The sequence below is a fragment of the Silene latifolia genome, chromosome Y (genome assembly GCF_048544455.1).
Source record: "Silene latifolia isolate original U9 population chromosome Y, ASM4854445v1, whole genome shotgun sequence".
In the NCBI taxonomy this organism is placed as follows: Eukaryota; Viridiplantae; Streptophyta; class Magnoliopsida; order Caryophyllales; family Caryophyllaceae; genus Silene; species Silene latifolia.
In genome coordinates this window covers 420,229,365-420,298,772 of record NC_133538.1, presented here as the reverse complement: position 1 = coordinate 420,298,772, position 69,408 = coordinate 420,229,365, and the positions used below count along the sequence as shown (strand labels likewise).

Sequence of the window (69,408 nt, the reverse complement as noted above, 5' to 3'; positions counted from 1 at the left end):
TAGCTCTACCACATTTTCTACACTTGTCAAGAAGAGCGTCGTCCATCCAAAAAAGCATACATCCATTAAAACATGCATCTATCTTTTAATGAGGAAGTTGAAGAGATTTGAGAACATTTTTGGTTTCATAGAAGTTACGCATCAAAATATGATTTTGAGGAAGAAGGTCTCCCATGAGTGACGTGAAACCATCTACACATCTATGGGATAAGTTGAATTCACATTTCTGAGTGACAAGCCTTGCAGCTGACTGTAGCAATGAGAGTCGACATCCCTCGTAGACAGATTGCTCGGCACGTTTTAACATTTGAAAAAAGGCTAATACATTGGGATTTGGAGATTCATCAACCACCTCGGCATTAAGAGCTTCTTCCCTAATTTGATCAATGCTATCGCGCAATGCATCCTCTACCATATCCCTATAAGGATTGTCAGAGGGCATTGCCATTTCCTCTTCCTCAACGAGGAATTTCTCTCCGTGACACACCCAATCATAATAGTTGTCACAAAAACCCTTTAGACCAAGGTGTTTTCGTACTTCTTGTTCAACTAAATACTTTTTTTGTTTTTGCACTTAGTACATGGACACGTAATTTCTTTACTTCTAATGAATTCATCTTGTTGCTTAACATAATCAATGAATTTATCAACCCCTATTACGAATTCCTTCCTTAATTTTTTATTGGAATCCAACCTTTCATACATCCAGTTTCGTTCTAATCTTTTCATTGCAAATCTACATATATATTGGTAAATAACAATTATTAATAAAAAAAAAGGTAACAACATTCATATCCATATTCTTAGGACGACAACAACAACACCGCCACCCACCACCACCACCACCACCAACAACAACAACAACAACAACCTGCAAAAAAAAATATTATGTATTGGGGTCCTTATCTCTCCAACCTAAAACCATCTTTGAATCTTTCATACTATTAGTAAATACCCATTTTTTTCTTGATTGTAATGAGACAAAAATTCGGCAACACTTCCTTACAGTTCTCCAAATACATTATTAGAATGAATTCTCACTCTACATATGTATTCAGAGAACATTAAAGGAAATGTCAACCAAATTTTGTCTCAGAACAATCAAGAAAAAAAAGAGTATTTACCACCTAAATGGCATAAAAGGTTCAAAGACAGTTCCAAAATGGGAACTATTCAAGAATTACACCTAATGTGTAATCCCTGAATGGGTACTAGGTCAAAAATATATTAACAATCACAGATACAAAACATTATGATTTCATAGCAACACAACCATAGGATGAATTAATATTTGTAAAAAAATACATATGACACAATTTAATTCATAAGTAAATATACACAACTTATCAAAATAAACTTAATGCTTCCTAATAAACCATATAAAACTAAGCAAAAGTAGAGTAAGCATACTAAAATTGGTTAAAACATCCTAAATTGGCTTTTAGCTAAACTAAACTACCCTAATAATCCTAAACATCCTAAATTGGATTTTAATTAAACTAAATTATTTTAACAATTCTAAACTTAATAAAACTAAGTAAAAGTAGAGTAAGCATACTAAAATTGCTTAAAACATCCTAAATTGGCTTTTAGCTTAACTAAACTACCCTAATAATCCTAAACATCCTAAATTAGATTTTAATTAAACTAAATTATTTTAAAAATCCTAAACTTAATTAAACAAAGCATCGTAAAATTGATTTAAACATCCTAAATTGGCTTTTACCTAAACTTAACTACCCTAATAATATTAAACATCCTAAATTGGATTTTAGTTAAACTAAATTATTCTAATAATCCTACACTTAATTAAACTAAGCATCCTAAATTATTCTAAGCATCCTAAACTAACCATAATTAATCAAAATAATAACCATAAAACAACCTTAATTAATCAAAATTGTAAAATAAAGTAAACAAACCTTGAATTAATTAAGTGAGACAAGGAAGTAAGAGTAGGGTGAAGTGCGGCGGCAGCGGCTGGCGGCGGCGGCGTAGGGCGGCGGCAGCAGAGGGAGAAAAGGGAAAAGGAAAAGGGAAAGGGGAAAGAATAAAGGAGAGGGGAGAGAGGAAAGAGGTGGTCGGAGTGGGGTGGTGGTCGAAGTGGTGTCGACAATTTTTGGGAGATTTTAAAAATTATTGGGTAAAAAATAATTGAGGAGAGATAGGGAGAGACGGGTAAAAACTCGTGTATAAAAAAAAGTTGCGACGGAAATTCCGTCGCAAAGTTAAAAAAATATTTTATTTGATGAGCTGTAAAGCCTGGCATTAAAAAAAGCCTGCGACGGAATTTCCATCGCAGAAAAAATAATATTTTGTTGTAGCGACGGAATTTCCGTCGCAAACTTTAATATTATTTTATTATTGCGACGGAATTTCCGTCGCAGGTCTTCCCGCCATTGTCATAAAAATTGGCGGTCCGGGATATTTGGCTGCTACGAAATTTCCGTCGCAAACTTAGTGAACCGTCGCAAGGTCCGTCGCAAGATTTCATTTGCTACGGGTTACGTGTCCGTCGCAATGTCTCCATCGCATTGAAACCTTTTATTTTGTAGTGGGAGAGGGGAGCCAAGGGCCCCTTGTTCCGCCGGTACCCGAGTACCCGACGGTAATCTTTGCTGATTTCAAACAAAGGGATGCCTTTGTTAACCTGCTAGGTCGCACCTTGAAACCAACAAGGTGTATATATGTGAGTGTTTTGTAGGAGTTAAAGATTGAGGTGGATATCCGTCACATATTTGAAGTTTTGGCTATGGAGGGGTTGTATAGGCTGATGAAGCATTCTTATGCTTTCCTAACCCTTGAGTTCAGAGCTCCTTTACCTATGACGCAGCTTGGAAGATGGTGGGTTTTAGGTTGATAAACACGAGCTTTTACTTGACTCTGGACCAGTTTGCTGACCACTTGAGACTTACCAGGCCCAAAAAGGGATATCTTAGTGATCTCCCGACTAAGTGTGGCGCTAGTAGTTGCCTACCCTTGTTCACCGGTAGACCTGCCTCGACCTCGAGTTCTATGCTGATCAATGATATTCAGCACATGACCTTCAAGATCTTTCTCCGGTCTTTGACTTGTTTGTTGCACGGGAGGAAGGATGTGAGTAAGCATAACTCACACTAGGTGATGTTGTTGATCTCTTACCTTAACCCCACTCGGGAAAAGCGTTTCGCTTATAGTGCCCCTGCGATAGTATGTGCTAGTTTAGCTTTGATGGCTAGGTCTTCGACCCGCCACATCAGTTGCGGCGCTATCGCCACCCGTGTAGCTGAGAGGTTGACCAACTTTGAGGCTCCACCAGCTCTTAAACCTATGTGTCCTATTGTCCCGACCTTGGATAAGGACTACTTTATTCATCAGAAGTGGTTGCGGGTGTTGGCGGATGGAGGTTTGGCTTGGAGGGTGCGGGGTTAGAGCTGGATGAGAGTGCCTGATGAATCAGACCATCTTCTTGTGACTGAGCCGTTAACAAGGTTCCCCCTGATAATGCGGAGGCTAACCTTCCCGATTAGACATACTTGATCATAGATGACCTTCTCGAGAAGATGCCAGAGCCGTTTGGGGGAGGTCATGCTAGGAGGGAGGACTAGGTGCCTAGGGAGGGTAGAGGACCATGTAGAGCTAGAGAGGTTGTTGGGGAGTCTCATTTTGTGCAGGAGGGACTGCCTTAGTTTTAGTACCCCGGCTATCCGACTACCTTTAGCCACCAGATGCAGGTGAGTGAGCTAACAGAGAGAGTGTCGAACGCTTTGGTGCTCTGGAACCTACACAAGATGGCCTATCTTCAGGGTGTGGGGACCAACTTGGCTCAACCGGTATGGCGCGGCATAGGGAACGATAGCAGTGTGTTTCACTCCTACGGGGTAGATCCGGCTACATGGGGAGCCCCTACGAGCTACCCTTACGGATGCCTTGCACCATGGAGGAGCGGAAGAGACCCTGGGATGGGAGCTACTACCGGGGGAGGGTTTGGAGGAGGCACCTCAGGAGCTGGCACTTCGGGAGCTGGAGGTGGTGATGAGATGGAGGAGCATCGTGACGGTGATCTTGAGTGACCGTTCTTTATTTTCATGCTTGTTTTAGTGGACTTGTGTTCGATTGTTATCATTCTTTTTGCGGTATTGGATTTTTATTTGGTATGTAATCGGCCTTAAGGCCATATTTCGTGACTAGATTTTTTTTTCTAGACTTGTTGTACAGGTACAACGATGTCGGGAATAAAACCCCGACGATTTATATAATTCTTTGCTTGATATGGCATTTGGGAGCATTCTGAACAGGAGATACTCGATCGAGTACCTTCAACTCAATCGAGTACCATATATGTTTCATTTTAACGAGCATTCTGACTTGCACATACTCGATCGAGTATGTCTAACTCGATCGAATACCCTACTCTGTGCTCTATCGAGTATACCTGGTTTGATCGAGTGCCCCTGCATGTACTTAGAGACCGTTTTTTCTCATTTGCTTAGGATCATTAGAGTATTTTGTTGACCCTTATGTTGTTATTAAGACCATTGATATTTACGTTTGTGCTTTCTACTTGGGTATGAGTGGTGTCAAGAAGGTATACAGTAATGGTAATTATATTTGATTACTAATTTTGCCAATTGTCGTTCTATGGGTATATTAGCACTGAGTTGGCCGCAATAATATCATGGTGTCACATAGGCAAGCTACCTTTTAACTTATATGTAAACCGAGTAGTATTGGTTGGGCATGACAAGATTCATTGTTGTGTTATTAGTCTCCATTTTATAAGTTAATATAGACACATGTTAGTTTTGTAATGTCAAAGGATAGGTTTTGATTTTCGTTTCGCCATGAGATAACTGATCTTAGAGGTGAACTTCGGGGACGGAGTTCCTTTTAAGAGGGAACGAGTAATGTCGCGCATGAAAAAGCCAAAAACGTCGTCTTTTAAAATAATTAATTAGTAATTTATTTTATATTTTTTTTCAGTAATCAAAATGTTGTCTAAATGATTTAATTATTTGTTGAGTAATTTAGTTGCTGCATTGTTATGAAGATATGAATTATGTTGAGTAATTTAATTGTGTTGAATTTGTATGGTATTGAATGGTGTTTCAATCGCTTGGTAAAATGGGAGTAGTAGTTGTATCAGTGTATCTTTTCAGTTGTTAATTGGTGGATGGTAACCCTGTTAGTCATTTAGACCATTTTATACTCATCTTATGAAATCAAAATTACTAATTAATTTGATGTAATGGTCTAAATCTACATGCATGCAAATAAAAATAACAAAAATGGTGTAAGAACCATTTAAGAGAAATTTCCTTACATTGATGATGGAAATATAAAGGGCACAACTCAAGGACTCCTTCCTTGATGTTGTTCTTGAGCTAATAGATGGTGGATGATCCTCCAAAAACCAAATTACCAACTTAGGTAATCTCCTTTGGATGCACCCAAGATTAATCCCAAAAATCCTAATAATTACTAACTAGATAATTAGTAGGATAACCTTGTATACTATGTAATATTATTACACTAATAATATTAGTTTATGTATATTATAGTTTTGTGAATTATTTTTGATGTCGATCAACAATTTGATCAAGTTTTTGATGAGAAAATATGAAGAAAATAAGGTTTTTTTTCTTACTCTTTTTCTCTTCAATATGGCACGACCAAGGGTCTATTTTGAGGTTTTTTTGGTCTCCAAAATCATCATCTAATGAGTGTAAATAGTGGGGTATTTATAGAGAACAAAATTTAAAGAAATGAGTTAAACATTTCTTAGTGGGTTATGCCACATGTAATAACACTTATCTTATACAAGTGTTAACCCACATGTAATATTTTGGTCCATTTCTATTTCCGACATTTGTCCCACAAATGCTTATAAGTCTTATATTTAATTATCTTACATAATTAAATATTAAGTTAATTATTTAACAGTTAAATAATATAAATTAACCACTAATGATTACTTAACTATTAAGTAATCATGAGACCATTTTATCAACATATATTGTGTCAATACTACCCCATTTAGCTAATTTTACAACCTCTTGTAAATTAAAATAGCTAATTATCTTTACCTCAAAACTTATACATATATCGTATAAATTTAATTAATTAACAATAAATTAATAAATTCTAATTTATATTTATTAATTAACTATCACATAATTAAATAATAAATCCTCTTGGCCCGAGTTCGTAACCCGTCATCAAATAATACATTCACACGACTTATTAAAAGTCAATTAATACAAGGAATTAATTATATCGTATCTCATACAAATAATTAATTTATCCAATTTGGGAATCATCCTATAGGTGTGACCTAAAGGGATCAGCTGATCACCGCCGTCACACGACAGTAATGTCAAACTCTAGTCAGCCAATCATTACCGATTAACGATGACCAGCTGACAAATAAATAAATAAATCCCTGATATTCCTTTTACAAGATTTATTATGTAAACGCACTCATTGTGGAGGACACTACTCCAACAAACCCGTGGTGGAGTTATGTTTTGGATAGTCATAGTAGCAGGAGCGGATGATGATGATTAGTTGGCATGGGAGGTTGGGATGGTATGTTAGTGTTTCTTGTCGGGTTGGGTTGTTGTTAGTCATCTTGGCTTAGGATACACTTTTGGTGTGTGGGAGGTGATGAGTTGAACTTCGGGGACGAAGTTCTATTTAAGGGAGAAGACTGTAATAACCGCCCTATTAGGGACCCGTTGACTGATCTTAGACACATGTTAGCCTCTTGGAACCTTTACTTTATCGGCCTTGCGTCATAGTAACTTTTGGGAGGTGGGAACTCGATCTTGCGTAGGCTACTCGATCGAGTAGATTCCACTCGATCGAGTAAGTTCCATACTCGACCGAGTATGATGGGTACATCGATGATATATAAATCGTGAAGTCGTAAACCCAAATCAGATTCTTTTCCTTTTCTCCCTAAACTTAATCGACGATACACCTTCTCCCACACCACCTTTCAACCCTTTTGAGATTTCCTCATACTTGGAGACACCATGGGGACAGAGGCTTGAGTCGGGTCGCGGTCTTGTCGCCAAAATGCTGAGCATAGATAAGTCATCATCATCATCCTTAGGTTTCGTTGTGGTTATGGTTGTTAGTAATAGGGGGTTTTCCTACTGGTTGTGATAGGTGTTGATGGAGGTTGCCTTGCCTTCATGTGGATGTATGCGATGTGGTTGCTGATTGCTAAATGTAGGTTTTCCTACTCAGTACGGTTGATTAGTTGTCATATGTGGTGCGTGGTGTTTCTATTTGTGGTTGGTTGTAATTGTATGTGGTTCGCGAGGTGCGCGCTCGGCTGAGTGGAATCACTTGCGGGAGTGGCTTGACGCCCTTGATTTGCCCCTTGTGGTTCCCGTCATAAGGGGGATGTGCACATTAATGGACATGGGTTATTTGCTCTATGGTTTTAAGCGGGGCTTAGGTGGTAAAGCTGCGGTCCCCACTGGCGGTGTGGAATATCTGTTGCGATGGATATTCTGGCACGACTATACCTTCGGGTTAGTCAGGTGATTGGCGGGTTACTGGAGTTGGAGATGTATGCTTCTATTGTACTATATTTTGTATGTTGTTCTTCAGTTACTGACCTTGTGTGGTTTTGTCTTTGTTTTTTCTTGTTATGTGTCTGCGGTGATCCATTATGGTGAGCATTCAGTCTTAGCAGGTGTTGTTGTATGGAGCTTGTCTGGGTGCGTTGGAGGGACGAGTCTTTCACCGAGTCTTGGCATGGATCATCTCACCGTAGTTGTTTTATTCATCAGTTGTAACTTCTTTTGTTGAGTTTAAACTTGTAATCAACTGTAATAGTTCTTTTATTGACGTTGTGATATACTATTCCTCGGGCAACCGATATGGTAATGCCCGTATCTGCTAGGGAAGGTCTTGTTAAGGCTCCTTGGTAGATGGGGGTGTTACAGAACGTCTAGTCCAACATAGACGCCAGATACCGCCCGGAGCATGGTGGCAATGCATTAGCCCAAACACCACACCTCCTCGACTGTGACCAGTGACGGACTGGTGTAAAGGCGTTCGGCGTAACATCTAGAGCATTGGGCCTAATAAAGTTCCAGCAGGGAAGAAGACGCGGTGGTGGAAGACGTCAACAGGTAGGCCCAAGGCCTACACATTCATATAGGCACTGCCACAATAGGAGAAGGCGAGAATGGTCATCAACAGCGATGCCACTCATTAGGAAGTCGCAGAGACATTGAAGGACCTCGGCGCCTCTACATAAATACCGGGAAGCGCCGACCAAAACTTCAGAGCCGGCAACAGCAGTAAGGGTACTGGTAAAGGAACCCGTCATATCTGAACAGAAGGCCCAACAAAGTCACATGACTCGGAGAAACGACTCCATAAGGAGCTCGGTTGAAGTGCCGACGAAGCCCAACTCAAAGGACTCTTCGGGAACTAAGCCTCTCAGACATCGCTAATCATCGAAAAAGAATGGGCAAAGTGGGGAGGTTAGGAGGACAAATGGAGATGAAGTGATGGTTTTGTGAATTCACAAACAACCAAAGGTCCTATTTATAGCACCAAAAAAAAAACAAAAAAAAAAACTACGGCATTCAATGCCTCCATCTAACTCGCATGGGGAAGGATAAAATAAAGGTGTCGCCCGAGGAATGGAAGAATGTCCAATACCGACAGCCAGGCCAGACACGTCACCAAAGATTTGCGCTAAAGGATCTTAATCGACAATCCCGCACAATGGAGGACCAAAGTCGACCCATTGGCTCGGCCACCTCCGGTCGAGGCAACTGATGGGGGTGGGGGGGTATGAACGGTACAATCCCTTAGCGAAGCCCAGTCGCGAGATCGCCTCATGAATTAACAAGCCCAAGCCTAGGATCCCAATGCCTATGCTTAGATGAACACCGACTACGGCTTAAGGGGTCATGAAAGTCGGTCCAACACTTCTTGGCCTACTGGTCGGCACCGAGCCGACCAACATGAAGGTCCTGGGGAGGAAAGGTTCCCAGCTCGGCGTCATGACGTCAGATGACAAGAGGCTCGGGTGGGAACTGCCACGCAAGCACCTCGAGATCCTCACCATTTGCCCTATAAATAGGGATTACTGTTCATCAAACCAACACATAATCTCGTGTTCTAAACCTAATCTCTCATTCTCTAAAGGCTTTCTCTCACTACTAAAGCCGACCAAAGGTGACTTCTCAACATGAACCAGGCCGACCCAAAGTAACATAAAGAGAATTTGACATAGGCATCGGAGGGGCTTTCCTGGGAACCCCTGAGTCTAGGTTTGCTCTTACTTTCAGGTACAGGCCAAAGGGAGGGAACAACTCCACGGACCTCAAGTCCACGGAGAGTGGAAGACCGAGCCAAGCTCGTTGCTCCTTGTGACTCATATTTTGTAATATAGTCGCATGTGTATGTGTATCTTACTCTAAGTACATTTATGCCCGAAACATTTTCTATTATTCAAATCTTTTTTATCTAACTTCCTACTATATTTTGTATATAGAAACATGAGCCTATATATGTTATCAATTTATCTAATGAAGAGCAAGTCATATAACTCAAAAATAATCTCTCTCTAAAACTCCCTCTCAAAAACCCTAGCCTCCATCAATCAAATCTGGGGCTTCTATCGACAATTGATCGATGGTAAGCCCCCCAAATAGCTTTATTTATCAATTCTTAGTATGAAACTTTATGAATTAATCAATAAAAGTCTCCCTTTTGGTGAGATCCGTTTGTCCGTCTCTATTTTCGGAGTTTTTTCAGTCCTTGTCTTTCAAGGTTTTATTTCTATTGATAATATAGATAAGAGCGCCTTGGTCGTTCCTTATACGGTGAAGATGCGGAAGATTAGTTTTGTAATGGATCGTTATATGGTATTACAAATGCTCTCGGTTTGTTGGTTGCACTCAATTTGGTCAGATGAAATCGTTTCTCGTCAAGGCTCAAGATTCTATGATCCTCTTGTGAAAAGCTGTTTGCGGCGATATGATATAGGACGTGCTTTGGAGCAATTCAAGCTTACAGATCTTTTTTGAATGAGATTTTATTTTATTTGGTTTTGGTCGATTTGTATCCGGTCAAATTTGACACATGTTGTAGATGTCGTATAACTATTTATTAATGAATTGATCATTTCTTTCAAACAAAAAAAGGAAAAAAAAAAAGAGCGAGTCATGAAAAAAATATGTGAGAATGTTGTGGTGATGTTCTCTATAACCTAACTAGTGGGAGAACTCAGCTTGTCCTCGTCTATTGAAATCTTAGCATCGACAAAGATGCTCATCAATTACAAACAAACGGTAAATTTTAGGAATAGGTAGATGTACTTTAATTATTAGGATATGATTAATATCATCAAACCATGTTACGAATAAAAGTGGCCCTTATTTTTTAGGGAAAATGCACGCGGTGCCCTTCAACTTTGATGTTTTGCCCGAAATACCCAATTTTTTGATCTAGAGAACTTTAAGAGACTATAATTCGTGTTTACGAACTCAAAAAGTGACGATTTTTTTTTCAAATTGATTATCATTTCGAGAACTACGACTTGAAAAAAAAAATTGTCGAGTTTGGAATTCGTGAGCGAGAGATATGGTCACTCAAAGTTTGTTCATTAAAAAAAAATTTGACGTACAAAAACTCCTAGCCACGGGATCCAAATACGATAATTTTTTTTTTCAAATCGTAATTCTCGAAAAGATAATCGATTTGAAAAAAAAAATTATCATTTTCTGAATTCGTAGACACGAATTATTGCCGCTTAAAGATTTCCGGAACATAAAATTGGGTATTTCGGGCAAAAATCGAAACTTCAAGGGCACCACGTGCATTTTCCCGTTTATATCTTTGAAAGTTCAACTTTCCACCGACAATTTCCCGTAATCAATAAACAACCAATGATCTATTTTATGAACATGAAATGACATTTATCTGTCACAAAATCTCATTGAACTTCTGTAGAGTTGAACTGATTCAACACATCATTTAATGATTTGATCCATATTGTCCAAAAAATGATTAATCACGAACATTAGTATTGTTGTTGATTTTGTTTACTTCTCCGTGTTATAATTATTATAATACACAGCTCCCGTAGAGAGACCAAGAGAGACAATAGCTCCAGTAGAGAGAGAAACCCAAAAGAAGCCCCAAAATTAAAAAAAACCCTAAAAAATCGACCAACTCCTCACCGGCGACTACTCTGGTCGCCTCTTTAGGTCGCCGGCGAGGTTTTTCCAACCTTTTCGATGCGGTTCCTTTCTGCTATCAGTCGATTTCTCTCCTGTTGTTGGAATAAGAGGGATTTTGATTGATCTTCGGTCTGTTCGTTGCTTTCGAGAATTGTTTATCGATCGTTTGTCGCGAATTCCTTCATGTGGTGCGACTTCCTTGGAGCGCTTTTCCTGCTGGGAGCTACGTTTTGTGCATCACGGCCGGTGACTTCATCTTCCCTTCCTTGTGGGTTTGGTTGCTAATTAATAATCTTACTCTAGTTTAATAAGTTTATGTTTTAATGTCACTTGGTTGGGTTGGTACTTGATTTTTTCGGTGGGGATCTTGCTTGCATCCTTCTGCTGGTTGTTTTGGTATAAGGTCCCCCTTTTTCCTGCTTTTTGTGTTTTCCATTTTCCTTCCGGTCAAGCTCCGAGTTTCTTCTAGTGGTTAATTGTTTCGAGGTGCTAGATCTTTCATCTGTCTTCGCTGGGTCTTTGGTTAGTCACTTTTGTTCTGTTTTTTCGGGATTTAAGGTGTACTCGTTTCCGCTTTTTCGGTAGTTGAATGATGTCTTCTTCTACCGGTCACTATAAATTTCTTGAAGCTTTTGCTTGTGCCCATGTGAGCGATGGGTTTATGGAGAATGATGGATATAGGATGTTAGGCTCTTTTGTGAAATTGCAGGGGTCAGCTCCGTTAATCTTAGCTGAGGTGAGGGAGCTTAAAGATAGGGGGAACGGTCTTTTAAGAAAAATCATTTTGATAGTGCTGCAGCGTGTTATGATGAAGCTTGTAAATTGCTTAGCTTAAGTTTGGGAAATATTGGAGGTGAATATATTCAATCATTATCTGACCTTGTGGTTTCCCTTATTTCTAATATGGCTGCTTGTGCACTGAAACTTGAGAAGTATAGAGCTGCTTCGGGTTTATGCTCCATGATTTTGGATTCATTTCCTCGTAATGTTAAGGCACTTTTTTCGTAGGGCGGTTGCTTATATGAAGTTGAAAAGGTTTTCGAAAGCTGAATTGGATTTGGTGGAGGCCTTAGTGGTTGAACCTAGTAATAAGGATGTTTTAAGGGAATTAGATGTGGTAAAAGGTCACCTTCTCATTAAGGAAAATGGTAAAAGAATGCTGGAGGTTGCTACTAAAGATTGCGTGGATGAGAACAATAAGAAGCTTGTTCATGTCCCGGATGTCTCGGCATCTAATGTAGGTATAAAAGATAGTGAAAGTGTGGTCACAGAGGTGATGGATGATCCAAAGGATGTGAGTAAAAAGGATAATGAGAGTGTGAATATGGAAGTGATGGAGGGTCAAAAATTTTGTGCCAATAAGTCAGTTCTGGAGTTCTCCAAAAAGGGAGGGGGTAATTCCCGTCTAAGGATTCCCGCATAATCTTATAAAAAGTTGATGGATGGTAAAACGGTGAGCTTTTACCGAAAACGTGATTTGTCAACTTTAACAATTCTTATTCTTAATGTTGAGACTACTAAGGAACGAGACAGTATAAGAGAACGATGTAAAAAGAAGAAGAAGAGGAGGAGATGTCCTAAAAAGTAGAAATCTAAGATAATGGGGGCTATGAACGAAGACATGACTTCTTCTGAGGTTATCGACGTGAAACTTGATATTCCAAGCGCAAGCTTGAGCGCGTCATCTACTGAGGCCGTGACTTCAAGCGCGTCTTCAATATGTGACAATTTTTCTTCTCCTAGTACACATATCTCCCAAAATAGCACTAGGGGTGGTATTAATGATCCAAGCGTTCCTGCCTCTCTGCCTTTCATCTTTTCAGCTCATCCTAAGATGTGTAAGATTCTCTCGTCTAAGAAGCCATCAGGCGCCCCTTTTACTCCTATGCTTTGCAGGTACCCCTCTAATCATCATGTGCACGAGAAGTGGAGAATCGCCACTCCCAAGAAGAATCAAAGCCAAGGGGATGAATCTCCAAGACACAGTTTATCCACTTTCTCAAAAAGTAGATCTCTCTCCCATAAATTTCTACGTCCTCGTGGCGTAAGTGTGTCTTGTTGCAGGTACTCCTCCGAAGCTCAGTTGATAAAGAAGAGAAAAGAAATGTTCGCTCATTTCGTCAGCTCTGATCAGCCCGCAAAGAAGCCTTTTCTGGAAAACAACCCCATCTGTAGTTTAATTTCTTATCCTAATAATGTATTAATAAATTCCGACTCCGAGAGTCGGGTAGGTACTACGTAAGGAACCTTTCTTTTCTGCTGCCAAAAAAATATATATATATTATAATAGCCTTAATTTTCATATCTAATAAACCTAAATCATTAGTATTTCTACTTGGGCACAATATGAAATGAGCAAAATTAATTCGTTACTCTTCGAGTTTCTTTGTGTGGGTTGATGCACTCCTTCCAAAATCCAGATATAGTTTCCCCTAGTTCCTAGTCTTTGATTTACATATAATCAATTAAATATATATATATATATATATATATATATATATATATATATATATATATATATATATATATATATATATAGAGAGAGAGAGAGAGAGAGAGAGGGGTAGGAACCGGTGAGAACGAACACTCGATGAGAACGGTGAGAACGAACACCCGACAATACATTTAAACCTCAGTCCCCGCATTATTTACAAATTAAATCAGCCCAGCCCAAACATTTAACCCTCCCATAACCCACCCAAATTATCAACAAACCCAATCCTACTTCATCCTCCACCAACAGGCATCGAGACTCTCTGACTACCGGCAACGACGAATCCATGACCGCCGACGACGATATTAGCATCATCAAGTTCAGTTTTATGCTTGAGCCGATTATCTTCTTTTTTGTTCTCCAACCTCACCAACCATCGTCTTTCACAGTTTCAAGCATCCCAAAAATCGACTCTCCTGCTGCCGGAACTCCAACAATAACCTCACCGGACGCACTCACTGGCACCATCACCGTCGTTTATCGAATTGACGATCCTTAGCGGCGTCAGACCACGCCACACCCAAAGAAATCTCCTCCTTATCGTCGTCTTTGCTTTCTCTGTCACAATCAGCAGATTCGTCATTGTTGGAGCTAAACGAAATTGGTGTACCTGGTTTATATATTCATGTATCTGTTATTAATTTTGTTGTACCTAATTACTAATTTTGTGTATCTATGTCAAGATACATTAAAATAGTGGTTAGATACATCAAAGCTTGATGTAGATACAATGAATAGTTGGGAACAAACGAAGGGGAAGTGATGTAGTAGTTCTCGCCGACGTGTAGTGTGCCGGTTAATCACCGGTGAATGGTTTGTCTTTACGGTTGGTCTTTACGGGTTAAACCCAGATTTTGATTTCAGGTGCATTAATTTAATTAATCAGAAGGACAATATGGAGTGACCGCGATGGAAGGACAATATGGAGTGAGGTTGTTGGTGGCCGGAATGACGCGCGAAAAAGGTTAGCGCAGTTGTGAAGGTGATGGGAAGGCGACAACTCAGCAGTGAATTGGGTTTATCCAGTGTGGTCGTGTCGTCGTCGACGTTGTTCGGGCTAGTCGGTGATATCGGCTTTGATCCTGGTGGCCACCGGCAGCGGGTGGATATAGTCGTGGTGGTAGGGTGCTAGTTCACGTAGTGAATTATGTTGATGAATATACGAGGTGTGGGGTTAGCTATACTCTGATCACTTTCTCTGTCTTTTCTAATATATGAGCTGCCAGATTCTCTCCTTTGCACTCGAGCCCAGTCATCACCGAAGTCGCTACAACACCATTACGCAAAATCAACAGCTGCTCTTTCGACCATGTCCCGACGCCGAGTTCTAATCACCTTCAATCATCCACTTTTTCTCAGTCAGTACCAATAATTCAAGCAGTTACCTATAACCAACACCATCACCAACCCACCCTCAGCGAAAATCAGTTTGGTAATTAATGTACCTGGTTTATATATTGATGTATCTCGAAGTAATTTTGATGTACCTAGTAACTAATTATGTGTATCTATGTTAAGATACATTAAAACAATTGATACATAAAAAATTAGAGTACATACATTCAAAATTAGCCGGGTCTTCTTTGCGTCAATCTAATGTTTAGGATTTTATCAAATAATCGAAAAATGATGCTTAGAAACTGGGTGGTGTGGCTAACTGTGAAGTTTTGGTGAACTATGACAGATTTTGCTCTAGGTCGTCCTGTGAATATTGACTTAAAAGAAGCTGATGACGATCACCCAAGCTCCATCAACGTCTCATACATGTACGAGAGTGTCGTGCCATTAAGGGAGTTGCCTACAATGATGAAAATGTTGCCAGTCAGTAATAATGGAGTTCAATATGGTATATCATGGAACAATTAGCATGGTTTTTTAGGATATTCTGTGTATGTATGAAAACAAAATAAAAAGACTGAGTTAATTATAATGTTTGTTGAATTGCAGTTGAAATGATGGTGGGCCAGAGGAGTACAAGATCAAGATTGAATGGTCATTTTGGGAATCATTTGAGAGTGCATCAGGAATTACAGAGGAGTGTTCAGTTTGCCTGATACAAGACCCGGACAACTACGTAATGTTGAGTGATGCGTGCCTTTTTGACGTATTTATTTACATATTCGGCACGCATTTTTATAAGTTTAATTGTTTATTTCACTCGTTTTTCCTCCCGTATTTGCTACTTTGGTGCGTTTCGTGCTCCATGTAGGTTCGAGACACACTTATACATTTACAAGCTAAATCCGTTTAACAATGGAATAAGAAAGGAGTTAGAAGAGTTTCAGACAAGTTTGACAAGGCGAGAATGGATTTTTGTTTACTTGGTATGCATGCTTGAGGAGATAATCAACTTCAATTTTGTGCCCAATGCTCATGTCGCCCGACTTAGAGGTTATGTCGTCCGACATGTTTGCCAAGTAGAGCGACCAATACTCTCTGTGGTCGACACAGCAGCAATCACAAAGCAGCGATCATAAAGAAGAGCAGCATGTGTCGGCCGACTTATGACTATGTGTCGGCCGACTTATGACTCGATGTCGGTCGACCACCATGTATTTTTTGGTAGTCACAGTGGAGAGCCAAAGCACGACATCAGCTCTATGTCTACCGACTTCAGATTTGTGTCGGTCGACTTTAGTCTATCTTTCGCTAGACTTCCTCCATATTGTCGACAAGTTATCTTATTTTATTTCTTTTATTTGGGCTTTACTATAAAAAGCATCAGGGTAATCCCAAAATTAGGTTACGCTATTATTATTCAATTAGACTTTTCTCTCAAGAACTTTTAGCAGTAAAAACTGCATTAGCTTTCAGATCTAGAATTCCTTGCACTCAAATCTTACGGTACTTTGTTAATCTTTCTTCATTAATTAATTTATTTAGTTTCAATCAATTATTAACATCTTTCTTATTCTTTTATGTTTACAACTATGTCTTCTATTATTATAATTGCTATTGTTTCCGTTAGTATGCATAGCTAAACTTCTCATCTAGGGGGAAGGGGGATCTAGGTTGTTAGAAAAGGGGTTATTATGAATTGATTGTTAAATTGCTCTTAATTGTTGTTTGATTATCGTATTACTTCTAATTAGTTAATTACTGATCAGAATTGATTAATTAGTCTTGCATAAACTAGGATTATCACCGACCGGGTTAAGACTAGTATAGGCCACGATAATTGAATAGAGATAATTTAATGATAGTGATCGCATGTTAAATTAGATCTAAAAGAAATATTGAATCGACTGATCATATGACTTTCAACAATATAAATTGCTCAATCAATGAATTAAATTCTACCCTTTGATGACGACCTAGTGAACCCGATCCCTAGACTCTTTAATATTATTGTTATTTGTCTTTTAATTACTTGCAATTAGCTGTTAGCATACAAACAATCAAAACCCCCACAGTTGGTTACTTTAAGACAGATTTAAATATAAACAAACTAGATAATCACCGCCTCCCTGTGGATTCGACCCTGACTTACCGCTAGCTATTTTGTTAGTAGTAATTTAGGTTTACTTTGATAAAGGCAAACGACTGAAAATAACCTTATCATTGAGGTTCAAGCTGAGTGAACTTGGTGATATGGTCTACTTGAATGGGGCGGATTTCATCTCGGTTCCGGACCTTCCTAGCAAGGGTGAGTTCCATTCACTACACGGCAGCACTGCATACTGAAGATCCACTGATAACAGCTCAGATGGTTTCATTTTTTCAATTGATAAAGTCCAATATTATTAGTACAACAAGCAAATAGACTTGCTTCATTCTTTGGTCAACTGTATAAATGATACTCTACTAGATTGCAGTTTGTTTCATCATTTGCTCTTGTTGCTAAAATTCGCATATCTGATACAATGATACAAGTTTCATTATTTTAGTGACTTTATCATACATGTTTCCTGTTTCATGGTTTAAAGGTATAGACGACCAGATCGTTGTGTTAATTCAGTTGAGTTCAAACTCATTTCCGAAAAATGAGGATGGGTTGATCCACGTGGAGCTTAGCTTATTGAGCCTAATTGGCTTAGAAAAAACTATGATAGTCGGATAAAGAAATTCATGTACTAAAGAAATTTCCAATTGAAAACTGACAATGAAGTACGACCATGAAGTTATGAAATACCAAGCCCACAACCTACATAACAAATTCCTGTACACGGTTTTCTGCCTATAATCAAGGCAATGTATATTGACTTCTCGCTTGCTAGAAATTACTTGCATTTGAAGTCCATCTAGTAGTAGTCGGCTTGGATAGCAGCCTGCTATACTTCATACATATGCAGCTGGCATTCAATTCTATTCATTCAAATTCAGTAAGGATTCAATCAGTTTAGGTCAGTCGTTCAGGTATATGACACTTTGGTAGCTCCTATTTCCTGTGAAGTTGTGTCATCTCTGGAGTGTTTATTTGTTATGTAGGTTAATTTGGCCGTAATTTCAACTTATTTATTTCGGAAAATTTAGGGGTCTTCGAATAGTTTTGCTCTGATTATTTTTGAGTTGATCCATTCTGGAATGCAACAATTTAATTCGAGTCAATTGCAATATAGGTTCATTCTCGAATTATTTTCCTTAGGTCTCATTTGGTATCGCGTCAATCTTCCCAAGCTTACATACATGTCTATGCGGCTGCTGTGCTTCTAGCTATTACAACTATAAGATCCCACTGAACTAGTTTACGAGAGGTGATGTTATGGGAAGGGGCGAAGAGCTTAAGCTGAAATTCTCGTCGTGTGTAAGTATAAAGACGTCAACATCGTTGTTCACTCTACTGTCCCTGCCAGGCCATTCTCAGCTTTAGTTTGGTAAATGTATATGAAAAGTGTATTAGACATTGCAACAGACTTGGATAAGAGGGAACGAATGGCTGTTATTGGACCTCCAAGTTGAACACATTAATTAATTAAACCATTGCATTCACACTGTACCCACATTTTCATCATTCACACAAATCACTCCAACCCATCACGGCCTTAACTCCCTAGACCTCCACCACTGCCAGCAGCTGCCACCGCCAATCACCAACCACCAGCAGTCGTCAACACCTACTTCGGACACTCAGACGCTGGCAATAGAACGGTCGTTCCGTCTATCTATGTCGGCACTGAAATGACGTTTTTCGTTTCTCGATAGGTAAGCATGCGATACGACTCACTGATAGACTCCGGCGACGTCATCTCCGGCATCATCATCTCCGGCATCATAATCAAGTGTATCTACCACTATCACCATCGTCATATACGTTTCAGGAGCACCAGCACTATCAACATCGTCAACCAACCCTCGCACCACTAAAGATCTCCTCCGACCTCCTTATCATCACCATTGCTTTCTCCGTCACAATTATCAAATTTATTACGGTAACACTGTTGGAACTAAACAAAATTAGGGTATGTAGTTATATATTGATGTATCTCAGGGTACTGTTGATGTACCCAATAAATAATTTTGTGTACCTATGTTAGATACATTAAAATAGTGGTTAGATACAATAAAATTTTGTGTAGATACATTAAAATGGATGCGAAATTAAAGAAGGGGAGGTCATGAGGTCGTTAGATTGACTGGTTTCCAAGAAAGGAGAGGGCGGTGAGACGGAAAATGAATTCAAATGAAATCAGGTCCGTCGCCATTGGAAACATCACGCCGACGATTCAGGCTATACTTCCGGCGATGGTCGGATTGCTCGACAGTGGTGATTGAGGACAACAGATTGGGGTTAGAGGAAAGGGGAAGAAGGTCGGTGGTGGTTTAGCGTATCTCCAGTGGTGGTGTACGAATGTACGGACGGTGGTGGCTTGCCGGAACTTTGGCTCCGGTGACACTGTGAGTAGGAGATGTACCGAGGGAAGTTATAGAAGAGCGTGGGGTTTTAAATTTGATCGGTGGTGTGTTTAATCTAACGGTTACCTATTCGTTCTCACCGAGTGATCGTTCTCACCGGATCCTATATATATATATATATATATATGAGAGAGAGAGAGATTGGATTTGGTGATTTTGGTTCTTATGGTGAGTTGTGAGTTGGGGGAATCTCAACCCTTAGATTAAATTAGAGATGAGTGGTCAAGATTAATCTTAGTTGTCATATAAAAGCATTGTTATTTAGTTTATTTTCTCTTTTTTCTAGTGCTACTCTTTTTTTTTTTTACTTTAATTTTTTTATCTTTTTTTTACCTCGTGTTATTATGTTTTTTTTTTTACAACTTTGATTTTTTTTTTCTCTAATTTTCTCATTATGTTACCTTTTTTTTCTTTTTCTTTTTGTACCAAATTTTGTTTTGCTTGAATTTTTTTTCACTCTTATTTTTTTTTACCTCGTGTTATTATGCTGTTATTGTGCTTTTTTTTTAACTTGATTTTTTAACGACTTTGATTTTTTTTTTCTCTTATTTTTTTTTTTTATCACATGTTATTGTGCTATTATTGTTATTCCGCTGTTATTGTGATGCTATTTTGCTGTTACTTTGATTTTTTTTACGACTTTGATTTTTTTTTTTTACCACGTGTTATTGTGCTATTATTGTTAGTCCGCTGTTATTGTGCTGTTATTCTACTGTTATCTGCTGTTATTGTGATGTTATTCCGGTGTCACTTTGATTTTTTTTACAACTTCGATTTTTTTTACTACTTTAATTATTTTACTCTTTTTTACCGCATGTTATTGTGCTGTTATTTTGGTGTTATTGTGATGTTAATCCGGTGTCACTTTGATTTTTTTTACTATTTTGATTTTTTTACTCTTTTTTTACCACGTGTTATTGTGCTGTTATTCCGATGGTATTGTTATTCTGGTGTTACTTTGATGTTATTCCGGTGTTACTTTGATTTTTTTTACTATTTTTTTTTACTCTTTTTTTTACCACATGTTATTGTGCTGTTATTCTGGTGTTATTGTGATTCTGCTATTATTGTAGTGTTATTGTTATTTTAAAAAAAAAAAATCTCATTTTGTTACCTTTTTTTTCCTTTACGTGATGTTACTCTAGTGTTATTGTGCTGTTATTCTGCTATTATTCTGCTATTATTGTTATTTTTTAAAAAAATTCTCATTTTGTTACCTTTTTTTTTCTTTACGTGTTGTTACTCCAGTGTTATTGTGCTGTTATTCTGCTATTATTGTTGTGTTATTGTTATTTTTTTTTTTAAAATCTCATTTTCTTACCTTTTTTTCCCTATACGCGTTGTTACTCCATTATTGTTGTGGTGTTATTCTGCTACGGAGTATTATTCTAAATTATTACAACATATATACTCTTTGAGTAACCGAAACCGAAATTTTGCACCAATTCTTGAATTAACCGTCACACGTTCCCACTTGTTCTCTTCAATTTTATCCCCTTCTTTTAACACGAACACATAATGTCTCTTTTTCGGACCCAACTTTGCTGGAAGTGATAATTAGATACAATTGACCATTACAAGGCACCAAGTATACATGACCGAGAATGTAGCTATCCCCATCAATCGACATCGAGTATGTATTGTCAATTGTTTCACCTAGACAATCTGGGGCATCCATGAATTTGAAGGATATTGAGGCTGATTTCCTAGGATTGATAACCCCAACCTTCCAATTAACCAACTCAAATGCATAAAAGAGACCATTATGATACGCAATGTCAAGTATCCGATACTGCCTATTCTCCTCATCAAAAGTGCCCTTGATTGGCCATTGATAGTCATGTAACCGAGTAAACATCAACCCACTTTCAGCACTAAAATTTTGTCTTATAACACGTCCAGTAACGCTTTCTAAACTTCCTAACCCAAAACAGATTGAACCTAATCTCACTTGGCAGGAACAATAGATAGTGTAACCAAACTTATTTGCCATACTCTTGCAAAACCAATTGCAAATCCGCCTATAAACCTGCTTATATAATGTAATATCTTCCCAACCTGCAATTATACTTGCATCAATTTCCACAAATGAAGCAACACTAACATCAAAATTCCCCAACTTCAAGAGACCCATCTCTACTACCACTGTGATCATCACCATTCTGCGACCCAGGAGCTGCGTGCAGGTCTATAATCACCTTGATGCCGTATTTTCTACAGGTTCAGAATAATTTTGGTATCATCAACAAATGTCAAAGTGCGTACTTAAAACTTAAAAAATACGATCAATGCTCAGTACATACTCTGCCCAAATGAAGGCATTATCCAGGGCTGCCAAAGATCCGCCTACAAAAGGCTTAGGTGGTATTGGGTCACTCGCAATCCACCATCCCACAGGAATTCTAACGGCGTTTAATCCATTCTCTGATATGAACCTGAAATCGTCTTCTACAATGAACGTGTTCCAGTGATCCTGGCAATACACACCAAAGTAGCCAAATACTATTAATCTCTTGAAAGACCGTCTGATATTCGCACATACAATTATACGGAGTACTACTTACCATCATCCGCAAGTACTCTCTTGAAGTGTTCCAAATCAAATATATCTGAAAACTCGCTGCACAAACCAAAATCATCAATAATAACATTCAACATAAACCAAACCAAAAAACCACCAACTACTTCATTATTTAATCAATTAGCAGTTACACAAATTCTTGTACAAAAAAACCTGAAAGAAAGTATTTAGTCAAACCAACCAACCTAAATATGAATCTTTCGTGAAAAATCAATTCTTGTCCATCCTCCTAACTGTCCTAAGCAATTAAAGAACTATGAATCTCCCATATTATGAATATTTGGTTAAAATAGATCAACTTTTGTTCCAAAGTTCCATTATATTGAACGCCGAACCCGACTCCGTGCTCGATTGGAGCAACCGAAAACCGGAGCTCAGTCACCCAATATCGATTGAAAAGTGCGGTGGAGTAATTGGATTTGAGATTTAAGAGAACAGATACGACGATTGTCACAAAGAGAAGGTTTGATCGAAATCAAGTTTATTATGATTGGAATTCATATTGATTAAATTCGATAATTTGTTATGTTTTCAGCAGTAGTTTCGTGTTTTGCTGTTGGGTTATGTTTATCTATATTTCTATCTCAGCCATCTATTTCTAATTATTCAATGGCTGAAATTTTCCAAACTCACAACTCACCGTAAGAACCAAACTCACGAGATCCCGCCTCTCTCTCTCTATATATATATATATATATATATATATATATATATATATATATATATATATATATATATATTGAGATGGGATCTTGTGAGTTTGGTTTCTTATGGTGAGTTTGTACTAGACTCTTATTGTAATGTTATTCTTAAGTTCTTATCTTTTTCTCTAATTTTCTCATTATGTTACTTTTTTTTTCTGCCTCGTCTTATTATGCTGTTATTGTGCTTTTTTTTTTACTTTGATTTTTTTTTTTTTACGACTTTGATTTTTTTTACCACGTGTTATTGTGCTGTTATTCTACTGTTATTGTTATTCTGGTGTGATTGTGATGTTATTCCGGTCACTTAGATTTTTTTAACTACTTTGATTTTTTCTCTTTTTTTACCACGTGTTACTGTGCTATTATTTGATTTTTTTTACTCTTTTTTTACCACGTGTTATTGTTCTATTATTCTGGTGTTATTGTTATTCTGGTGTTATTGTGATGTTATTCCGGTCACTTAGATTTTTTTAGCTACTTTGATTTTTTCTCTTTTTTTTACCACTTGTTATTGTGCTATTATTTGATTTTTTTACTCTTTTTTTTTTACCACGTGTTATTGTGATATTATTCTGGTGTTATTGTGATGTTATTCTGGGGACACTTTGATTTTTTTTACTACTTTGATTTTTTTTTACTCTTTTTTACCACGTGTTATTGTGCTGTTATTCAGGTGTTATTGTTATTTTGGTGTTATTGTGATGTTATTCCGGTGTTACTTTGATTTTTTTTACTCTTTTTTACCACGTATTATTGTGCCGTTATTCTGGTGTTATTCCGATGTTATTGTAGTATTTCTGGTGTTATGTTAGCATATTGTGGTGTGCATAAAAAGCGTTAATAGTCCGTTTTTTAAGACTATATTACTAAATGCCAACTCAACGCTGCATGAGATGATATCATGCCATGAAACAAACACGGTACACTGACTTTGCATGAGACGATATCTCACGCATACCACAATTTTGTCATTATTTTTGTTTTGAACCAATGACCACATATAACAGATGGAAATTTAAGACAAACCATTATGCCTCCCCGAGAGCCCAACGCCAGCAGAAAAAACTTAACATCTACTGCAGACTGCAATCAAGACAGTACTGAGTAAAATCAACAGACCCGTAAATATTAGTTCGTAACATCTACTAAGCCCAGTCTACTCATAAAACAAAATTTGACAGCATGAAATAAGTGGCTCAGAATTACTTTGACTACCAACCAAGTGATGCGAGTCTAGTGGCATCGGGTTTAACCTTCAAAGCTTGCCAATGGGCAGGAGTTGAGAGGTCCCGTGTTCGAACCCTAGGCTGCGCAAATCATGCGGTTATCGGTCCACCGGGGACTTTAAAAATGCCGGTCCTTCGTACACCAAAAAAAAAAAAAGAATTACTTTGACTACCAGTGCCACCCTGAACTATTCACCAGTTCCAACGGCCTTGATAAGAAATTCTGAGCACACCAATTCCAATCAAAAGCCATCAACACCTCGGCGCATCTCCGGCCAGCTTCCATCACCATGATGCACCTGCCAACCACGCTGCTGAGCAGGGTCCTTTAATTTACCACTACGTCTCGTCAAACCACCCACAAGAACATGCTCATCCCCGTGCTCCCTATTCGGCCTATGAGCTGCAATCCGGCTTTATTTTCACCACCCCACATCTTCTCAATTTCAATTTCACCTTCATTTTCAATCAATTATTATCATCAATCAAATCCTACTAACAATCCAAAACCTCGACATCATCGCAACGCGAGGCTTAAACCCAACCAATCAATTCGTCCACCATCATCTTTCAGTACACCAGCAGCTCGGCCCTTCACCAAACCAGCGCCAACCTGCTCGACTCCACGGTAGCAACTCTGAGTCCGTCACATCCGCCACCTTCAATTGCCATCAACACCTCGGCGCAAACTCCGTTTCTCCACCTGTTACCTCGACAACTAGTAGCAGCAGCCCGGCCTTGAGCCCAATGAGTGGAATGGATGTTAGTCTGAAATTCCTTGAAACAATTCTGACACGAGCAAGCAAGCTACTCATCATTCGTCTTAGCCATCTACATGTACCCAAACGAGAAGGGTTTATCAGGAGTGAAATAAATTGGTTATAATATGAATTAAAAAAGACAATAATGAAGAAACATACGAGAAAGAGAGCGACTGCGATGAGACAGAGGTTGTGTACAACTCCGACAATGATCTGTCGAAAGAAACGGCAACCAAGTCATGAGAAACTCGGACGAAATTCGAAGCTCCAACTAGTCGTAGCGTCGTACAAACGGATCTATAGGATCGGGCATCGTAATTGGCTGAGTCAACTCATCGATTCACAGCAACTCGATGAATATATAGAATCGGGACGACGTCGTCCCAAAGAAAGGTGAGGTGATGGTGTTCGCGTAGATGTCGGAGGTTGGAGAAGTTGAAGAGAGAGAAAGGTGTTCGGCGGCGGAGATGAGTCGTTGTCGCCATTTTTGAGAGAGGGGGAGGTTTATTTTTTTAATAGGGGCTGTGATTTTGTTTGGGTCTGCGTGAGATTTATTTAATCTCAAATTCTCACTCTGTTTTCCGCGATTAATCTCAGCCCTTCAATTCTTCTTATTTAATGGTTTAGATTTGTGATCACAAACTCACCATAAGAACCAAACTTACGAGATCCCGCCTCTATATATATATATATATATATATAGGAATGAGATCATGTGAGTATAAGGTATATAATTGAGGATTGAGGATTAAATAACAACCGTCAAATCTAAAAGATCAATGGCTGATATGTGCGCGGAATAGTAAGGGTATATTCGTCATTTTACAATTTGATATATATACATACTTCAATAGCCAGCAGCCACTCATTCATTCATTCTTTTTCAATCACTTTCTCTCTCTACTCTTTCTCTTTCTCTTTCTATGCGATGTTGTTCCTGCGTCGACCTAATTGTTCGCCGTCAACTTTTTCCCTCTTATACAAGTTATACAATTTGATTTTTTCTTCATTACTTCTAGCAATTGAATTGTCAGGTATGATTCACTCTCCTTTTTATTGGAAATTTTAATTTTGTTATTGAATTATATGCACTTAAGTTTGTTTTGATCGTCATTATTTCTTTTTTAACTGATCTATTTTTATCAACTTTTCTTTTTAATTTAATTGATTGATGTAATTTTATCATCTCGTTTCGTTTTAATTGATGTCTTGTTATGATCTCTTTTTCTATGATTTGAACATAACTATTATAAGTTTTGTTTTAATTGATCCTATATTCTTTTAATGGATGTATTCTTATCATCTCGTTTAATGTTTATTCTTTATTCTTCTTCTTCTCTTTGTATATTCACTATATTTAGCATTATTTTCTTCGGATTTGTGTTTTAATCAAGTTTTCATTCAAGTATTACCGATTAACAATTTCTGTATGAGTTATCTTTGTTGTTCATCCTTTTCTAACTACCTTGTATTGTTCAACTAATTAGTGTAAATCCGTATCACACGTTATCCTTAATAGTATCACATGTCATTCTTGATAGTATCACGGATTAAAATATAATATAATACATGGTTGTTTAGCTAATTAATGTAAATTAGTATCACACTTTATACTTATTAGTATCACATGTTATGTTTAACAGTATCACACGTTATAATTATGTATGTTGTATTTCTGAAAATTAAGGTCTCATTGTTTATGCTCCAATTTTTGTTAAAACGATGCCAATTTTACGTGTAGTGTTGTAAAAATCTTGTAAAATTCAAGTAAAATGTTGTTGTTTTGCGGTAAAATGATGTAAAATGTTGTTCTAAATGTTGTAATATGGTATTTTTGTTGTAAAATGTCGTTGCTTTGAAGTAAAATCTTTGTAAAATATTGTTCTAGAATGTTGTAATATAGTTCTTTTGCTATATAATGTTTTTGTTTTGCTATAAAATGTAGTAAATGTTGTTGTTTTTCCGCTTTAATCACTTTGTAATTATGTTGTACGATGTTGTAATTGTTGTTATTTCGAGTTTTTATTAATCCGCTTTCTTCTATTGGTACAATAGGTTGGACTTTGTCCCACTAGATTGTTGATTGGATAGACCAGGTTATTTAAGCGGCTTAAAGGTGAAGAATCCTGCGGAGTAAATTTGTCGGCCATCTTTTCTTTCTTTGAGATGGATCATCGATGAAGTGGAAGTAGACGCCACGACACAGTATGGTTCATTGCTCTTGACGAGCTTTACTTTGCATCCTTGTATATCTCTCACATGTTTGCTTATTGAGAATGGAAGATCCACTTTGAAGGGGATATGAAGTCTCATGATGCGGCCAGAGAAGCTAATTGATAAAACCAAGTCAGAAATAACGCTAAGGATCAGTGTTACTTTCCAAGAGGATATGAAGTCTCCTGATATTCGTCATTAGTGTCGTACTAATGGTTTGATGTAATTGAGTTCTTGAAAGTTGAGTAGATAGTCAGGTGGCGGCATTAACTTGAGTCATGGTCATGAAATGGTTGTATGAAAAGTACATCTTGGTGTTTAAAACAAGTTGAGGTTGAACAACCGTCAAGTAAGAAGTTGAAGATTGTGCTGAAAAAAGATGCCAAAAAGGATAATAAAAAGAAATTGGTAGAGGTAGAGGAAGAGAAAGAGAAAGGAACTAATCTGTGTACTCAGATTGTGTTGACAAAACTTTAATTGAATATGCACTGATTGATGTAATTTTGGAAGGATAGTAATCTGTTGTAGTCGTTATAAATTAATATTGTTGTTGTAATTTTGTGATATTGTTTAGAATCAGCAATGATATTTTATTTTATATGCTGTGATATTGTTTCTTAAAGTCATTTGATATTATTAACACAATAAGGGCGATATTGTTCACCACATCTTGTGATATTGTTAAGCTAGTAATGTGATATTGTGTACCACATCTTGTGATATTGTTAATCCAATAATGTGGTATTGTTTACCACATCTTATGATATTGTTAAACTAATAGTGTGATATTGTTCTCAAAGTCATTTGATATTGTGTCATGAAAGGTGATATTTTTTTATAATTAAGCGTGATATTGTTTACTAAAACTTGTGATATTGTTAAAACAAACGTGTGATATTGTTTACCAAAAAAATGAAACACTTTAGAAACCATATATTTTTCATTTAATAACATAAAAAAAGGCAAATCCTGATACAACTATAATTTTGTTACCATTATTTTACATTCCAACTCAAAAATGGAAAAAAAAATACAAATTTACAACCGCTTGGAACGATATCTAAGAATAAAGAATTTGTCTTTATAAGAGAAATGAATAAAAAAGCATGATTTGTTTAGTTGATCATGCACTATAGACTCCGCCAGCATGCACACATGCTCTTAAGTAACCTCCAAATTAAAAGCGAAGAAATCTGCAAAAAAAGGAAAACAAAGTACAAAACATCATCTTAGTATCATCTTTCAAACAAAAGAAAAGACCACAAATATAAAAAACACACCATATTACAGCATTTACAGCTACATTTTACATTATTTTACTGCAAATTAGTGACATTTTACTACGAAAACACCATATTATAGCGTTTTAGTGCCTTGATGACATTTTACAACTAAATTATGTAGTCAACCTGCCAAAATGTATGAAAATAGAGTACCACTAAACTTCACATTCAATATAACATCATACAAACAACAGTATCACACGTTTTCCGTTATCATAGCCAACATGTAATTCGACATTACTCATTTTACTGAACACAAACGATTACTTCAATTCTATCATATGAAACTATATTTTTGCACAATTAAACAATGTTAAACCCTAATTTTCGCGATTAAAACAATATGAAACCCTAATTTTCGCAATTAAACAATGTTGAACCCTAATTTTCACAATCGATCAATATTAAACCCTAATTTTAGCGATTAAAACAAAAAAAGACATCTTATAAACAACTACAACTTCAATTGATGATAATAATTGATTCAATGTGTCGATATTATGAACAAAAAACGTTTAAAATCATTTATAAGTAAAATATTTAGAAATTTACAAAGAAGAACATGAAAGTACACCAAATAACTTGAAGATTAGTTCAATTTTTTGATTTAATCCTATTAAATTCATGTAATTCAACATACATACACTAACTTCGAACAAAATTAACATGTAAAATCAATTTAACACTACATAAGTTGAAATAAAATCGCCAAAATAAAAGAAAACGAGAAACAAATGTACCTCAACGATTTTTGCACGATTTTTAGTGAGATTATTCAATCTAATGAATGAATAAATCTAGGATGTTGAAATACAGTTAAAATCGTGTTTGAATTTTTAGGTTTTCGCATTTTTTTGTGAGATTTTTGGGAGGATTGTGATATATTTTTGTTTGAAATGTTTTAGCTTGATTTTGGATTTTTTAGAGAGAGAAACGATTATGCGATTTTGGGAGTTTTATGTGGTTTTGTTTGTCAATTTTCCTCGCGATATTGTTTTGTATATGATGTGATATTTCATTCGTTACTCAATCCTCAAATATTTAGGAGTTCTCACCGGATCCCGACTCTCTCTCTCTCTCTCTCTATATATATATATATATATATATATATATATATATATATATATATATATATATATATATATATATATGTACATATATATATATATATGTATAGAAATTGCATCAAGTGAGTCTAGGTATCTTAGGTGAGTCTAGCATTTTAATCTCATCCATTAGATCTACTCCTAATCAACGGCTGAGATTAAATCTCAGAAATTATAACAAACGTATAAAAGCTTAGAATTCAAACCTGTCTCTCATAATTCAGTTTCACTTTCTCTCTCCTCCGTCTCTTTTCCTCGCTTTCTCTATCTCTCTCTCTCTAAGTCGAAAATAATCCTCTGAATCAAGCAAACAAACCCTAGGTTCCTGTTTTTTACTCGCTTTTATCAATTCATTCACAAATCAATCAAATTCGTGTGTTTTCCAGGTTCTCGTTGCTACAATGGATGCAGATTCTACCGACATTAACATGCAAAAAGGTAATTTCCGTAATCCTTTCGTTTTCAGTTTTCCTTTTCGCAATTTCATCTGGATTCTATGTCGCTGATCATTCGCTATTGTAATTTCATTATTCCGTTGCTTTTCAGTTTTTTAGATTAATCGATTTTATGTTTGCTTCAATTTTAATGACATCCGTTCACTTCTACTTCAATTTGACGGTCTCCTTTCCTTTGATTATTCTCGTATTTGCTTTTCTCTTAAATATTAGGTGCAATCTCCTTGTATTTGTTGTTTTTCCTATCGAATTTTCATATTTGCGTTTTCCTCGCTTTCGCTTACAATCGCAGTTGCTTTATCGTCACATTCCGTCAATTTTGATTAATTTGTCTTTATTCTGTTGCTTTTCAGTTTTTTAGGTTAATCGATTTTCTGTTTGCTTCAATTTTAATGAAATCCGTTCACTTCTACTTCAATTTACGGTCTCCTTTCCTTTGATTATACTCGTAGTTGCTTTTGTCTTAAATATTAGGTCAAATATCCTTGTATTTGTTGATTTTCTCGTTCAATTTAGGTCAAATTTCATTATATTTGACCTCTTTTCCTGTCTTGTATATTCTTGTTCCCCTGTCTGTATATTCTGTTACGATGTCAATGCTTACAGGCTCGACATTGTTACAATATCAATGTTCCGTAACACAATCACATATATTCATTTCCATTGCACATATAACATATCTTTGTACCATACGGATGTCCTCTTGTTCTTAATTGTTACTTCAATGTACTTTAGTTTCTTGTTCTAAATTGTAGTCCAGCCACTTCGCATATTTCCTGTTCTCCCATCCATCCTTATGTCACTACATTGTCATACTGTAACAATGTTACTCTTTGTAATACCACCGTTGTATTTCAGGTCACTAATACTCGTATTTTCCTTTTTGTATTACAGACTCAAGTACTGTCACTCAACCCCATTCTACGCCAATTGTCCAAGAGCAACCCAATCCTCAACCAAATAATCAGCTTGTTCTATCTCACACGCCTAATGGAGGTGAGCGCTGGATGCGTGTGGTTGAGCACAAGTTTAGACCTACCATTGGTGCAGTTTTCGCCTCCCTTGAGGCTGGAATCAAGTTCTACGAGGTTTATGCTCGGGCATGTGGATTTACCCCTCGGAAGCACAGTACGAAAACACTACGAGGTGGTGTTGCACACCAAAAATTCGTAGTCTGCAACCGTCAAGGGTTCAGGGAATCTAAACCAAACAAACAGCGTCCCGGAACCAAGGATAATGAGAATATGGGTGATGGTTCGTCCACAGCTAGTTCAGTTACACGGCGAGTTAAAATCACAAGAATTGGATGCCGAGCGTACGTCGATTTGCCCATCTACATGGCCTTGATGGCCCAAACTATGATTGACGAGTTTTTCAAGTCCACAATCATCGTCTCACCTCTGTCGTAACGAGAGATCTCGATAAGATTTCACGATCCCTTGATATGTTCAGGAAGACGCTTATCTTGGACAACTCCAAGTTGAATATTGGCGCTGGATTGACCTTTAGACAGGTTAAGGAACTTGTCAATGGGTATGAAAATATCGGTGCTACATTGATAGATTTTAAGAACTTTCAAAGAGATATCAAGTGCTACATTGGGTTACGAGATGCTGACCTTTTCATCGATCGACTCGAGAAACTCAAAGCGACCCAACCCCAGTTTTACTTCGCCTATGATGTTGATCCGCAAAACCGTCTAACAAAATTCTTTTGGGCTGATGCTACATGTATTAGAAACTACTCATTCTTTGGGGATCTTTGTGAGCTTCGACCCTACTTACTTTAACCAACAAGTATGATATGGTTTTTACACCATTCATAGGTGTTAATCACCACAGAAAGTCGGTGTTGTTTGCCGGTTGTCTCCTGTTACACGAGGATGACATCTCATTCCAATGGACCTTTCAGCATTTCTTGACTGCCATGGGACAAAAAGTGTAACACCCCCATACTCCAAGTGCCTTACCAGGACCACTCAGGTATGAAGACATTACCATCTCGGTTACCCGAGGCAATGATAATCAAACAACAATGAAGAAACAACGTTTATTATAAATAATTTAGCGAATAGTTACAATCCTCAAAACCAAACCAAAAGTACGATACATGTTCTCAAACTGATATGTTCTAATCGAAATGTAAATAACTAATAAGCTACGGAAGACTCCTATCATCATGTCGTGGCATCCCGGCTATCCCAAGACTCATCTCAATACCTGCTCAATATCTCGCTCACCATCCCCGAATGGATCACCGCAGTTTACAAAACAACACCGGGTCAAGTACTAATCACACAATCAATATAAACAACAATGATAAGATAAACAGACATGCACTTAATCACACACACACACACACAACCAACCAATTCCCATCATCTCAATCTTGATCGTCCTTTGGACCAGCCCGCCGATGGGGGACCGCATGACCGTACCCACCAAATCCCCGCTCCACATAGTGAGAACCCTGTCCATTAATGTGCACATCCCTTCTGTGGCGGGTTCCACGCTGAAAGCGAAACTAGGGCGTGAAGCCACTCCCCGCAAGTGACCCCACTCGGCCCAAGGCCACGCCTCGCGAACCATCAACAACGATCACAACCACAATTACAGTACAATTATTATATCAAACAACCAAATACAACACATCAACCAATATCCCATTATGGGACTAATACTGAGTAGGAAATCCTACCTGGTATGCACACAATCAGACGGTCTCTACTGCTGAGTAAAAAAGCCTCTTCTATGAACCCTCCTCCTATCATACAACACATAGAGGCTACCAAATCACATACTACACATAAAACCCCTAATCTCTAAATTAGGGTTTAACCAAATCAAAGGAAAGACAATAAAAAGGGTATATAGATCTTACCCTCGACGCAAGGAACTCAACGGTATAATCAACGACAAGAACTGACCGTCTGAACTCCGGGAATTGCTAAGAATGCGATTAAGAAGATGAACTTGTTTGCTTTCTCTCTTAAACAGTAATTTAGGTTTTGTAAAAGTGATTTAGAATAACGACGACGAAGCTTAAATACCTTAATCGCATAATTAACAAAACCCGAGAAAACTCCCCGTAAAACCGGACACTCGATCGAGTACCCAAGGTACTCGATCGAGTACCCCCTTACTCGATCGAGTGCCCCTGACTACTCGATCGAGTACCCAACAGTCGAAACTTTTCTAAAACGCCACTTACCCTTACTCGACAGATTAAGGCCTACTCGATAGAGTACCCCAAGACTTATAAATACGGAGTATTACAGTCTTCCCTCCTTAAAAGGAACTTCGTCCCCGAAGTTCAAACCACTACTAAACAAAGGTACTCCCATAACATTCCCGACTCAACCATCAAACAAAATTCAACATAAAACATGATACTAACCCAACTCGTCCTGACAAACATACCGACACAACATATGAAAGGGGTATAAGACTCTTAAAACTATTCGCGATCATCTGCTACCCCCCTAAAAGAAACAAGGTTACGTCCCCGTAACCATACATACCTGATCGAAAAGGAAAGGGTAACGCTCTTTCATAGCTTCCTCTGGCTCCCATGTAGCTTCCTCGGTCTCGTGGTTAGACCAAAGGATCTTAAGCAAAACTGTCTCACCACTCCTAGTCTTTCTAACCTTTCGGTCTAGAATCTGCTTCGGCACCTCCAGGTATGATAAAGACTCATCTAGCTCTAAGCTCTCTGCCTCTAACACATGTGACGGGTCACTCACATACTTCCGCAGCTGCGACACATGAAACACATTATGCACTCTCTCTAATGCAGCTGGTAAAGCCAGACGATAAGCAACTTCCCCAACTCGCTCTAAGATCTCATAAGGCCCTATAAACTTCTGACTTAGCTTGCCTTTCTTCCCAAATCTCATAACCCCACGCATAGGAGACACTTTCAAAAGAACCTTGTCCCCAACTTGAAACTCTATGTCCCGGCGATGTAGATCTGCGTAACTCTTTTGTCGATCTGTTTGCTCTCATCCGTTCCCCGATCATCTTAATCTGTTCCACCATCTCATGCACCATCTCTGGTCCTAAAACCATTTGCCTCAAAGACTATCGTCCCAACAGATTGGACTCCTACATCTCCTCCCATACAAAGCCTCAAACGGTGCCATACCAATACTGGTGTGATAGCTGTTGTTGTAAGAAAATTCTATCAAGTCCAACCTCTGCTCCCAGCTACCACCAAAATCCATCACACAAGCTCGCAACATATCCTCAAGAGTCTTGATTGTTCTCTCAGTCTGCCCGTCTGTCGCAGGATGAAATGCTGTACTCATCTTCAAAGTTATTCCCAACGATTCCTGCAACTCCTTCCAAAACCTCGATATAAACCTCGCATCTCTGTCAGACACTATGTCCTTAGGGACTCCATGTAACTTAAGCACGTTCTTTCGATAGGCCATAGCCAATTGTGCCTTAGTCCATGTATCTTTCATTGGAACAAAGTGAGCTGACTTGGTCAGACGATCCACTATCACCCAAATCATGTTGTTACCTTGCTGACTCTTTGGCAAACCCACAATGAAATCCATGGAAATGGATTCCCACTTCCACTCAAGTACCTCTAAAGACTGAATCTTACCTTGAGGTCATCGTTGTTCCCCTTTAACTCTCTGGCATGTCAAACAACGGGACACAAACTCAGCTGTCTCTCTCTTCATCCCAGGCCACCAAAACGTTTTCTTCAAATCCTTGTATAGCTTGTCTCCACCTGGATGAACTGAATATGGTGTGCAATGCGCCTCTGTCATGATAGTCTTTTTCAACTCCTCATCATTAGGAACACACCACCTACCATCAAACCTCAAACTACCATCTGTATGAATAGAAAACCGGGACACTGTCCCTTTCTCTACTCCAGCTCTCCACTCCACTATCTTAGGATCCAAAGCCTGCTTACCTCGAATATCATCATAAAACTCAAGATGTACTGTCATATCACCCATGGCATCTTCTTTCTGCATCATATGTATCCCAAAACTCGCTACCTCATCCCTCAGTCTCATCAAGGATAGAGCTGTACACAGAGAATGTACACTCTTCCTACTCAAAGCATCAGCAACAACATTGGCCTTCCTTTCATGGTAGATGATTTCCATGTCATAATCGCCAATCAGCTCCATCCACCTCCTCTGTCTCATGTTCAACTCCTTCTGCGTGAAGATGTACTTGAGACTCTTGTGATCAGAAAATACCTTAAAGATTGCTCCATAAAGGTAATGTCTCCAAATCTTGAGAGCAAACACCACTGCACCCAACTCCAGATCATGAGTAGGGTAGTTCTCCTCATAAGGCTTCAATTGCCTAGAAGCATAGGCAATCACTTTACCATTCTGCATCAACACACATCCCAACCCATTCTTTGAGGCATCTGTATAAACCTCAAAGTTCTCGGTCCCTTCAGGTAATGCTAAGACAGGAGCTGTGGTCAAACGCTCCTTTAATGTTTGGAACGCCGTCTCACAACTCTCATCTCAACGAAACCTGTTCTCTTTCCTCATCAACGCTGTCATAGGTTTAGCTATCTTGGAGAAATCCTTCACGAACCGTCTGTAGTATCCAGCTAAACCCAAGAAACTCCTAAACTCGGCAACATTCTTCGGTGCTTCCCACTTTGTCACTGCCTCAATCTTCGTCGGATCCACAGCTACCCCATCTTTCGAGATTACATGCCCCAGAAAAGCAACTTTCTCTAACCAGAACTCACACTTGGATAGCTTAGCATACAACTCATGATCCCTCAAAGTCTGCAATACGATCCTCAGATGCTCCTCATGCTCCTCCTTAGTCTTAGAGTAGACTAAGATGTCATCGATAAATACCACCACAAACTGGTCCAAGAACGTCGAAGATTCTATTCATCAAATCCATAAACATCGCTTTGGCGCATTAGACAACCCAAACGGCATTACCACATACTCATAATGGCCATACCTCGACGTGAAAGCTGTCTTTGGTATGTCCACCTCTCTAATCTTCACCTGATGGTACCCCGACCTCAAATCAATCTTAGAAAAGACTGATGCACCACTCAACTGATCAAACAGGTCATCTATCCTTGGCAAAGGATACTTGTTCTTTATCGTCACTCGGTTCAGCTCCCTGTAATCTATGCATAACCTCAAACTCCCATCTTTCTTCTTTACGAAAAGAACTGGTGCTCCCCACGGCGATACACTTGGTCTAATGTATCCCTTCTCTATCAGATCATCCAATCGCTTCCTAAGCTCCTCCATCTCCTTAGGACCCATACGGTACGGTGCCTTAGAGATCGGCCCCGTCCCTGGCTTCAACTCAACGGTGAAATCTATCTCCCTCTTCGGTGGCAACCCCGGAATCTCCTCGGGAAAAACATCTGCAAACTCTCCCACCACTGGTATCTCATCAACTGTCGGACTCTCTATCCGGTCATCTCTCACATGGCACAAGATCAAAGGACATCCCTTCCTCAGATAAGACTTCAAGGTGACAGCTGCAATCAACTTAACTTTGGGTTTGACTAGAAACCCACGATAAGACACACTAACACCCTTAGAACCTCTTAAAGACACTTTCTTTTGATGACAGTCTATCTTAGCTTTATACTTTCCTAACCAATCCATCCCGACTATCATCTAAAAACCATTAAAAGGAAACTCCAGCAAGTCTACAGGGAAATCAACTTGCCCAACTATCATAGATACATCTCTAAACAATCTCCCACATGATACAGACTCATCCGAAGGTATGAAAACTTGCTCACTAACAGACTCATATACTCTCAAACCCAACTGTTTAATATGACTCGAAGACAAAAACGACTGAGAAGCCCCCGAATCAAACAAAACAAAGGTAGGAATACCATTAACAAGGAATGTACCGGTGATAACGTGCGCATCTTCCTCAGCTGCTTTCTTCTCCATCATAAATAACTTGCCCTTTGGTCTTCTCGCCCACCTCCCCAGACAAGATCTTGGCCGAGGTGGTCGGCTTAGCACCCGACCCTTGATCGTTGTTGTTGTTGTTCGCTGGTGGTTTCGATAAGAATTACCGCCGTTGCGGTTGCCTCCACTGTAACTCGACTTCCCCGGTTTGGCCATGATCCGGCCGGTCTGTTGCTCATGAAGCTCTGCGCAGTCTCCGGAAAGATCCTGGTGCACTTGTGCACTCATGTCTCTTGTGGCCTACACCACCACAGCTATAGCAGGTCACTCCCCAACTATTACTCACACTTCCACGGCCACGCCCAAAGGAAGCCCCAGCACTGAACCCAGACCCAGAAGAAAATCCCTTAGACTGATTGTGGTTGCCTTTCTTGTGATTCGGTTGGCCACCACTGTAACACCCCCATACTCCAAGTGCCTTACCAGGACCACTCAGGTATGAAGACATTACCATCTCGGTTACCCGAGGCAATGATAATCAAACAACAATAACGAAACAACGTTTATTATAAATAGTTTAACGAATAGTTACAATCCACGAAACCAACTAAAAGTGCGATACATTATTCTCAAACGACTGTCTAACTGAAAAGTAAATAAACTAAAGGCTACAGCGGAAGACTCCTATCATCATGTCGTGGCATCGCAGCTATCCCAGTACTCATCTCAATACCGCTCAATATCGCTCACCATCCCGAATGGATCACCGCAGTTTACAAAACAACACCGGGTCAGTACTAATCACACAATCAATATAGATAACAATAATAAGATAAACAGACAATTTGAATTGTCACACACACACACACACACACACACACACACACCACCAACTCCTATCATCTCAATATCGATTTGTCCACTAGACCCATTTTTGCCGTGGGGACCGCAACCGTTCCCACCTAAACCCCCGCTCATCATACCGAGCGATAACCCGTCCATTAATGTGCACATCCCCTTCCGTGGCGGGTTCCACGAAGGGCGAAACTAGGGCGTGAAGTCACTCCGCAAGTGACCCCACTCACTCGAGAACGCATCTTGAGAACCATCAACAACAATCACAACCACAAACACAGGACAATCATTATATCAAACAACCAAATACAAGACATCACCAATATCCCATTATGGGACTAATGCGAGTAGGAAATCCTACCGGAAAGCACAACAAGCGAGACGGTATCTACAAATTTGAGTCAAAAAGCCTCTTCTACGAACCCTCCTCCTATCATATAACACATATAGGCTACACATCACATACTATACACAAAACCCCCAATCTCTAAATTAGGGTTTAACCAATCTTAACAAAGCATTATAAAAATTATGTTAAAAGCTTACCCTCGACGCAAGGAACTCAACGATACGAATTACGACAAGAACCGACCGTCGAACTCCGGAATTGCTAAGAATGCGATTAGGAAGATGAACTGGTTGCTTTCTCTCTTAAACAGGGTTTTAGGTTTTGTAAAAGTGATTTAAAACAATGACGATTATGTTTAAATACCTTAATCGCATAATTAACAAAACCCGAGAAAACTCCCCGTAAAACCGGACACTCGATCGAGTACCCAAGGTACTCGATCGAGTACCCCCTTACTCGATCGAGTACCCCAGCTACTCGATCGAGTACCCAACAGGTCAGAAACTATTTTATTTCGCAACTTGCCCTTACTCGACAGAGTAAGGGCTACTCGATAGAGTACCCCAAGACATATAAATACGGAGTATTACAGTCTTCCCTCCTTAAAAGGAACTTCGTCCCCGAAGTTCAAACCACTACTAAACAAAGGTACTCCCATAAGCTTCCCGACTCGAAGGTCAAACATAATTCAACGTAAAACATGATACTAACCCAACTCATCCCGACAAACATACCGACACAACATATAAAAGGGTTATAAAACTCTTAAAAACTGCTCGCGATCATCTCCTACTCCCTAAAAGAAACAAGGTTACGTCCTCGTAACCATACATACCTGATCAAAGAGGAAAGGGTAACGCTCTTTCATAGCTTCCTCTGGCTCCCATGTAGCTTCCTCGGTCTCGTGGTTAGACCAAAGGATCTTAAGCAAAACCGTCTCACCACTCCTGGTCTTTCTAACCTTTCGGTCTAGAATCTGCTTAGGCACCTCAAGATATGATAAGGACTCATCTAGCTCTAAGCTCTCTGCCTCCAACACATGTGACGGGTCGCTCACATACTTCGCACTGCGATACATGAAACACATTATGCACTCTCTCCAACGCTTGGTGGTAAAGCCAAACGATAAGCAACTTCCCCAACTCGCTCTAAGATCTCATAAGGCCCTATAAACTTCTGACTTAGCTTGCCTTTCTTCCCAAATCTCATAACTCCGCGCATCGGAGACACTTTCAGAAGAATCTTGTCCCCATCTTGAAACTCTATGTCCCGACGATGTAGATCTGCATAACTCTTTTGTCGATCCTGGCCGCTCGCATCCGTTTCGATCATCTTAATCTGTTCCACCATCTCATGCACCATATCTGGTCCTAAAAAAACTTTCCTCAAAGACTATCGTCCCAACAGATTGGACTCCTACACCTCCTCCCATACAAAACCTCAAACGGTGCCATACCTATCTTGGTGTGATAGTGTTGTTGTAAGAAAACTCTATCAAGTCCAACCTCTGCTCCCAGCTACCACCAAAATCCATCACACAAGCTCGCAACATATCCTCAAGAGTCTTGATTGTTCTCTCAGTCTGCCCATCTGTCGCAGGATGAAATGTTGTACTCATCTTCAAAGTCATTTCCCAACGATTCTGCAACTCCTTCCAAAACCTTGATATAAACCTCGCATCTCTGTCGGACACTATGTCCTTAGGGACTCCATGTAACTTAAGCACGTTCTTTCGATAGGCCATAGCCAATTGTGCCTTAGTCCATGTATCTTTCATTGGAACAAAGTGAGCTGACTTGGTCAGATGATCCACTATCACCCAAATCATGTTGTTACCTTGTTGACTCTTAGGCAAACCCACAATGAAATCCATGGAAATGGATTCCCACTTCCACTCAGGCACCTCTAAAGACTGAATCTTACCTTGTGGTCTTCTCTGTTCCCCTTTAACTCTGGCATGTCAAACAACGGGACACAAACTCAGCTGTCTCTTTCTTCATCCCAGGCCACCAAAACGTTTTCTTCAAATCCTTGTATAGCTTGTCTCCACCTGGATGAACTGAATATGGTGTGCAATGCGCCTCTATCATGATCGTCTTTCTCAACTCCTCATCATTAGGAACACACCACCTACCATCAAACCTCAAACTACCATCTGTATGAATAGAAAACCGGACACTTTGTCCTTTCTCTACTCCGACTCTCCACTCAACTATCTTAGGATCCAAAGCACGCTTATCCCGAATGTCATCATAAAACTCCGGATGTCTTTGTCATATCACCCATGGCATCTCCTTTCGCATCATATGTATCCCAAAACTCGCTACCTCATCCCTCAACCTCATCAAAGATAAAGCTGTACACAAGGAATGTACACTCTTCCTACTCAAAGCATCAGCAACAACATTGGCCTTCCCTTCATGGTAGATGATTTCCATGTCGTAATCGCCAATCAGCTCCATCCACCTCCTCTGTCTAATGTTCAACTCCTTCTGCGTGAAGATGTACTTAAGACTCTTGTGATCAGAAAATACCTTAAAGATTGCTCCATAAAGGTAATGTCTCCAAATCTTGAGAGCAAACACCACTGCACCCAACTCCAGATCATGAGTAGGGTAGTTCTCCTCATAAGGCTTCAACTGCCTATAAGCATAGGCAATCACTTTACCATTCTGCATCAACACACATCCCAGCCCATTCTTCGAGGCATCTGTATAAACCTCAAAATTCTCGCTCCCTTCAGGCAATGCGAGGACAGGAGCTGTGGTCAAACGCTCCTTTAATGTTTGGAACGCCGTCTCACAACTCTCATCCCAACGAAACTTGTTCTCTTTCCTCATCAACGCTGTCATCGGTCTAGCTATCTTGGAGAAATCTTTCACGAACCGTCCGTAGTATCCGACTAAACCCAAGAAACTTCTAACCTCAACATTCTTTGGTGCTTCCCACTTTGTCTTTGCTTCAATCTTCGCCGGATCCACTGACTACCCCATCTTTCGAGATTACATGCCCCGGAAAAGCAACTTTCTCTAACCGAGAACTCACACTTGGACAACTTAGCATACAACTCATGATCCCTCAAAGTCTGCAACACGATCCTCGGATGCTCCTCATGCTCCTCCTTAGTCTTAGAGTAGACTAAGATATCATCGATAAACACTACTACAAACCTGGTCCAAGAAGCGTCAAGATTCTATTCATCAAATCCATAAACAACTGCCGGCGCATTAGACAACCCAAACGACATCACCACATACTCATAATGGCCATACCTTGACGTGAAAGCTGTCTTTGGTATATCCATCTCTCTAATCTTCACCTGATGATACCCCGACCTCAAATCAATCTTAGAAAAGGCTTTGCACCGCTCAACGATCAAACAGGTCATCTATCCTTGGCAAAGGATACTTGTTCTTTATCGTCACACGGTTCGGCTCCCTGTAATCTATGCACAGCCTCAAGCTCCCATCTTTCTTCTTCACGAAGTAATCGGTGCTCCCAAGGCGATACGCTTGGTCTAATGTATCCCTTCTCTATCAAATCATCCAACTGCTTCCTAAGCTCCTCCATCTCCTTAGGACCCATACGGTACGGTGCCTTAGGGATTGGCCCGTCCCACGGCTTCAACTCAACGGTGAAGTCTATCTCCCTCTTCGGTGGCAACCCCGGAATCTCCTCTCGGAAAAACATCTCGCAAACTCTCCCACCACCGGTATCTCATCAAGTTGTCGGACTCTCTATCCAGGTCATCTCTCACATGACACAAGATCAACGGACATCCCTTCCTCAGATAAGACTTCAAGGTGACAGCTGCAATCAACTTAACTTTGGGTTTGACTAGAAACCCACGATAAGACACACTAACACCCTTAGGACCTCGTAAGGACACTTTCTTTTGATGACAGTCTATCTTAGCTTTATACTTTCCTAACCAATCCATCCCAACTATCATCTCAAAACCGTTAAAAGGAAACTCTAGCAAGTCTACAGGGAAATCAACTTGCCCAACTATCAAAGATACATCTCTAAACAACCTCCCACACGATACATACTCACCCGAAGGTATGAAAACTTGCTCACTAACAGACTCATATACTCTCAAACCCAACTGTTTTACATGACTCGAAGACACAAACGACTGAGAAGCCCCCGAATCAAACAAAACAAACGTAGGAATACCATTAACAAGGAATGTACCGGTGATAACGTGCGCATCTTCCTCAGCTGCCTTCTTCTCCATCATGAATAACTTGCCACTGGTCTTCTGTCCACCTCCCTGGACAAGATCTTGGCGATGCGGTCGGCTTAGCACCCGACCCTTGATTGTTGTTGTTGTTCGTCGGTGTCTTCTGATAAGAATTACCGCCATTGCGGTTGCCTCCCACTGGTAACTCGACTTCCCGGTTTAACCATGATCCGGTGGAGTCTGTTGCTCGCGATGCTCTGTGCAGGTCTCTGAAAAGATCCCGGTGCACTCGTGCACTCATGTCTCTTGTGGCCTACACCACCACAACCAAAGCAGATCACTCCCCAACTATTACTCACACTTCCACGGCCACGCCCAAAGGAAGCCCCAAAGATCGAACACGACCCGAGAAGAAAATCCTTTAGGCCCGATTGTGGTTGCCTTTTTGTGATTCGATTGGCCACCACCCTCGCTCTCAGACTTCCTCTTCTCACCACCAGACCTCTCCTGAGCCATCTCCACCAACCTCTCCGCTCTTCCAGCCCTCTCATAAGCTTCCTTAACATCGGTAAGGATTCCCACGGGTAACTTATCCATAATCGTGGTAGTCAACCCTCTCTCAAACCTCAATGCCAGGTTTTCCTCACTCAAACCCATATCCTCAGCATACCTGGACTTCTCATTGAACTGTCTGTAGTACTCGGCCACAGACATCTCAGCGGTCATCTTAAACATATCGAACTCTTCCCTCAACTTACTCCTTACATGCTCCGGTACGAACTCCTTCCTCACAGCCCTACGAAACTCCTCCCAAGGTATAGCAGGTAAGCCTTGGTTGGTGTATATCTCCTTAGCACTCACCTTCACTGAATCCCACCACTTGCCTGCTGCCTCCCTCAGATAGAACGCAGCCTGTTCCACCCTCATCTCATCGGGACAATGAACCAAGTCTAAGATGTTCTCCATCTCTCTCAGCCAACTATCAAGAAGGTTAGGTTCCCCAACCCCCTTGTACTCTTTCGGGTTAAACCTCGCAATATAGAGGCTGATTTTAGAATGATCAACCTCCTTCTCCTTATTCTTATCCTTGTCCTCATTCACTCTCTTCAGGGTCTCAGTAAGAGCATCCTGGTGCTCTAACATCTTAACGATGTCATCCACGGTCATAAGCTCAGCTCTCGCGTACAAAGCAGTTCTCTTGGGCGGCATCTTGAAGCTATATAAGAAAGGGGTAAACATAAACACACGTACTAAACCTCAAAACACGAAAACACGATGCCCAGAACCCACTCGATCGAGTTCCCAAACACACTCGATCGAGTAACGGGCTACTCGATCGAGTGCCCCACGTACTCGATCGAGTACCCAAACTCCGAACCAAACGGACCTTTCGATCTCTTTCCTACTAGATCGAGTATCTAGGCTACTCGATCGAGTGACCCCTACTCGATCGAGTACCCCTAGTTACTCGATCGAGTGCCCCAAAACTCGATTCTGGACTCAAAATCGCCAAAACCCACCCGATCGAGTCAGTCCCACTCGATCGAGTAACCCTAATTCGTAAGAGCTACCCGCATATTACGTCATATGCTAACATGCTAACTTTATAAATCACATATTATATCATAACAATCATGCTATTAATTGCCACGTTGTAAAACATTCAACATGCTATCATCTCATCAACAGTTTCTATATATATCATCACTTTTCTTTCACCTCCTCAACTTCCAATTCGAACATCCAACAATCAACATATTCCATCACATTTATAAACAAGTTAACCAAACACACATACAACTCGACAAACACTTCCCCCATGTGACCGGTTCAAAGTTGTAGGGCGACCCCTGCGACTTTAGGACGTCTCCCAAGCCTTTGCACTAGCTCCTACAACTTTTACCCCGGGTTCATTTTAATTGACTCCCTATGTTCATTAAGTTCATTGGTTACAGGTTTCAGGATCGTCGCTCTGATACCATTTGTAACACCCCCATACTCCAAGTGCCTTACCAGGACCACTCAGGTATGAAGACATTACCATCTCGGTTACCCGAGGCAATGATAATCAAACAACAATAACGAAACAACGTTTATTATAAATAGTTTAACGAATAGTTACAATCCACGAAACCAACTAAAAGTGCGATACATTATTCTCAAACGACTGTCTAACTGAAAAGTAAATAAACTAAAGGCTACAGCGGAAGACTCCTATCATCATGTCGTGGCATCCCAGCTATCCCAGTACTCATCTCAATACCTGCTCAATATCTGCTCACCATCCCCGAATGGATCACCGCAGGTTTACAAAACAACAAGGGTCGTACTAATCACACAATCAATATAGATAACAATAATAAGATAAACAGACAATTTTGAATCTGTCACACACACACACACACACACCACCAACTCCCATCATCTCAATATCGATCGTCCCTTTGGACCACCTGCCGATGGGGGACGCACCGTTCCCACCGAAGCCCCGCTCATCATACCGAGCGATAACCCTGTCCATTAATGTGCACATCCCCTTCCGTGGCGGGTTCCACGAAGGGCGAAACTAGGGCGTGAAGTCACTCCCGCAAGTGACCCCACTCAGCCGAGAACGCATCTCGAGAACCATCAACAACAATCACAACCACAAACACAAAGACAATCATTATATCAAACAACCAAATACAAGACATCACCAATATCCCATTATGGGACTAATGCGAGTAGGAAATCCTACCCGGAAAGCACAACAAGCAGACGGTATCTACGGTGAGTCAAAAAGCCTCTTCTACGAACCCTCCTCCTATCATATAACACATATAGGCTACACATCACATACTACACACAAAACCCCAATCTCTAAATTAGGGTTTAACCAATCTTAACAAAGCATTATAAAAATTATGTTAAAAGCTTACCCTCGACGCAAGGAACTCAACAATACGAATTACGACAAGAACCGACCGTCGAACTCCGGAATTGCTAAGAATGCGATTAGGAAGATGAATGGTTGCTTTCTCTCTTAAACAGGGTTTTAGGTTTTGTAAAAGTGATTTAAAACAATGACGATTATGTTTAAATACCTTAATCGCATAATTAACAAAACCCGAGAAAACTCCCCCAAAAAGGACACTCGATCGAGTACCCAAGGTACTCGATCGAGTACCCCTTACTCGATCGAGTACCCCAGCTACTCGATCGAGTACCCAACATGTCAGAAACTATTTTATTTCGCAACTTGCCCTTACTCGACAGAGTAAGGCTACTCGATAGAGTACCCCAAGACATATAAATACGGAGTATTACAACCACCCTCGCTCTCAGACTTCCTCTTCTCACCACCTAACCTCTCCTGAGCCATCTCCACCAACCTCTCAGCTCTCCCCGCCCTCTCATAAGCTTCCTTAACATCAGTAAGGACTCCCACGGGTAACTTATCCATAATCTTAGGGGTCAACCCCCTCTCAAACCTCAATGCCGATTCTCGCTCACTCAAACCCATATCCTCAAAGATACCTAGACTTCTCATTGAACACTGTAGTACTCACCCACGGACATCTCGGCGGTCATCTTAAAACCATCAAACTCTTCTCTCAACTTACTCCTCACATGTTCGGTACAAACTCCTTCCTCACGACCCTACGAAACTCCTCCCAAGGTATAGCAGGCAAGCCTTGGTTTGTATATATCTCCTTAGCACTCACTTTCACTGAATCCCACCACTTGCCATTTTGCCTCCCTCAGATAGAACGCAGCCTGTTCCACCCTCATCTCATCAGGACAGTGAACCAAGTCTAATATGTTCTCCATCTCTCTCAGCCAACTATCAAGAAGATTAGGCTCCCCAACTCCCTTGTACTCTTTCGGGTTAAACCTCGCAATGTAGAGGCTGATTTTAGAATGGTCAACCTCCTTCTCCTTATCCTTATTCTTATCCTCATTCACTTTCTTTAGGGTCTCAGTAAGAGCATCCTGGTGCTCTAACATCTTAACGATGTCATCCATGGTCATAAGCTCAGCTCTCGCATACAAAGCGGTCTTCTTGGGCGGCATCTTGAAACTATACATATATAAGAAAGGGTAGATATGAACACACGTACTAAACTTCAAAACACGAAAACACGCCACCCAGGACCTACTCGATCGAGTTCCCAAACACACTCGATCGAGTAACGGGCTACTCGATCGAGTGCCCAACATACTCGATCGAGTACCCAAACATCGACCCTAACGGACCTTCGATCTCTTACCTACTCGACCGAGTAGCTAGATCGAGTGACCCCCTACTCGATCGAGTACCCCTAGTTACTCGATCGAGTACCCAAAAAAACACGATTCTGGACTCAAACCGTCAAAAACCCACCCGATCGAGTCAGTCCCACTCGATCGAGTCATGCCAATTCATAAAAGCTACCCGCATGTTACGTCATATGCTAACATGCTAAACTTTATAAACCACATTATATCATAATAGACATGCTACGCATCTTTTCTACTATCTACGAGATCATTTCATCATGTTATTAAATGCCACGTTGTAAAACATTCAACATGCTATCATTCCATCAACAGTTTCCACATATTTCATTAACCTTTAACATTCTCAACCTTCAACTTCGAACATCCAACAATTAACACATTTCATCACATTCTTACACAAGTTAACCAAACACACATACGACTCGACAAACACTTCCCCCACGTGACCGGTTCAAAGTTGTAGGGCGACCCCGCGACTTTAGGACGTCTCCCAAGCCATTGCATTAGCTCCTACAACTTTTACCCCGGGTTCATTTTAATTGACTCCCTATGTTCATTAGGTTCATTGGTTACAGGTTTCAGGATCGTCGCTCTGATACCATTTGTAACACCCCCATACTCCAAGTGCCTTACCAGGACCACTCAGGTATGAAGACATTACCATCTCGGTTACCCGAGGCAATGATAATCAAACAACAATGAAGAAACAATGTTTATTATAAATAATTTAGCGAATAGTTACAATCCTCAAAACCAAACCAAAAGTACGATACATGTTCTCAAACGATGTTCTAATCGAAATGTAAATAACTAATAAGCTACAAATGGAAGACTCCTATCATCATGTCGTGGCATCCCGGCTATCCCAGTACTCATCTCAATACCGCTCAATATCTCGCTCACCATCCCCGAATGGATCACCGCAGTTTACAAAACAACACCGGGTCGAAGACTAATCACACAATTAATATAAACAACAATGATGAGATAAACAGATGAACTTAATCACACACACACACACACAACCAACCAATTCCCATCATCTCAATACCGACTGTCCCTTTGGACCGGACCTGCCAGCGATGGGGGACCGCAGCCGTACCCACCAAATCCCCGCTCCACATAGTGAGAACCCTGTCCATTAATGTGCACATCCCTTCTGTGGCGGGTTCCACAGAAGGCGAAACTAGGGCGTGAAGCCACTCCCGCAAGTGACCCCACTCGGGCCGAGGCCACGCCCGCGAACCATCAACAATGATCACAACCACAATTACAAAGACAATTATTATATCAAACAACCAATCACAACACATCAACCAATATCCCATTATGGGACTAATACTGAGTAGGAAATCCTACCTGGTATGCACACAATCAGACGGTCTCTACTGCTGAGTCAAAAAGCCTCTTCTATGAACCCTCCTCCTATCATACAACACATAGAGGCTACCAAATCACATACTACACATAAAACCCCCAATCTCTAAATTAGGGTTTAACCAAATCAAAGGAAAGACAATAAAAGGGTACATAGATCTTACCCTCGACGCAAGGAACTCAACGGTATAATCAACGACAAGAATCGACCGTCCGCACTCGGGAATTGCTAAGAATGCGATTAAGAAGATGAACTTGTTTGCTTTCTCTCTTAAACAGTAATTTAGGTTTTGTAAAAGTGATTTAGAATAACGACGACGAAGCTTAAATACCTTAATCGCATAATTAACAAAACCCGAGAAAACTCCCCGTAAAACCGGACACTCGATTGAGTACCCAAGGTACTCGATCGAGTACCCCCTTACTCGATCGAGTGCCCCAGCTACTCGATCGAGTACCCAACAGGTCAGAAACTTTTCTAAAACGCCACTTACCCTTACTCGACAGAGTAAGGCCTACTCGATAGAGTACCCCAAGACTTATAAATACGGAGTATTACAAAAAGAGCCGCAGTTCATGATCACGGATCAATGCCCTGGCATAAAGAAGGTAATAGTGTGACAATGTTACTGTAACAGACTTACTTAAATTTACTCACTTGCTCTTTCCCTATCACTGGTCAATATCACGTTCGACTTTTTTGTTTCATTATGACTGGCATACAATGAGGCTTTCCTTCGTTTTCAAGACAGCTAGGCATCGTTATTGTATGTGGCATATTACACAAAAGATCACGAACAAAGTTGGTTCAAAGACTCTGCAGAGACACGGACTTCCTTGCTCGCTTCAACGCTGTTGTTTGGGACCCTGATATGGAGCCGTCGGAGTTCGAAGAGAAGTGGCAGAAGGTCATTTCAGATTTCGAGCTGGAAGATAATGATTGGTTGACTACAATGTTCGACGACAGACACCATTGGATTCCTGCCTACCATCGTGACCTTGCCTTGGGCTGCATATTAAGAACAACACAGCGATCAGAAAGTACAAATTCGTTTTTCAAGCGCTATGAGAATCACTTTGGTACACTGGTCGAATTTTGGATGAGGTAAACAACTCTTTTTCATTCCTTACAGTACCCGGGAACAGTGTATGTTACAGTACCATTGTTTCATTGTTACATAAATAATTTGTTGCCGAATCCTTGTTGCATTAACACCAGGTTCCAAACTGCTATGGACCAGCAATGCTATACACGAAGGTGCGATGATTATAACAGCGACCACTCATTCCCTGAGCTTAAGACAAAATTACCTATAGAAAAGCATGGCGCTATTATATACACACATGCTGTGTTCAAGGTGTTTCAAGAAGAAGTAATGGCTGCCGATTCATGTGGTGTTGATGACTTTGAGAAGGAGGAGCATGTGCGCATAATTCATGTAATCGATGCTGAGACAGACAGAATTTTCAAGGTGAGGTTGGACCTTAGAAGCACAGATGCAGTATGCGAGTGTAAACTGTTCGAAAGAATTGGATTACTCTGCAGGCATATTCTGTGGTTGTACAAGGGCAAAGGAATTGGGCGAATACCAAGCAAGTACATTGTAGATCGTTGGCTAAATAACACACACGCAGCGAACAGGTTTGATTCGAAAACATTATTACAGTGACAGTTTTGACTTGTTACAGTAATTGTTTTACATTAACATTGTCACCATGATAAACAGTAACATGATGTTTTACTTCCAGGCTTGATTCGAATGAGAATGTCATTGAGGATTCATATATGGCTACGTCTGATAACAGTCATTTGTGCAACGTATGGTCAGAGTTCCGTCAGATAGTTGGTGTTCTCAAAACTTTACCTACTGAACACACGGAAGAGTTAGCATCCTTCCTAGTTGAGTTCCGGCAGAAGTTATGTATTGAACCGCTTACAAAAGACCAAGAGATGGAGATCTTTGTTGCTGCTGCTCGTCGTCGAAGTCACTATCCACCCTCCGGAACAAGCACGCAACAAGGGCAGCGGAAAAAGATTGAACTCAGCTAAACAACATGCCATTGAAAAAGCAGCCAAGCCAAAGAGGCTATGTGCATACTGCAAAGAAAGAGTTACCCACGACAGGAGAACATGCCCCCTTCGCATAGCTGATGTAGCTGCTAAGAAAGCAGCTAAAAAGAAAAAAGTTTGATACTGTTATGATGTTACAGTAACATTGTGACCTTAGCAATAATTAGTAGGATTTTATGTTCTTTGTGACAATAATATGTCACAAATAAAAATAAAAAGTAGAATTGTGTGTTCTTTGTGGCAATAACATGTCACAAAGAAAAAGTCATTCGATTTTCCTACATCATAGATAACATTTTATACAAAGACTTACAACATTTTATACAAAGAATAAATATTGTTTTAGGACCATTGTATGTCCCGTTTTAGGAGCATATTTCCTAAGTTTTACAAAGATAATGAGTGTTATACAATTTGTTATACGATTTGTTTTGTTTAAGGAAAAGGGTTTAGGGTTGGATTAGGCGGCTCCGCGAAGCGGTTCCGCCTAATCCAACCCTAAACCCTTTTCCGTCCCGTTTTAGGAGCGTTTTTCCCCAAATTTAAATCCCGTCCACGATAGGGTATCACCCGTCTTTCCCTAGGGTTTAGTTTTGGTTTTTTTTTCTTGTTGTACTACGAACAACCTTTGTTTAAGGAAAAGGGTTTAGGGTTGGATTAGGCGGCTCGCAGCGGTTCCGCCTAATCCAACCCTAAACCCTTTTCCATCCCGTTTTAGGAGCGTTTTTCCCCAAATTTAAATCCCGTCCACGACAGGGTATCACCCGTCCTTCCCTAGAGTTTAGTTTTGGTTTTTTTGCACCACGATTTATTAAGGAAAAGGGTTTAGGGTTGGATTAGGCGGCTCCGCGAAGCGGTGCCGCCTAATCCAACCCTAAACCCTTTTCCGTCCCGTTTTAGGAGCGTTTTTCCCCAAAATTAAATCCCGTCCATGACAGGGTATCACCCGTCCTTCCCTAGGGTTTAGTTTTGGTTTTTTCCCACCTCGATTTTTAAAGAAAAAGGATTTAGGGTTGGATTAGGTGGCTCCGCGAAGCGGTGCCGCCTAATCCAACCCTAAACCCTTTTCCGTCCCGTTTTAAGAGCGTTTTTCCCCAAATTTAAATCCCGTCCACGACAGGGTATCACCCGTCCTTCCCTAGGGTTTAGTTTTGGTTTTTTCCCACCACGATTTTTTAAGGAAAAGGGTTTAGGGTTGGATTAGGTGGCTCCGCGAAGCGGTGCCGCCTAATCCAACCCTAAACCCTTTTCCGTCCCGTTTTAGGAGAGTTTTTCCCCAAATTTAAATCCCGTCCACGACAGGGTATCAGCCGTCCTTCCCTAGGGTTTACTTTTGGTTTTACTGTAACACTGTTGTACTACGAGCAACCTTTGTTTAAGGAAAAAGGTTTAGGGTTGGATTAGGCGGCTCCGCGAAGCGGTGCCGCCTAATCCAACCCTAAACCCTTTTCCGTCCCGTTTTAGGAGCGGTTTTCCCGAAATTTCAATACCGTCCACGACAGGGTATCAGCCGTCCTTCCCTAGGGTTTATTTTTTGTTTTTTCGCACCACGATTTTTTAAGGAAAAGGGTTTAGAGTTGGATTAGGCGGCTCCACGAAGCGGTGCCGCCTAATCCAACCCTAAACCCTTTTCCGTCCCGTTTTAGGAGCGTTTTTCCCCAAATTTAAATCCCGCCCACGACAGGGTATCACCCGTCCTTCCCTAGGGTTTAGTTTTGGTTTTTTGTAACACCGTTGTACTACGAACAACCTTTGTTTAAGGAAAAGGGTTTAGGGTTGGATTAGGCGGCTCCGCGAAGCGGTGCCGCCTAATCCAACCCTAAACCCTTTTCCGTCCCGTTTTAGGAGCGTTTTTCCCCAAATTTAAATCCCGCCCACGACAGGGTATCACCCGTCCTTCCCTAGGGTTTAGTTTTGGTTTTACTAAAACACTGTTGTACTACGAACAACCTGTGGGGTAATATCCGTATACTACCCTATAAAATTAGGACTATAACGCAAATTTTACATATGATTTATAGTCATAAAACGAAAAACATGATGAAACGATAAAGATATAGAAATAACCTTCGGTCCTAGTGCAAAAGGCAATGAGAGATCAAGGTAGACCTCCTCCTAAATGATGCACCCAAGATTGTCCGAGATATGCCCTTGTGCTAGAAGGAATCCTCTAATTGCCTTGCAATATTGAGAGGATTATTTGTGAGGTTTTGTTTAGATGTGAGATCTAAAATTTTGAGAGGAATTTTCTCAAAACCCTAATGTTTTCTCAAATGAATTAGCATTAGGTTAACAAAAGAGAGAGAGAGCTCTCTTTTGTCTATGGTTCGGCCGTGAGCCCTTTTGGAGAGAGTGGGCTTTCCACTTTCTCTTATTTTTAACTCATGGTACGACCCGAAATGCGCTAAATGTATATGACACGGTTTCATTATAAACTGTCATCGGTTATCGGATATTAAAGCATCAACTAATAACACGGATTAGTTGAATTATTAATACGTGTCCGACAAAGACAATATTGTATAATTAATTTATCCAATATACATTAATCAAATATAAATCGCTTATATTTAATTTTACGAATTAACCGCTTAATTCGCCTTAGCCATTTTTATTTAATCCGTATTAAATAAAATATCTCAACATCACATTTTGACTTATTATTAGTCAAATAACTCGGACTAACTGGTTAGTCAAATTTGGCATCTACATGACTGTATTTTCATACCGTCACATCTCTCAAACGTATCCTATAGGTGTGACTTTTAGGGACCAGTTGATCACCGCCATCTGTATGACAATAACGTCAAACTTATCTAGCAAGCCAACCGTTATTGATAAACGTGGACCAACCGATTATAATACAAAAGTATACCCTTTGATCCTTTTAGAGATTTATAAGTCCTTGCACTAACTGTTAAGGACACCAACCCCAACAAGCTCCCACTTGTCCGTACAAGTGTATGTGCAATGACGTTATCCGCACTAACTGGAGGACACAGCTCCAACAAACTCCCACTTGTCCGTACAAGTGTACGTGCGATAACCGATTCTCATATTCATTTAAAATTTCTCCCACTCAATGTAAAACAATTTGCAGATCTGGATCCACAAAGGTCGTATTTTACAATCGATCCGTATCTAGAGTGGTTTCCCCGACTAGAGAGTAACTTAACCGATAAAACGAATCCGTATCCGAGCATGGCCATGCATTTCGATTCTGACTCCTCGAGTGGCCCCGAGAAATATCTAGTACACGATAAAGGCTGAATATTTCCTTTAACTCGAACTCCTTCCGATCTAAGCACGGCATGAAATGACCCGAGAAAAAAATCTACTTGGCCCCCGTTACGGATGACCGTGAGAAAGAAACCAAAGTCACCCAAAATCGCCTTTAGTCTCAAGAGACGGTCGATAGTCGAAGAATCGACTCTTAGGATCACCATGGAAGTCCTATCCACGACCGGGCACCGAATGTTATAAAACATTTAGGACTCCACGTCGATGTCACAATTGTGTCCTACGAAATATCCGTATAAATCGCCTCTGTGATTGGTCAGTCAACTGGTTGACTTATGGCTCGTTGAACCCACCATCAACCAACGTCACAAAATAATTGCCAGAGTTATCAACTCATGTGGGCAATTAAGGACTGAAAAAAAAGATATAATGTTTGTTCAGTTCACTTTGTGGTGTTCAAAATTTGTCGTACAAATCCACATGAAAAACAAAATATATATATAAAATATCAAAACGATGATGTCGTATAGAGTACAAAAGGGAATGAATCTAATCTATAAAAGAGTACTACAACTTAGGAACACGTTTAATTCCCATGGAAATAACGTGCCCTTCATGCTTATCTTGTCGTAATGCTTTAGTGAGAGGATCTGCTATGTTATCATCGGTAGCAATCTTGTCTATCACTACTTCCTTTTGCTCCACGTAATCTCTGATTAGATGAGCTTTCCGTTGTACATGTCTAGACTTGTTGCTAGACTTAGGCTCCTTAGCTTGGAAGATGGCACCACTATTGTCGCAATAGATGGTGATCGGGTCATTCGAACTAGGCACTACAGATAGCCCATGTAAGAATTGACGCATCCATATCGCTTCCTTTGTAGCTTCGGACGCGGCATAGTACTCGGACTCGGTCGTAGAATCTCATGTAACATTTGTTTTGAACTCTTCCGGTGATCGCAGCGCCATTAAGAGTAAAAACGAATCCAGATCGAGATTTCGAGTCATCACGATCCGTTTGGAAGCTAGCATCGCAGAATAGGTTGCGCATAGCTTTTGTTCGCCTCCATAAGTCAATGCCTAATCTTTAGTCCTCCGTAGGTACTTAAGAATGTTCTTGACAGCCAACCAATGTGGTTCACCTGGATCTTTGTTGGAATCGACTTGTCATACTCAATGCATATGCCACGTCCGGACGTGTGCATATCATGGCATACATGATAGATCCTATTGCCGAGGCATAAGGTATCCGTGCCATGCGCTCTTTCTCTTCCGGTGTCTCGGTGCACGAGACTTGCTCAAATGCACCCTCGGAGACATAGGAAGGAACCCTTCTTGGAGTTAGTCATGCTGAATCTCTCTAGGACTTTGTCTATGTAAGACTCCTGACTGAGAGATAGCATCCGTCGTGATCTATCTCGATAGATACGGATGCCTAGAATTCTTTGTGCCTCACCCAGATCTTTCATCTGGAAATGGTTTTTCAACCATACTTTTACCGAAGTTAAGAGAGGTATGTCATTCCCAATCAGGAGTATGTCGTCAACATACAATATTAGGAGGACAATCTTGCTCCCACTCGACTTGATATATAGACATGGTTCCTCGACCGATCGAGTAAATCCATTTTCTTTTATCACTTGGTCGAAGCGATGATTCCAACTCCTTGATGCTTGCTTAAGTCCATAAATGGAACGCTTAAGCTTGCACACTTTCTTAGGATGTTCTGGATCAATGAAACCTTCGGGTTGTACCATGTACAACTCTTCCTCCAAAAAGCCGTTTAAGAAGGCGGTTTTCACGTCCATTTGCCAAATTTCATAGTCATGAAAAGCGGCAATCGCTAAGATGATCCGAATGGAACGCAGCATGACTACAGGTGCAAAAATATCATCGTAGTGCAAACCTGGCACTTGGGTGAAACCTTTAGCAACTAGTCGTGCTTTGTAGATATCTTGTTGACCTTCCACAGAATGCTTTATCTTGTAAAGCCATTTGCATTGAAGGGGATGAACCTTAGCAGGTAAGTCAACAAGATCCCACACGTTGTTCTCATACATGGAGTCCATCTCGGATTGCATGGCCTCAAGCCATAGCTTTGAGTCAGAACTGGTCATGGCACCTTTATAGGTTGCGGGTTCACTACTCGTTAAGAGTAGAATGTCATCTATGTCATGTTCCTCGACCAGACCAATGTATCTGTCCGGAGGAATAGAGACTTTTCCCGACCTCCTAGGTTCCTCAGGAATGTTAACCGCAACCGGGATTGAAGGAATAGGCTCCTCCAATAGTTGCTCGGTACTTGGTTCTGGAATCTCCGACAGTTCGAAGGTTCTATCACTCTTTGCATTCTCGAGAAATTCCTTCTCTAAGAATGTCGCACTAGCCGCAACAAAAACACGTTGTTCGGTTGGCGAATAAAAGTAATGACCAAGCGTTCCTTTAGGATAACCTATAAAGTATGTCTTGACCGATCGCGGGCCGAGCTTATCCTCGTGTCTCCACTTGACATAAGCCTCGCAGCCCCAAACCCGTATAAAGGACAAGTTAGGGACCGTTCCCTTCCATAGTTCATATGGAGTCTTGTCAACAGCTTTAGACGGACTTCGGTTAAGTATTAGAGCGGCTGACAAAAGAGCATAACCCCATAATGAATCAGGTAAAACCGTGTGACTCATCATGGATCGAACCATATCAAGTAGTGTTCGATTTCTCCGTTTGGACACACCATTCAATTGAGGTGTTCCAGGTGGAGTTAACTGTAAGACAATCCCACAGTCTTTGAGGTGTTGATCAAACTCATGAGAAAGATACTCGCCACCACGATCCGAACGCAGTGTTTTAATCTTTCTACCCAATAGGTTCTGTACCCTATTCTGGTATTCTTTGAATTTCTCAAAGGATTCACTTTTGTGCTTCATTAAGTAGACATAGCCATATCTACTTAAATCGTCCGTGAAAGTGATGAAATACCTATAGCCTTCTCATGCGGTGATTGACATAGGGCCACATACATCCGTGTGTATGAGTCCTAATAGGTCGCCAGCCAGCGCATTCCAACACCTTTGAAGGAAATCCGAGTCATCTTACCGATGAGACATGATTCACACGTGCCAAATGATTGAAAATCAAAGGCCGAGATAGCTCCATTTTTGATGAGCTGTTTTACGCGTTTCTCATTAATGTGTCCCATACGGCAGTGCCATAGATACGTTTGATCTTTGTCACCAACCTTTAACTTTTTATTCATTACGTGTAATATTTCCGTGGTCGGATCTAAAACATAAATTCCGTTCATGGAGACTTGCCTTGTCAGTAAATCATATCGTGTAATGAGAAAATGCAAGTATTATTTTCTATTACAAATGAAAAACCAAGTTTATCAAGTGCAGAAACTGAAATAATGTTTTTCGAAAGACTAGGTACATAATAGCAGTCATATAATGACAACTCAAATCCGCTAGGAAGCTGGATCACATATGTCCCCTTTGAGATGGCAGCCACTCTTGCTCCATTCCCAACACGCAGGTCCACCTCACCCTTTACGAGGGGTTCGATGTTTCGGAGCCCCTGCACATGATTACACAGATGAGAACCACAACCAGTATCAAGTACCCAAGTTCCGTAACTTGCGTGGTTAATCTCAATCATATGAATAAAAGTAGAAGAGAGAGAAGACATACCAACAAGTTTAACACGACCTGCCTTTAAGTCCTCATGATAAACAGGACATGTACGCCTCCAATGCCCAGTCTTGTGGCAATGATGGCATTCCATGTTTTCATTCTTGCTCTTTGTCGCGCCTGATGAGGTGCTCGACTCACCTGGCTCACTCTTACCGAACCCGACTTCTTGAACGGTTTACCTCATCGCTAGGTTTGCACGAGCTTTGCCCTTACCTTTCCCCTTGTTTGACACAACGAGAACATCCTGTTTCAAGCTCCCACTGAACTTCATGTCCTTCTCGGTCTGTACGAGAAGGGAGTGCAGTTCATGTGGGGTTTTCTTCAAATCATTCATATAGTAATTCGCTCTAAATTGCGAAAAACCATCGTGGAGTGAATGAAGCATGCGGTCGATAACAATGTTCTCGCTGATGTTACAATCAAAGGTCTCCAGCTTCTCGACATTCTCAATCATCTTTGAGAATGTGTGGGCTAACTGGTTGGCCCTTCGAGTCTCGCATCAAAGAAGCGAGTGGTATGCTCATAGGTCACGATTCTCGGTGCTTTCGAGAATTCCTTAGTGAGCGTGGTGAAAATCTTGTTTGCACCATGAGCTATGAAGCGTTTCTGCAAATTGGATTCCATTGCAAAAATGAGTACGTTTTTAATCGCACCCGCTTCCATACAGAAATCATTAAACTTGGTGATTTCAAGGCTCTAGCCGTGGGACCTGGGTTTGCGGGAGGGGCTCTAGTAGATATTTGAGCTTCCGTCGGCGGCGGCAGCATTCCGTAATGCCGCCTCCCGGTCTCCGAAGTTTGATCCATCATTCTTGATCGAGTAGACCGATTCATCCGATTCATGAAGATCCGAAGCCGGACTCATGGTCCAATGTGGCACTTGGCATTGGGTTATCGTAGAACCAGACCATTTGTTATTTGCGGTTTAAAAGTTCGTGATCTACACCGAAAAAGAAAGAAAAACAAAAACGAAATAAGCAACTCATCGAGGTGATTTAAGTCTATTTAAAATTCATTTTAACATGTAGACTCAATGCACTTGCATAATTGATCTCCCTCAAGAATGATACAAGTGATCCCAAGACTCAATTTCTGTAAATTGATAAGCCAACTGTTTAGCTAATTCTTCCGGAAGAACTCTTGGTCGATAGATTTCCGTAAATCCTATCTATAGTCCACCATAGTCACAGGATCGTACGAGTGACCATAGTGTTGAGATAAAATAGGTCAATCGGTTCCAACTTACCCGACGTAGAAGGGGTCATATTATGCCTACCGACGAAGAAGGGACTCATTGGAGTTTGACCTATAAAGACCGTTCTCAATTTTTGTTTATACGAGGAAGATCCCATCAACTGAATTATAATTCATATTAAGTGAACGAATAACTAGCGTCTGCGTGAATGAATTAAATTTGGGTGATGGCTTAAAAATCGCGTGACATGAGAATGTCAATGAAAACTAACTCGCAACCTCTATATGTGTCAGTTTTCATGCAATAATTAGGTGGTTTGGTTTTTAGGCGGAATATGATGCATATTATCGTTACGAAAAATAAATAAATGAATGCAATACGTAAAAATAAATTCCTAGTGTGGCCTATCCTAATAAAAAGAACATATAACAACTTTGGAATCCACCGTTGGACCCGAGAAGCTTGTCTTGATGTTCCATCTTGATCCAAGTAGCGGGAGTGAGCATCGGTCTCCATCTTTGGTCTTCTCAAAATTACAATTAAAATTTACAAATATAAACCTATTTACATTCTAAATAAAAACTGTAATTAAAAGAAATAAAAATGGAGATACGAGATCTCAAAATACAACCAAGACCGTGTTCCATCATTACGGTAACACGTTCTACTAAGGCCACACTAAGTTACAACCGTTTGCAAAAATAAATAAATACGTAATTAAAAGCATTCAAAATTAAACAAGAACGATAAATTAAAATGCATCAACTAAAAATTAAATTTATTCGTGACATAATTCCGTAATTATGTTAAATTTTTATCCAAACCACCAAAGATAATTAAAATTACATGACAAAACCGCTTTAGCCAAGTTAATTTTAATCCGAGATAATCCGTTACAATAAATCGTTTTAAAGTAACTTAATTTTACATGGGTGAACCGTTTCACTATCAAGCGAGAGCATAAAAACCGTTTTATGCATTAAAAAGGGCCGAAAAAAAAAACTGAATTTTTTTTTTTTTTTCTTCTGTACTGCTGTACGTGAACAGTACCAGTACCCAAAAAATTTTTTTTTTTTTTTATTAAATGCTGCTGAACCGAGAGCAACAAAAAGAACAAAAAAATAAAAAATTAAATTGCTCAAACCGTGAGCAACAACAAACAATGCCGAAACGATTTGACAAAACTCAATTGCAATTTTAATCTAATCCTTATAGAATTCAAACTACAATTGACATGATCTTCACATATTGTTGTAATTATCGTTTAAAACAACAATCGCAAAGAACAAATCGAAAACAAAACCAAAAATCGACAAAGCAACCGTGTAAACTTGACACGGTTCCCAATGCAAAAAAAAACAGTCCGTGTATAAAAACAGCCACACGGTTTATCGTTTTGCAATTGATAGATCTTTAACATACTATAATGAATATCGATTACAAATAATATGCAAAGATTAAATCAAAACAAAGAACAATCGATAACCATCACCATGTAATCATTACACGGATCCCAAGGCAAAAAAAATTGCAACATAAAAAAAAAACGCAGCAATTAAAGAATTGCCGAGGGCAAAAAAAAAAATTTGTGCCGAATGGAAAAAAAATCAGCCGCACCAATTTTTTTTAAACAAAATTCATCGATTCAAAATCGTTTAATGAAAATCACATAGAAAAATTTACGTGGCCTCGCTCTGATACCACTTGTGGGGTAATATCCGTATACTACCCTATAAAATTAGGACTATAACGCAAATTTTACATATGATTTATAGTCATAAAACGAAAAACATGATGAAACGATAAAGATATAGAAATAACCTTCGGTCCTAGTGCAAAAGGCAATGAGAGATCAAGGTAGACCTCCTCCTAAATGATGCACCCAAGATTGTCCGAGATATGCCCTTGTGCTAGAAGGAATCCTCTAATTGCCTTGCAATATTGAGAGGATTATTTGTGAGGTTTTGTTTAGATGTGAGATCTAAAATTTTGAGAGGAATTTTCTCAAAACCCTAATGTTTTCTCAAATGAATTAGCATTAGGTTAACAAAAGAGAGAGAGCTCTCTTTTGTCTATGGTTCGGCCGTGAGCCCTTTTGGAGAGAGTGGGCTTTCCACTTTCTCTTATTTTTAACTCATGGTACGACCCGAAATGCGCTAAATGTATATGACACGGTTTCATTATAAACTGTCATCGGTTATCGGATATTAAAGCATCAACTAATAACACGGATTAGTTGAATTATTAATACGTGTCCGACAAAGACAATATTGTATAATTAATTTATCCAATATACATTAATCAAATATAAATCGCTTATATTTAATTTTACGAATTAACCGCTTAATTCGCCTTAGCCATTTTTATTTAATCCGTATTAAATAAAATATCTCAACATCACATTTTGACTTATTATTAGTCAAATAACTCGGACTAACTGGTTAGTCAAATTTGGCATCTACATGACTGTATTTTCATACCGTCACATCTCTCAAACGTATCCTATAGGTGTGACTTTTAGGGACCAGTTGATCACCGCCATCTGTATGACAATAACGTCAAACTTATCTAGCAAGCCAACCGTTATTGATAAACGTGGACCAACTGATTATGATACAAAAGTATACCCTTTGATCCTTTTAGAGATTTATAAGTCCTTGCACTAACTGTTAAGGACACCAACCCCAACACAACCTTTGTTTAAGGAAAAGGGTTTAGGGTTGGATTAGGCGGCTCCGCGAAGCGGTGCCACCTAATCCAACCCTAAACCCTTTTCCGTCCCGTCTTAGGAGCGTTTTTCCCCAAATTTAAATCCCGTCCACGACAGGGTATCACCCGTCCTTCCCTAGGGTTTAGTTTTGGTTTTTTAGCACCACGATTTATTAAGGAAAAGGGTTTAGGGTTGGATTACGCGGCTCCGCGAAGCGGTGCCGCGTAATCCAACCCTAAGCCCTTTTCCGTCCCGTTTTAGGAGCGTTTTTTGACAATTTTAAACATAGTTACATAATCGTTGTTCAATTTAATATACCACAATTCTAATAGTAAATTGGACAATTAACCGAATTAAGATGTCATTCATTAAAAACAAGTGTTACAAACACTGATTACAAACGAAATAGTTAGAAAAAAGAATAGTTAACTTAAATATAAGTCATCACGAGAAGCATAAATCGTAATGATAAAGGAAATATTAAATCTTTTACTCCTTCTTAGTCGTTTATTCACGGGAGGAGAATGAAACTGCTTTCGCCCTCTAGCAACTCCCTTTTCAGATTATTTCTGTAACCTTCCATCTCTTCAATAGCTTTGACAACAAGAGGCCACTTCCTGTTAATCGAAGGGTTGAGTTTAGCATATCACTCCCTAAGAGCTGTAACACCAAGGAGAAATTGACGGTCTAAATCAGTTTCAGTGTATTTCTTTAGCTTATTTTCTTCTAATTTGTTTCCCAATACACTTGTTTTCCGCCATCGAAACTTGATATGAGCTTGACATTGTTCAAGTCATTTTCAAGCACTTGTACTCGTTCTACCATTTCTATTACCTTACTATCGGATGATATAACTGCTCAAGTAATGAATCTCTATGCCTTGTCATTTCTTCCAGTTCAAACTTGGTGTCTTCTAGTTTCCTTTTAATTCGTTCCATTTTTCTCTTCACGCAAAAAAAAAAAAAAAACCCCATTAAAACAGAAAAATAAACTGTTTTCCCTAAATTAAAGAAAACAAAATCTATTTATAAACAAACAGAAACTGTTTTCCCTCAATTAGAGCAAGGTAGTCATATAATAAATGACATTTTAACAACAGTTGTAATATTAAACCATCGATAATCTTTATAGATATTTAATATTACAAAAGATTAAAAAAAAATTAGACATGAAAAACCTTTGAATTTGTCTTGGCTTATTTTTTTGTTTAGAAAATGAAGTGTAAATGTTGAATGAAAATGAGATTATTTATAGATAATTGAAAAAAACAGAACAGTTTTAAAAAAAATAAAAATAAAAAAATAACTGCCTTGAAAATGTCACTTTGAACAAAGTGCAAAACTGTTTTAGAAAGATAACTGCTGCAGATTGTAGAATTCAAAGCGTCAAAAAACCGTCACATAAGTAACATAATTGTGTTTTTTAAAAATGAGATTATTTATAGATAATTGTGAAAAACAAAACAGTTATTTTTTTAAAAAAATTAATCGCTTTAAAAACCACTTTTATTAATCGCTTTGAAAACTGTTTTTAAATGATGATTGATGTTAACCACGTGCATGTTCCCCATAATTAAGTCCAGTTATAAATCTTTGCATGAGTGGAGAATTCAAAGCGTCAAAATCTTTTATTCTAATTTTCATTTATTACTATCACGGTGTTACAAAGAACATTATTTTCATTTTGTCTCGACTTTTTTGTTTAAAAAAAAACACTAACATTTTAAAAACTGTTTTCAAAATTAAATGCTTTAAAAAAACAGTTAATTTTTGAATTCCAAAAGACAAAATAAGACATGAAATTTATCCAACCCATGTTTCGTATTCCCTATGAAGTGTAGTTATAACAGCTGCAAGAGTGAAGAATTCAAAACGTCAAATTATGTTTTCTCTTTTCACTCTTGAAACTGTCACACTGTTACAGTAACATAGTTAATGAATTCTGCATATAATAAGTTTCATTAAGAATAAACTTATTTGTAATATATTCCAAAATATTCGAAAATATGTTCCACTTTGTCTATGATGACCACTATTACGTTGTTAAAGTAACATTGTTTTAGAGTACATCACTTGATTTTCACTTTAAAACGAAGTACATGCATTTCGGTGTTGAGTGGCTTCGGTTCATTCTCAATCGGTGGTTCTTTGTCTGACAATTCATCTTCCGTTGCCTTCCCTTTGAGCATTCTAGCGGCTTCCCTCCTTGCAGCTATATATCGGCCGGATTGTTTTCTTTGATTTTTTGAAGATTTCAACGGCGTCCAACAATTCAGCCCGTATTTTGTTGATGTCGACCATGAGCAAACATGCACAATTTGGGAAGCACATGCCCGCCGATAAAATGTGTTGTTGAGCAAAGAAGACTTGTTTGCATATCCCAAAAAATTGGAGACGACTGTCATAGTGATACAGGCTGACTCTTCAAATACGGAAGCTCGTTTACGCCATTTAAAATTCACATTTACCACGGGATAGCGGAGCATTTCGGTTACCCTCACGTCGCCCTTTGTGTCCAGGTAGTCACTCATGCAACCGGCCTGTCGAAACAGTAACATTAATTTCCTTTTACTATCAATTAAGAAATCGAGTAATCAACAATGTTACAAAGATATGTGTATAAGAAATCGAAACAACATAATAATGTTACAAAGATATGACATGTAACATCAAATGAAATCAAATCGTAAACATACAATTCGACAACTCGGGGGACTTCTCACGCCATTGCGATGTCGTAAGTGAATGAAGACTCCCGATTAGCATACGATTGGTATCGATCACACTAATCTCTTTGTTGAGGAAATTAATACACACACAGAAGTAGTGATAGCCAGCCAAACAAGGTATAAAAATAAGTTCGGCATCAAGTCTGTAATTTGCCTTGCTCGCGTTGATGAAATTATCCCAAATTTCAAACAACTCGTTCTTTATATCGATCGTTCACTATTCTCCCGCATCACGGCCAAGTAGAGCATCTTTGTAGTTTTTTAAAAAAAAAATGTAAGGGTTAGATTTCCCTTGTAAAAGAATCATATGTTATTGAATGAAGCGGACATTTAACACCGATGCAACTTACCATGTGACCTAGTCCTAAGTAAAGTATGATTGGCCCTGCTGCCCTTGTGCCTCTTTTCTTTGTTCTCGACATAATTCAAGAGTAGAGACCAGCATTCAAACACCATCCAATTGGTGTGACTCCTAGGACGTAGTGAGAGTATATCAGCTCTTGTCAACCTCCTATTGTCTCCAAACGCAGCCAGGATCTCACTATTACAGAATTATAAGAGTCAGATTACTCAAGAGTTTTCGCAGAAACAGTGTAACATAAACAGTGTTTAAAAAACACTTCTACGTAAACAGTGTAACAAATAACACTTTCACAAAGTAACAACAAGTATTTTACCTTTTGTGGAAGTCGATATCATCCATAAATGCATAATCAAGAACGTGCCTTCTCGCATTAGTTGTCTTCGATGACGATTTCGATTTGATCTCATAAATTCGAGAGACTAGGAATATATCACCGTCAATTTCACCGTGACCTAGAGAACATCCCATAGCATCATCTTTATGAAATTTAAATATTATCTCCTCATCTTCACCAATTGCTCTAGGAGAACGCTTGTAAGCAACCGACTTCACCCTCTACTGTTTGGCTCTTCCTCCTTTTGTTTTTCCGTGGCTTCTTTGTTTTTTCCTCTTCCTTTTTTCCTTCTTCTCTTCCAGCCTTCTTTTTTGCGCAGACTTTTCCTTCATTTGTTCTCTTTCATTCCTGAATTTTGATATCCTCCCTTGCACCTCTTTTCGTACTTGATTCAAGTCGCTAAGAACAAGTATTGCACATATTTCAAAGACGGTACAACATTCTTTTCCGTTCATCCCCAGCTCGAGTCAAAACCTTCCCCGTGTAGAAAGCCATGTGCATCATCATGAAAACCCCACAATCCACATTTTTTTTGCAATGCTCTGCCATTTAAATTTCACATTATTCTGAAGTGGGAAACTTTCCACTTTGGAGCCTTTTGCAATTTGCATTTCTGACAACATTTTCCCCATGATATTTGCTTGCACAAAAAGTAATCTTATTATCTATATCTATATTCTTGTAACAATGATTTCCAATTTTTTAATGGAAATTTAAAGGTATAACATTGTTACTGTAAGTAAAGAAACTTACCGCATTTCTTGTCATTTTTGCTTTTTGGGATCTGGCATACAAGGGTTTGTTGTCTAGGTAGTCAACGGTTTTCGACATGAAATTTATGCAAGCACAGAAAAAGTGGTCCTCCAGAATGAGTGGAATGAATATCTGCAATTAAGCAGATATATATCATTGCTAAACAGAACTTCTATACACTCTACTTATATAAGAATTAAAAAAATTATTAACGAGTAATGTGGTTTACCATATCACAAATAAATTCGGTGGACTCGGGTTGTATTTGATCCACTGTGTGAAGGACAACAAAACTTCACTTTCTAAATGTCTGTTTTGAACGGGTTTTCCAACAGACATAGTTGTTAATGCGTCCTACAAAAATAAATATAAATACAAAGTCAATAAACATTATAGAAACACAAAATTAATAAGAATAAAAATTTATTTATTACAGTAACATACAGATTGACCCAAGCCCATGAAGATCATCAATGGTGTATCACTTGCTACCTTTCTGGATATGAGGTCATTGAGCAACATTGACCAACATTCAGTCACCATTATATAAATAAGCTCACCAGGAGCCAATGAAATTAAATCTTCCCTTGGAATGAAGTGATACTTCCCATACGAGACAAGCCTTCCCTGTTGGACAATGAGATGTAATAGTCAGAACACCTTTTAATAGAGTAACAGTTTAACAGTAACAACTATTCAGTTGAAACAGTATTCACTTGCAAAGTAAAACGTTTTGTTTATCACAGTGCAAGAGTAAATAAAGTACTCACGTATCTGAGAGGTTCTCGTCATCGTCGATAAAACAATAGTCAATTGTTTCTTTCCTAACTTCAAGAATTGGTGCCATTATCTCCTTGTGTTTTATCATACTCTTGGACACAAGTGTTAGATCCGAGTGGTAGGCCACATTCGATTGTGCGGTACCGTAGCGAGGATCCATCACGCGCATCCAGTCTTGATTTTTCGACATGTAACAAATAGTGGTCGCCGATATCTTCGTCGTAATTGTCATACAGGATCTCATCACCGCAATCATCGACAATATCAACTTCATCATCGTCGTCATCTTCGCTACCGACCGCACCGAGTAGTTATTGGTTCTTCGCCGCCAACCTGTCTCATCATCACCTCACCGGGTTTTTCTCCTTCCTAGCCTTTTTCATCATTCCCATCGGCGTCTTCATTACCAGTTGCTTCATCCTCCCTTCTTGTTATCTTCGTTTATATCGCCAAAGACTTTGTCTTCATCTTTATCATCATCGTTCTCTTCATCCGGTTTTTCATTCCCATCATCCTCGTCTTCATTTTTATTGTCATCTTCCTTTTCATTTCCCTCCTTTGGTTGGTTGGTCATCAACCTGGCCCGATGCATCATCATCGGCCTCTTCCTTGTTATCGTGGCACAAGTAATTGAATTGAATATAAATTACTAATGTTTTTCGGACCAACAATGCCTCGTAGTTATACTAACGGTGTTATCAGTAAATTTGCTACTTCAATTACCTTGGAAGATCCTTCTTGTTTGCCTCACTCGTTGGGTTCTCTTGACTTGGCCCGATGCATCATCTTCGCCTCTTCCTTGTCATCCGTGTAGCGAGATAATTGAATATATATATCACTTTGTAAACTTCGATAAAACTACGACACAGTAACAACGTTACTATAACAGTGTTACAATAACAGTGCTAACAGTATTACATCAGCTAATACAACGAGTGCAAATAGATTTCTCTATTACCTTCGGGAGATCCTTCTTAATTTTGCCTCATTGGCTGGGTTGTCTTCGAGCTTGCTCGATTCATCAACTTCCGCCTCTTCCTCGTCATCTGTTTCACAGGTAATTGGATTCAATATATATTAACAATTTTTCTTTGAACCAAAAAAGGCACAATAGATACACTGTAAATTTTTGTTAAAATTACGTCACAGTAACATTGTTACAGTTACATCCTCTGACACAACGAGTTTAAATAGATTCATCAATTACCTTCAGGAGATGCCTCTTCACCTGCCTCACTAGTTGGCTTATCCTCAGGCTGGCCTGATGCATCACCTTCAGACTCTTCCTTGTCATCTGTGTAGCAGATAATGAATGAAAATATATTACTAAATTGTTTGTTAAAAAAGCACCCAGTAACAGAAAGCCTATAACAGCATTACACTATTACCTTCACGGATCCATCTACGGCTCGCTAGTTGTTTTGTCACCCGCCCGACGCATCATATTCATCAGCATCATCGTTTTCATCTAAAAGGAAAGTAATTGATTATTAGTAATTATTTGTAAAATGAAAACTCTATAACAGCGATCATGTAACAGTGTTAGTGCAAGTGATTAGATTATTGTAGTATTGTTACTATATTACCTTCATCAGATGCATCTTTATCATCCTCGCCACTCCCCTGTTTGTCGTCTTCATTTTCTTCTTCTTTATCATCCTCCTCCTCTTCATCTCCGTCATCCTCTTGACCTTTGCCAGATTCATCCTCTTCATCTGCATCATCGTCTTCATCTGCATCATCCTTTTCCTCTGCATCATCCTCTTCATCTGCATCACAAGTAAGTAATTGAATATTATATTACTAACTATTAATATATATAAAATATTACAGTAACAGTGTTATTGTAAAACTATAACTAAAAGTAATAACAAGAATAACACATTACTCGATCTATTACCTTCACCAGATTGGCTTTCAACATCCTTTACATCCTCCTCTTTGTCCTCTTGGTCTTCTTCCTCTTCATCCTCCTTTTCCTTTTCATCCTCTTCATCGTCTTCCTCCTCATTGGCACTTTCTTCATCGTTATCTATGTCCGTGCCACCCTCTTGAAGCCTCTTGTTTTTAAGACGACTCTCAACATCGCCGCCATCGTCATCCCCGTCCCCATCATCATCCTCTGCATCATCAGTCCCGTCATCATCGTTGCCATCATCATCATCATCCTCTGCATCATCAGTCCCGTCCTCATCATCACTTTCCACTCCGTCCTCCATCTCATCTTGCATGTCCTCGTCATGAACCTCCTCATCCTCTTCATCATCTTCTTCATGATGTTGCTCACTTAAACTGCTCAATACTTCCTTTACCAGGGATTCTGACTTAACTGTCCTAGGAATTTTCTCTGTTGGAAATGGTTCCAACTTCCTACTGACTTTGGACCTTGTATATACCGGGAAGTCATTCGCCCTCCTCTTCAATGATTCAGCCTTTCGCACAACATCTTCGGCATATTTAAGGTATTCAGGCTTTAGTGCCGATTTTCATTTTTCGCTTTGATTCGAAAACCTTGATCACGAGCAAATCTCTCGTGAACAAGGTTGGAATCCCTTCTATACATCAAGCAACATCAGTCGGTCTCCTAAGTCAATAAACCGACGAAAGAAATGAATTAGATACAGATTTGGGAGTTGTAACAATTGGAGACAATTAAATTTATAAAAACAACTCACATCAACAGACTTTTTCCTTCAACTCGACATCTGTTTCAATGCCAAGAAGCTTCTCCCTCAAGATGTACTCCCTTCCCTCACTACTCTTAAGAAAAACCGCCTAAATCATCCTCACCTTCATCGATTCTCGCCCATCCTATTTACAGAAACATATTAGTAATTAGTAATTAATATTAATAATTAACAATATAGTAAGGTAATGATAATGTTATTACAAAGTAAAGCCATTACGATAACGATATTACGGTGACCATATTACGGTGACGATATTACACCGACGAGTGCCACATTACCTTCACTGGGATCCTTGCCAAGGCAAATAGGATAGACAGTTTCTGACATCTCATTAGCTCCTAGACAGCCAATCTTTCCTTCGTCTTTGACTCTTTTTGAAAGACTTTCATCTGTCCAATGTTGTATCAGAGGTAAGTCAGTTGGTTGTACCTCGCCATGGAACTCAAACCGGTGAATGTAGGCCAACAGCAGCACCACAATACACCCACAAAGACACTTAACCGTTCCTGTCTTCAACCCCTTGACACCCTCAACTACCTTCTCATAGACATACTTTGACCAATTAAAACCTTTTATTTTTTCAACATTGTCCACTGACCTTCAAAGATGAAATCAACGAGAATAATTTGGAGTCGGCGCTAAAAAAGTGGAGAGCGCATAAAGAACGAACATCTGCTTGAACTCATCACCGCAGACACCCTTGTTATTCTTAAACCAACTAGTCACCAAATCTAGCTTGATGTTCTGTGCTGTAGAGATGTTGAACTTCCTTCTCCATTTGTTTTTTTAACTCGGTGTCCAAGATGGGATCCGCGACCGATCGCGGTCAAAGACCACATTATTACCCTTCACCGGGCGGTAAAAATAGGTCATGAACATCATACTTTGTGACAAAGACAAACTCCTCTGTTTCGATTACATGAACCTTCAAACTGTCGCAATCAAAAGCCTCAACAAGCAAGTCTCATTAGCCGGAAGGGACTGCGATATATTCATCTTCAATAGTCCTCCAAAACCAATTTCTTTAATGGCTTTCTTTTGCTTTACGGTAAACTTGCTCATAA

General features: G+C 39.5%; 3 protein-coding genes and 1 long non-coding RNA gene across 6 annotated transcripts; 3 read left to right on the top strand and 1 right to left on the bottom strand.

The window, feature by feature from the left end:
- The first annotated feature begins 10,956 nt into the window (after window positions 1-10,956).
- On the top strand, window positions 10,957-16,588 carry LOC141633141 (uncharacterized). 3 transcript variants are annotated; one of them, XM_074445610.1, is made up of 3 exons: window positions 10,957-11,466; window positions 15,377-15,538; window positions 15,640-16,588. In XM_074445610.1, exons 1-3 carry the CDS (start codon window positions 11,382-11,384, stop codon window positions 15,744-15,746), a joined length of 354 nt encoding a protein of 117 aa, XP_074301711.1. In that variant the 5' UTR covers window positions 10,957-11,381; the 3' UTR covers window positions 15,747-16,588. The 3 variants fall into 3 exon arrangements, 1 of the variants encoding a protein (XP_074301711.1); XR_012537942.1 differs by having other exon boundaries at window positions 10,958-11,444; XR_012537943.1 differs by lacking the exon at window positions 10,957-11,466 and adding an exon at window positions 13,788-15,124.
- A 7,168-nt stretch (window positions 16,589-23,756) lies between these two features.
- LOC141626545 (uncharacterized) lies at window positions 23,757-25,344 on the bottom strand. The gene is made up of 3 exons (XR_012536116.1): window positions 24,977-25,344; window positions 24,227-24,887; window positions 23,757-24,041 (listed from the first exon to the last, which is right to left on the bottom strand). It is a non-coding gene; the product is annotated as an uncharacterized LOC141626545 (long non-coding RNA).
- A 4,477-nt stretch (window positions 25,345-29,821) lies between these two features.
- Window positions 29,822-31,664, top strand: LOC141632437 (protein FAR1-RELATED SEQUENCE 5-like). Its single transcript, XM_074444982.1, has 3 exons — window positions 29,822-29,858; window positions 30,770-31,244; window positions 31,328-31,664. The coding sequence occupies exons 1-3, from the start codon at window positions 29,822-29,824 to the stop codon at window positions 31,662-31,664; spliced, it is 849 nt and encodes a 282-aa protein (XP_074301083.1).
- A 16,962-nt stretch (window positions 31,665-48,626) lies between these two features.
- LOC141632436 (protein FAR-RED IMPAIRED RESPONSE 1-like) lies at window positions 48,627-49,844 on the top strand. The gene is made up of 3 exons (XM_074444981.1): window positions 48,627-48,899; window positions 49,014-49,436; window positions 49,544-49,844. The coding sequence occupies exons 1-3, from the start codon at window positions 48,667-48,669 to the stop codon at window positions 49,842-49,844; spliced, it is 957 nt and encodes a 318-aa protein (XP_074301082.1). The 5' UTR covers window positions 48,627-48,666.
- The last annotated feature ends 19,564 nt before the right edge of the window (window positions 49,845-69,408 follow it).

Bases quoted from the DNA above. Each gene is read 5' to 3' on its own strand.
- LOC141632436 (XM_074444981.1), top strand. From the start codon at position 48,667: ATGGAGCCGTCGGAGTTCGAAGAGAAGTGGCAGAAGGTCATTTCAGAT. The intron at 48,900-49,013 runs GTAAACAACTCT...CATTAACACCAG, and splicing joins CTGGTCGAATTTTGGATGAG to GTTCCAAACTGCTATGGACC. The intron at 49,437-49,543 runs GTTTGATTCGAA...TTTTACTTCCAG, and splicing joins AACACACACGCAGCGAACAG to GCTTGATTCGAATGAGAATG.
- LOC141632437 (XM_074444982.1), top strand. From the start codon at position 29,822: ATGGATGCAGATTCTACCGACATTAACATGCAAAAAG. The intron at 29,859-30,769 runs GTAATTTCCGTA...TTTGTATTACAG, and splicing joins CGACATTAACATGCAAAAAG to ACTCAAGTACTGTCACTCAA. The intron at 31,245-31,327 runs GTTTTTCAAGTC...TGATATGTTCAG, and splicing joins GCCCAAACTATGATTGACGA to GAAGACGCTTATCTTGGACA.
- LOC141633141 (XM_074445610.1), top strand. From the start codon at position 11,382: ATGTGGTGCGACTTCCTTGGAGCGCTTTTCCTGCTGGGAGCTACGTTT. The intron at 11,467-15,376 runs GTGGGTTTGGTT...GAACTATGACAG, and splicing joins GACTTCATCTTCCCTTCCTT to ATTTTGCTCTAGGTCGTCCT. The intron at 15,539-15,639 runs GTATATCATGGA...GTTGAATTGCAG, and splicing joins TAATAATGGAGTTCAATATG to TTGAAATGATGGTGGGCCAG.